At 34.6% G+C, this 69,461-nt stretch overlaps 3 protein-coding genes and 1 long non-coding RNA gene across 5 annotated transcripts; 2 read left to right on the forward strand and 2 right to left on the reverse strand.

Moving 5' to 3' along the window:
• The first annotated feature begins 34,390 nt into the window (after positions 1 to 34,390).
• LOC100246781 (cytochrome P450 736A117) lies at positions 34,391 to 36,502 on the forward strand. Its single transcript, XM_010664777.3, has 2 exons — positions 34,391 to 35,381; positions 35,811 to 36,502. The coding sequence occupies exons 1-2, from the start codon at positions 34,452 to 34,454 to the stop codon at positions 36,420 to 36,422; spliced, it is 1,542 nt and encodes a 513-aa protein (XP_010663079.1). The 5' UTR covers positions 34,391 to 34,451; the 3' UTR covers positions 36,423 to 36,502.
• Positions 36,503 to 39,396: 2,894 nt separating this feature from the next.
• On the forward strand, positions 39,397 to 41,184 carry LOC104882383 (uncharacterized). Its single transcript, XM_010665528.1, has one exon. It carries the CDS (start codon positions 39,397 to 39,399, stop codon positions 41,182 to 41,184), a length of 1,788 nt encoding a protein of 595 aa, XP_010663830.1.
• Positions 41,185 to 45,198: 4,014 nt separating this feature from the next.
• LOC104882382 (uncharacterized) lies at positions 45,199 to 47,914 on the reverse strand. The gene is made up of 9 exons (XM_059733968.1): positions 47,579 to 47,914; positions 47,313 to 47,453; positions 47,117 to 47,206; positions 46,474 to 47,024; positions 46,295 to 46,379; positions 45,908 to 46,018; positions 45,564 to 45,799; positions 45,385 to 45,460; positions 45,199 to 45,297 (listed from the first exon to the last, which is right to left on the reverse strand). Exons 1-9 carry the CDS (start codon positions 47,912 to 47,914, stop codon positions 45,199 to 45,201), a joined length of 1,725 nt encoding a protein of 574 aa, XP_059589951.1.
• Positions 47,915 to 50,225: 2,311 nt separating this feature from the next.
• LOC109124286 (uncharacterized) lies at positions 50,226 to 53,307 on the reverse strand. 2 transcript variants are annotated; one of them, XR_009464606.1, is made up of 3 exons: positions 52,852 to 53,275; positions 50,595 to 51,886; positions 50,226 to 50,474 (listed from the first exon to the last, which is right to left on the reverse strand). It is a non-coding gene; the product is annotated as an uncharacterized LOC109124286 (long non-coding RNA). The 2 variants fall into 2 exon arrangements; XR_002032242.2 differs by having other exon boundaries at positions 50,595 to 53,307.
• Positions 53,308 to 69,461: the final 16,154 nt, after the last annotated feature.

The following is a 69,461-nucleotide window of genomic DNA, read 5'->3' on the forward strand; positions in this document are numbered from 1 at the left end:
GCCTCTGGTAGGTGTCTTCAAGGTAGGATTTTCTAGAATTACCAACACTTGGTAAGCTTTTGGACTCCTAGGAGGCATCCATTAGTTATCTCTTGCGAGTTTGTGAAGGGAAGTCCAAGGTTAAAGATCACCTTGAATGGTAAGTGCTCGTGAGAGGCATGAACCATTGCAAGTTGCATCAGTGAGAGAATTAAAGTGAAATCTAATTGAAGGAGTCTCTGTACATCACCGGTTAGAGAATTAACTATAAGTTGAATCTCTAATGCGAGGAAATGAACCATCTGACCGGAGCTATGTCTTTTGCATGAGGAACCACCCCAGTGAACCTAAATCTCCAAGGAATGTTTTCTTCCTAAATTATTCCAAACTTCTGTTAAGTTAGTTAGTTTAAGTCTCAACCTTTACCAATCAAAGTTTGTGTTTTATTTCTTAAGCTAACCATGAAATGAAACAAGACCAATTCACTTGGAATTGGTATCCTTGATTGCTTGTTCATCATTCCCAGTGAACGATCCTAGAGCCACTATACTATAGTAGCTTTGTATTTGCTACCCTAGTGTATGGTGTTATAGGTATAAATTTTGTTGATCACTTCCTCAATCAAGGAGCACCAGCTGAACACAAATCAGCTGAGACACCAATTGGGCATGAGTCACTAATCTCTCCCCCCAACCTAGTTCTTTTTCAAAGCTTAGCAAACTCATCAACCTCCAATAGGCTAAGAACGCACCTCTTTTCTTTCACACTTTTTTTTTTCATTGTAGGAGTACAAGGCTAAAGGTATTCTTTTCTAAATTGTCCATTTAACGGGGGTCCATCGATGACTCCCAACCAATTAAGGTTTAGGGCATCAAGCTTTAAGGATCTTTCAACCACTAACTCCTCGGATTTTACCCCGGACTTTTGAGAATGAATTTTAATACCCAAGCACCTACAGTATGTGAAACTCCACCTATTCACCCTTGTAACGAGCATTGAGGTTGGTGACTCCCAACCAATGAAGGCTTAGGGCACCAGGTTTTAAAGATTTTCACCATATACCCCTCAAACCTTGCTCGGGTTTCAAGGCAAGCAAACATTTTTTTCTTTCTTTCTTTATTCTTTTTTTCAAAGGCTCATTGGCCTTTTTACAAGGTGTCCCAACACTATTAAATGAGGTCAAAGGTACCAAGTCTAAAATTTTCCTAAGTCAAGAGGGCAATAGTTTTTCATCTTATACTCGGAACCTATTGTGCACAGTGTGTGGATAGCTTAAAGTGGAAGAACTAAGGTTGAATTCAATAGAAACTTCAACAATTCATCAACTTTAGTAAGCATAATACAAGCTCTAAGTCAAGTAAAAAGACAAAAATTCAATTTCTCCCTTTTCATTTTGAGAATTTTTCCTTAATAACCATGGAGAGTAGAATAAAAAACTTTTTTTTTTTAAAAAAAAATTTAAATTAAGCAAAAAACAACTAAATTACCAAAATAACTTAGCATTAATAACAATACTTCCTTCCTCAGCTCTCCCCCCAACCAAGGTGAACATTGTCCTCAATGTGACAAAAGCGATTGAAAAATAGGGAAGAAGTGGTACCTCCTGAGTGACATGGAGTCTGAGTTGTATAGGAGAAACCACATGTTTCAAAAAAAACAAAAGAGTTAGTGAGTAGAGGAAATAAAAAAAATGTCAAGCTTAAACAAAAATGATGTCTATATATGATGTATCATCAGTAATACATCCAATCCCAGAATATAAGACATCAAAATATGGATTTATTTATATTAATATAATATGTAAAGATAAAAATTAAAGAGATGATCAAGTAATGGTAAGGTCCTGTGGAGTTGATGCATCTGTGGTGGCCTCTTGAGTGGGTTGGATCAAGACTTTGGCCTCTGCTTTGGTAGTCTCCTTAGGTGGCATAGTCTACTCAGCTGGAGCTATGGGCTCTAATGGTTTTAAGGAGGTAAGAAATGGAGTAAGAGGCTTTGTGTGTGTGATCTCAGTGAGAGGGCTCTCCTGCAACAAAATGGGAATTTTGCAGCCCATTTCACAGCTGCGAAATTCCCGTTGGTGCTTTGCGCGATCGTCTTCAAACGGCCATAACTTCTTCGTTTCAACTCCAAATCAAACACCGTTTGAAGCTTTGGACTCCTGACTTCCCAAGCTTCAAAAAGAGATATACTATGCATAATTTGAGCTCCAGAAAGTCCTTCAAAAATATGTCCAACAGTAGCGAAATGCAACATTTCCGTTCTGATTTTGATCATCCAAAAACCTATATTACATCAAAACAAATTCAAATTAAAATTAAAGCATTGAAATCAAAATTAAAACAAGTAATGAATAAAACAAAAAGTTATGGACTAGTTAGTCTTTAGAAAGACTAAGTCCATCAAAAAATTTGATCCTGATTTAGCTTGCCCGGATCCCATATGAAGTTTGCATCCCTCACTTGAGACTTGCTCAGTATGATTTTGCCATACAAAGCTTGGGGGAAAGGTGGAGGGATGTGATTCTTCATCATTTCTTCCTTGATGATTATCCTATGTGGTTCTTCATTTATGTAGTCATCTTTCTTTGTACTTTTCTCATTTTTCTTTCCTTTATTTTCCTCCCTCTTTTCTTTCTCTGTTTCACTCTCTACCTTTTTCTCTAGCTTGGATGTGGGCAGATCAACCTCTTTACCACTCCTCAAAGTGATAACCGTTTTAACTTCCTTCACCATTGAAGATTCTCCCTTTTGAGCTTCCACTTGATGGATACCCTTGGAATTTTGATAAGGTTGAGAAGGAGAGTTTTCTTTCTCTTGCACTTTGTTGAGGTTGGCAAACCTTGAGATTGAATATTAGAGATTATCTATCTTCTGAGATAAATCATTTTGCACTTTATCCATCTTCTTGTTCAATGAACTCTCTACACTGTCAATTCTTTGACTGAGCTGAGCATTGATGGATTTTTGAGCTCCAACAAAGTCTCCCACGACCTTGCTAAGATTCACCATAGCTTGATGAAGGTTTGAGGCTTGCTGAGGTGCTTGAGCAGGTTGCTGGTACTGAGGTGGCTGTGCTTTCCAAGAGAAATTTGGATGGTCCCTCCAATTGGAATTGTAGGTGTTGCAATCACCAAACATTTCCCTCACGGCTGGAATGGTAGGACACTCTTCCACCAAGTGCTCATAAGATAGACAAATGACAAAAGGCATAGCTTGCAATGGTGTCTGAGAGATGGCTTGCACTTCTTGTATCTTCTTCATTTCTAGCTCTTCCAATCTCCTTGCCATAGCTGCAATCTTTGCTTTCATGTCTATGTCTTCATTCAAAATATACATCTCACCCTTAGCATTAGGTTGAGACGTCATTCTTCCCATATCTCTAGCATTTGGTTCATCCCATCCTCTTGAAACTTCAGCCACATATCTCATGAAGTTCATGGCTTCCTCTGCTATCTCGTATTCAACATGGCATGCACAACTAGAAATTTGAGAATTAAAAATAGAGAAAACAAAACAAAACAAAAGAAACAAAAATTCTAGAGAAGAAAAAATTATTAAGATTAACTAAAAGCTATACTAAAAATATGAACAAAGAAAAAGAAACAAATAAAGAAAAAAATTAGTAAAAAGAAAAGAAAAGTCACCAAACTTGTGATGAAGATCACAAGTACTCTGAAAAGGTCATATCACTGTAAAGTGGCACCATCCCCGGCAAAGACGCCATTTGATTCGTTCCCAATTGGTGTCTCAACTGATTCATGTCCTCTCAATGGTCCCTGACAGTGGTGTCATTTGATTCGTGTCCAGTTGGTGTCCCTTGATTGTGGTCCTCAGAAGGGAGTAATCAACAAAATTTATAACCTATTACACCATGTACTAGGATAGCCTTAGCTAGCATAGCATAGTGGCTCTAGGGTCGTTCACTGGGATGGGTTTTCACTCCACAATTGATATTAATCCAAAGATGAATTGCTGCCTTTTCATTTCAAGGTTAGCTTTAAAAGAAAACATAAAGATGTTTAAATGAAAAAGATTTGGTTTTAAACTAACCAAAAATAGTAACTGATTTTACTTACAAAGAAAAGTGTTTTTTGGAGTTTAGATCACTAGGTTCAGGTTCCTCATACAAAAAGGAGAGTTCTGGTCACTTGTTTCTTTTCCTCGCATTAGAGAATTAACATATAGTTAATTCTCTAACCGGTGTGGTACAGATGCTTCCCATTAATGGGTTCAAACACTAAATCCCTCTCACTGATGCAACTTGTAATGGCTCATGCCTCTCACCTAGCATTTGCCATTCAAGGTGATCTTTAATCTTGGATTACCCGTCTCAAGCTCGCAAGAGATAACTAATGGATGTCTCCTTAGAGTCCAAAAGCTTACCAAGTGTTGGCTATTCTAGAAAATCCTACCTTCAAGCCACCTCCCAAAGGCTCGCAAGAGATAAACTAGTGCATCTCTGATTCGTGCCCAATTGGTGTCTCAGCTGATTCGTGTCCAGCTGGTGCTCCTTGATTGAGGGAGTAATCAACAAAATTTATTACCTATAACACCATACACTAGGGTAGCAAAGAAAAAGCTACTATAGTATAGTGGCTCTAGGATCGTTCACTGGGAATGATTAACAAGCAATCAATGATACCAATTCCAAGTGAATTGGTCTTGTTTCATTTCAAGTTTAGCTTAAGAAGTAAAAATACAAACTTTGATTGGTAAAGGTTTAGACTTAAACTAACTAACATAACAAAAGTTTGGAATAATTTAGGAAGAAAAGCATTCCCTGGAGAGTTAGGTTCACTGGGGTGGTTCCTCATGCAAAAGACATAGCTCCGGTCAGATGGTTCATTTCCTCGCATTAGAGATTCAACATATAGTCAATTCTTTACCCGGTGTTATACAGAGACTCCTTCAATTAGATTTCACTTTAATTCTCTCACTGATGCAACTTGCAATGGTTCATGCCTCTCACGAGCACTTACCATTCAAGATGATCTTTAACCTTGGACTTCCCTTCACAAACTCGCAAGAGATAACTAATGGATGTCTCGTTAGAGTCCAAAAGCTTACCAAGTGTTGGTAATTCCAGAAAATCCTACCTTAAAGTCACCTCCCAGAGGCTCGCAAGGGGTAAACTAGTGCATTTCCAAGGTTGGAAATCACTTGCCTTACCAAGTGTTGGCCCAGATGACTCTAAGGTGTTTTAAGTCAACTAAAAACATAGAAATCATTAAAGGATTTCACTTCCTCTTCATTACTAGCTAAAACCACAAAGCTCTGCATTTTTGCACTTGGAACTTTCCCCGGCAACCTTAGCTCCAAGGAACTAGAGGTTTAGTTACTCATTCTCTGGGGAAAACTCCTCAGAGAATTCATAACTTAGAAATAAAATAAAAATACAAAGTGAGAAGGTAAGGCAGTAGAAAGAACTGAACTTTACTTGCTTACCAAAAACTTTACAAAAGGCTCTCTTCTCCTCTCTGAGAATAGCTCCCGAGAGGTATATATATGCATAATATAAAACTAATTATTACATAGATATTTAGTCTTTTTACTAACTTAAAAGCTAAGGAATCTTGTAATTGGTGGCTTACAGGGAGTATTTTGGGATTTAGACAACAAAAATCTAATGGAAAATATCTCCCAATGTCGGTAGCAAATATCGGGAGGCTTCAGGAACCATTTCGCAGGAGAAAAATGGTGTCTGCGAGATTTCGCAGACACTCAAGAGGGCTGCGAAATAATTTCGCAACACCAAGCTATCTTCACAGGGCTGCGAAGTTGGCTTCCACCTTGAGGTTCCCAGCTTCCTTCTTGCGGCATAAATCGGGCATCGTCAGAAGGAGATACACCCTACTGTACAAAAAGGCTGCGAAATCACTTCGCAACAAAAGGGTGATTTCGCAACACTTTTGCAAAAAGCTTCCTTCAGCTCGGAGTGATTGGCTTGCAATGGCTGCAACTTCTTCGTTTCAACTCCGAATTATGCACCATTTGAAGCATTGGATTGTTGACTTCCTGAGATTTGAAATGGTATATAGCATGCATCATTTGGACTTCAGAAAGTGCTCCAAAAGTGGCTGCTACGACTGTCATCAAGAATAGGCTTCATGGCAGATTCTCTTTGCTTTTTCTCCTTGCAATCCGGATTTACTCTTGGCAAATGACTTCTAAGCTTTGCCCAAGATTCCTCATAGCTCTCCTCAGTCTTGACTTGCTTTGGTGATCAAAATACTAACAAAAACACCAAAACTTACACAAAGTGATTAAAATTGCTTTAAAAGATCCTTAACATGCCAATTGAGTTAAAAGGCCTAAACTACTACTCAAAAGTGTTTAAAAGGATTAATTATAGGCTATCAATTAGCACTTTTTGAGTAGTAATCACTCCCCCCAACCGACATATTGCTAGTCCCTTAGCAATATAGGAGAGAAAAAAGAAAATAAATAGCAAACTAATCTAAAATTTACAACATCATGCTGAAAGAAAATAATTCTCAAGTGGCATGATGATCTAATTCTCTCATGAAACATTAAAGAAATATAAACCCAAATTTCAACAAGAGTCATAACAAACTATGCTAAACACTGTCAATCAAGGGAGTGCATTATGCAAACTGAAGTTTTAAAATCATTTCCACTTTCAAAGAACCAAACTTTAATCTTCCACAAAAAAATCTATGTGTATTGGTTTCTTAGCTTCCGAGAATAATATGCTAAACTAATCTCTCCCCCCAACCTATCTCTTTTCAACACTTAGCACACTGACCAAAATCAATAAGAAAAGAACACACTTTTTTTTTTTTTTTTCAAGTAGCTTTATGGGGTACTCTTTCTGAATTGTCCATGCAATGGGGGTCCATCGATGACTCCCAACCACTTAAGGTTTAGGGCACCAAGCTTTAAGGATCTTTCAACCACTAACTCCTCGGATTTTTCCCCGAACTTTTAAGAATGAATTTCTAATACCCAAGCATCTACCATATGCTAACTCTACCTATTCACCCTTATAACGAGCATTGAGGTCGGTGACTCCCAACCAATTAAGGCTTAGGGCACCAGGCTTTAAAGATTTTCACCACATACCCCTCAGACCTTGCTCAGGTTTCAAGGCAAGCAAACAACTTTCTTTATTTCAAAGGCTCATTGGCCTTTTGCAGGGTGTTTCAATTTTTATCAAATGAGGTCAAATATACCAAGTCCCAAAATTATCCTAAGTCAAGAGGGAAATAGTTTTTCATCTTATAATCGGAATCTAATGTGCACAGTGTGTGGATAGCTTAAAGTGGAAGAACTAAATTTAATTTCAATAGAAGCTTCAACAATTGAACCACTTTAGTAAGCATAATCCATACTCTAAGTCAAGTGAAAAACAACAGTTCAATTTCTCTTGGTTTAATTTGAAAATTTTTCCTCAAAATTCATGGAGAAAAGAGTAACAAGAGTAAAAAGTAAAAACTACAACTAATTAACCAATATAATTGCAATACCAAAAAGATTTAGCATACTTCCTTCCTCATTCCCCCCAACCGAACTGAGCATTGTCCTCAATGTGATATGAGTGACTGTATTTAAAGAGAGGAAGTGGTACCTCCTTGCTGATATCAAATTCGAATATTGATTGGGGAAACCACATGTTTCAAAAAGAATAAAAGGTGTGAGCAAAGGAAATAAGAATAACTTAATGCTAAGTGTTAACAAGAAATATTCAACTTGTATTACTTTAATTTCATTTGATTACAATGTAAAAGACAAGTAACACAAGGAATCCCAAATATAGTACCAAAATACTGGGACTTATTTTCAACAAAAAAAACAAAAAAAAACATAGAAATATTAGATATATAATAGTCTGATGAATGGTGCTGGGTCTAGGCAGAAGGATCTGCCTCCTCAGTAGGTACATCAGCTGGGGCTTGGGGTTCTGGAGGATGAGACTCTGAGGGATGAGAGTGTGGCTCTTCTGGAGTAGAAGTGGAGGGCTCTACAACTTGTGGCAGATCGAAATGAATTTGGAGCTGCCTTAAGATGGCAGCTTGTTGAGCCTGAGTGGCCAACATCTGCTCTTGGCATACTCTGATGGCTGCCATCTCTTGAGCAAGACTGCTCTGAGAAGCTGTAAGAGTCTCCAATGCACGGCACAACTCTCGATATTCAGATATAGGAATGGCCATCCTCGACTCAGCTGATGTGGATGGCTGAGATGAAGCTGGAGTAGCTGGTGGAGCTCTAGGAATGGCAGGAGCAGCAACTGTTATACCCTCAGGTATATGTCTTGGGGATGCTCTCCTCGCAGCTGGCTGAGGCTGCTCAGGCTGATCAACTTTGTAGGCCGTCATGTTATTCCATTTATCAAGAGTGAATGGCTCACGGCATATTCGCTTTCTCTCCAGCTGATGCTCAGAGGGATATCCCAAGTGCTCCAGAATTTGGCATAGCAGCCTTGGAAAGAGGAGGGGAATGCAATCAGCTCTTTGAAGCTTCTTTCTGTGCACCTTCTCTTCGAAATAGAGAAGGGCTGCTAGGATCAGATGATGAGGCCCAAAGAAAAATCCTTCTGACATCTTGTAAAGAGCTTCCAGGAAGACTCCCCTTCTTTGGGTCCAATGCTGCAATGGATAGATATTATGACGCAAAAAGGCATCAATCAAAAACATAACTGGAGGAAGCTCCCCTCTCAGCAGATGTGATCGATTTGCAGCTCCTCTGGAAAGGGTGCGCACCATCTCCAGCTCAGTAGGATTTGCCCAAGCTCTAAAATTATCGAATTGGGTTGGCTTAAAGGGAATTTGCAGGGCTTCAGCAATATGGCACACTCCCAATATGCTATGTCTCCCATCGATAGTGAAATGAATTAAAGTTGGATTCCTGACCTCTTTGGTTGTCATGGATTGATAGAAATCCGTGGCTATCCGGGGGTAGAAAAAATCTCTCGGAGCTAGTAGATGCTCCATATGGTACCTCCTCAGCAGCTGGAATGATTGGGCAAGCTCTGGCCTCACTCTGAATGCTGCTAAGTCAAAGCAAAGCTCGGAGTGGAATGGCCGTGTTCGACAATCCAAGTTTCCCTCAATTGGGGGCTGAGGTAGGATTGACCGCCTGATTACTTCTTCCAGAGCTGTTTCGGATGGAATTTGGGGCTCGGGAAGTGGTGCTTGAGGCTCCTAAGCTTTTGCTTGCGGCGCCGGAGATGGCACCGGCGACGGAACTGGCATTGGAATAGGCGAGGAAACTGGAGACGGCATTGGAGTTGGAATTGGTGAAGGCTCTGGAGATTGCTCAGTCAAATCAATGGGTTCTGAGCTTTCCACCCTGGGTCTCTTCTGTAGTGGCTGACCCCCTGACCTGGTAAGGTATCGTCTTGCCAGAGGCTTTGGCGGCGCGGGCTTTACTGGAGAAGGAATTGGTCTTGACGGCTGCGAAGGCTCTGGAGCAGAATCTGGAACTGGCTCCTTTCGCAGACTCTTCTTGCGATTTGAAGGAGATGAAGATTTAGCCCCTCGAGTTCGCGCCATTTCGGAATACCGAACTTTGACCGACGTTGCTAATCGGAGAAGATGACCGGAGACTTGGACGACGAGGCTCACTGAAGAAGACGAACAATTTGCGAGAATGGTGCTCTGATTTTTGAAACCCTTTTCGCAGCTCAAATGACCGGTATAAATAGGAAAAACGAAAGCCCAAGGGTCAGTTTGAGTTTCGCAACAAAACGTCAATTTTGCAGCAAAATGCCATTTTCGCAGCAACTTCGCAGTGCGTTTCGCAGCTGCGAAATGAGAGTTCCTGTGTTGCGAAGTGGCACTCGTGTGCCAAAACCACTTTCGCAATTGCGAAATACCCTACGAAATGGGACTTTTGGTGAGAAATCATGCATTTCCACTTCGCAATGCGTTTCGCAGCTGCCAAATGGATGCTACTGTACTGCGAAGTGGCACTCGTGTGCCAAATTTGCTTTCGCAGCTGCGAAATACCCTCGCAGAGACTTCTACAGTGTTGCGGAATGGTTTGGCAACAAAATGCTCATTTCGCAGAAGTTTCCTTCACTCTGCGAAATTTCGCAGAGCTCTGTTTTTCCTCTGTTTTTGCTCTGTTTTTGCTCCGATTTCGACCCGATTTTTTTTTTAAAATTTTGTTGAAATTTCTTCCACCTAGGATCATTCAAAACTATTAAAACACACCTAAAAACATGATTCAAGATAAAAAACTAAGATCAAATGTACGGAAAAAACTTGAAAATTTACAAAATTTACAAAAATTTTGGACTGTGGTAAACCACGTCCAGCAAACCCTTCTTTGCTTAGGCTTTTTGAGGCTCAAGGAGGTTGATTGCCTCCTTTTCTGGTTTGAATGGCTCCATGAATGGCTTGAGACGATATCCATTGACTTTGAAGCTATCCTTGCCATTGGAATCCAATAATTCCACCACTCCATTGGAACATACTCGGTGAATAATGAACGGACCTATCCACCTTGACTTGAGCTTCCCAGGAAAGATATGGAGTCTTGTGTCATACAGTAAAACTCTTTGCCCTTCCTGAAATTCCTTGTTGGAGATGAGTTGATCATGCCACTTCTTCCTCCTCTGTTTTGCAACTTTGGAATTGATATAAGCATTATTTCTTAATTCCTCCATCTCATTAAGGTCTAGAAATCTCTTTTCTTCGGCCTTGATCAAGTCCATGTTCAGCTTCTTTATTGCCCACCAAGCTTTGTATTCAACTTCCACAGGGAGATGACATGCTTTACCATAGACAAGACGATAGGGAGACATCCCAAGAATAGTCTTATAAGCTGTTCTATACGCCCACAATGAATCATGAAGCCTAATAGACCAATCTTTTCTGTTGGAATTCACCACTTTCATTAATATGTTCTTTATTTCCCTGTTAGCTAGCTCAACTTGCCCGGAAGTTTGAGGATGGTAAGGTGTAGCCACCTTATGCTTCACTCCATACTTGGATAGCAGGGTTTCAAAAGGTTTGTTGCAAAAATGAGCACCTCCATCACTGATTATGGCTTTAGGCACCCCAAATCTTGAGAAAATGTTCTCTTTAAGAAACTTGAGAACCACCCTGTGATCATTTTGTTTACAGGGGATTACCTCAACCCACTTAGAAACATAATCCACCCCCACCAAGATGTAAGAATTACCAAATGACATTGGGAAAGGTCCCATGAAGTCAATGCCCCATACATCAAATAACTCAACTATCAGAATGGGGTTCATAGGCATTTGATTTCTTTTTGTTAGCTTTCCAAGCCTTTGGCATCTATCACAACTCCTACACATGATGTGGGCATCTTTGAAAAGAGATGGCCAAGTAAACCCTGATTGCAATACCTTCATGGCTGTTTTCTGAGAGGCAAAGTGGCCTCCACATGCATTCTCATGACAATGAGATAGAATCCCTTGCTGCTCATCTTCAGGGACACACTTCCTAATAATCTGATCTGCACAATACTTAAAGAGAAAGGGCTCTTCCCAATAATAAGAATGAATTTTGGCAAAGAAGTGCTTCCTGTCCTGTGCATTCCACTCACTTGGAATTTCACTAGTTACTAAATAGTTAGCAATATGAGCATACCAAGGAGTTTTCACTAGGAACATGAGTGATTCTTCAGGAAAATCATCATTGATAGGCAAGGGATGGGAATTATGTGCTATAACTAACCTTGACAAGTGGTCAGCTACCATATTCTCCACTTTTTTCTTATCTTTGATTTGAAGATCGAATTCTTGTAACAGAAGAATCCATCTAATCAACCTTGCTTTTGCATCTTGCTTTGTCAATAAATACTTCAAGGCTGAATAGTCAGTAAAGACAATAATGAAAGACCCCACTAAATAAGCTCAAAATTTGTCCAAAGCAAATACCATAGCTAACAATTCTTTCTCTATAGTTGTGTAGTTCCTTTGAGCTTCATTCAGTGTTTTACTTGCATAGTAAATCACATAGGGCTTCCCATCTTCTCTTTGGCCAAGCACAGCTCCTATAACAAAGTCACTGGCATCACACATCAGTTCAAAAGGTAATTGCCAGTTAGGGGCTCTCACTATTGGAGTTGTTAAAAATTTCTTCAGTTGATCAAAGCTATTTTGACACCTTTCATCCCATATAAACTTAGCATCCTTAGCTAACAGCTCACAAAGAGGTTTTGAAAGACTTGAAAAACCTTTTATAAACCTCCTATAGAACCCTGCATGGCCAAGGAACTACCTTACTCCTTTTACAGTTGTTGGAGATGGTAATTTGACAATAAGCTCCACCTTTGCTTTATCAACTTCAATGCCTTTTTCAGAGATGATATGGCCAAGGACAATTCCTTGACGTACCATAAAATGGCATTTCTCCCAGTTGAGCACCAGGTCTTTTTCAATGCATCTATGAAGAACTGCTTCCAAATTAACTAAGCATTCCTCAAATGTACCTCCATATATGGTGATGTCATCCATGAAAACCTCCATAATTCGCTCCACCATATCACTGAAAATACTCAACATACATCTTTGAAATGTAGCAGGTGCATTGCATAAACCAAAAGGCATTCTCCTGTAAGCATATGTTCCAAATGGACATGTAAAAGTAGTCTTTTCCTGATCTGCCAAATCAATTTCAATCTGAAAATACCCTGAATACCCATCTAAGAAACAATAGAATGGATGTCCAGAGACTTTCTCCAGCACTTGGTCAATAAATGGCAATGGAAAATGATCTTTCCTGGTTACAGCATTCAGCTTTCTATAATCAATACACACCCTCCAACCTGAAGTGAGGCGTGTAGTAATTTCTTCCCCTTTTTCATTTTGAATCACTGTGATCCCTGACTTCTTTGGTACCACTTGAGTAGGACTCACCCAAGGGCTATCAGATATAGGGTAAATGATTCCTGCTTGAAGTAGCTTCAGCACCTCAGCTCGCACCACCTCTTGTAGATGAGGATTCAACCTTCTTTGAAATTGACGAATTGGCTTTGCTTCCTCCTCCATATATATATGATGAGTACAAACTAAAGGACTAATGCCTTTCAAGTCAGATATTTGCCATCCTATTGCTTTCTTGCACTTCTTGAGAACTTCCATTAAACAATTCTCTTGATGACTGGTCAGAGATGAAGATATCACAACAGGACATTGATTATTTTCTTCAAGATATGTATATTTCAGCTCCACAGGTAAAGGCTTCAGATTGAGTTTTGGAATTTCTTTTTCAGCAGCTACCTCCTCTTCCTTATTGAACAAAGGTAGAATCTCTTCTATCTTTCTCCAACTTTGTAGAGTAGCCAGCCCAATAGGAGATTCAGACAAACCTTCCTCATTATCCACAAGACTTTCATTCAACTTCTCCTGCATATTTTGATTACAGTCCTCCTCTACCAGAGTGTCAATAATGCACACCTCTTCTGGACCCTCTTCTTCTTCCGGAGTGATTTGCTTTTTAGACATGTAGAAAATATTGAGATCCAGTGTCATGTTACCAAAAGTGAGTTGCATAAGCCCATTCCTGCAGTTGATGATTGCATTTGAAGTTGCAAGAAATAGCCTTCCTTCCAAGGATGATAGGAACTAAATTAGCTTCCTTTACAGTAGGATCTGTATCAAGAACAATAAAATCTACTGGATAGTAGAAATTATCCACTTGAACCAATACATCCTCAATTACCCCTCTTGGAATTTTCACTGATCTATCTGCCAGAGATAGAGTGATTGTTGTTGGCTTCAACTCTCCAAGGCCCAATTGCTTGTAGACAGAATAAGGAAGCAAATTCACACTTGCCCCCAAATCTAACAAGGCTTTCTCCACTACCTTTCCTCCAATCATGACTGAAATGGTAGGACTTCCAGGGTCTTTGTACTTCAAAGGAGACTTACATTGTAAGATTGCACTTACTTGCTCAGTCAAGAAGGCTTTCTTGTTTACAGTCAACCCTCTCTTGATAGTACACAAGTCCTTTAGGAATTTTGCATACGTTGGAACTTGTTTGATCATATCCAGCAGTGGAATATTAACTTTCACTTGCCTCAAGACTTCAAGGATTTCAGCTGCATTTCTAATCCCCTTTTTCCCATGTAATGCTTGAGGAAAAGGTGGAGAAGTTGATTTCTTCAGCATTTCTTCCTTCAGAAGCTCCTTCTCTGGGATTACTTTCATTGTTGAATCTGAGTCCTTCTTTTCTTCACTGATCTCACTCTCTTTATCTTCCATTTCCTTCCCTTTCTTTATCTCTTCTTCTTTCTAAACATGTGGCTTGGGTGTTGGTTGCTCAATTTTCTTACCACTCCTTAGAGTGATCAAGGCTTTGACATCTTTCATTTGTGATGATTCTCCCTCTTGGCTTTCCACTTCATGGACACCTTTGGGGTTTTGGTGAGGTTGAGAAGGAAATCTTCCCTTTTCTTGCAGTGTATTCAAATTTGTAAGCCTTGAAATTGAATATTGGATGTTATCAAACTTTTGGTTCATATCATTTTGCATTCCATCCATCCTTTTATTCAACATACTCTCCACTCTATCAATTCTTTGATCGACTCGAGCATTGGTGGCTTCTTGCTTTTGAATAAAATCTCCCATTACCTTGCTGAGATTAGCTATTGCTTGTTCAATACTTGAAGATTGCTGAGATGGTGGATCCGGCTGTTGGTACTGAGTTGCTCTGGCCTTCCATGAGAAATTTGGATGATTCCTCCAACTTGAGTTGTAGGTATTTCCATAAGGAGCATTGTTATTGGGCCTGAATTGTCCAACAACATTTGCTTGATCTCTATACATTTCCCTTTCAGCTGAAATTGCAGGGCATTCCTCCACCAAATGTTCATATGATTGACAATTGGGACACAGCTTCACTTGCACTGGTGCTTCAGCAACAGCTTGCACTTCATGTATTCTTTTCAACTCTAGCTCCTCCAATCTTCTTGTCATAGCTGCCATCTTTGCTTTCATGTCATCATCTTCTTTCAAGGTATACATCCCAACCTTAGCATTGAAAGCATTCAACTGAGACTTCATCTTTCCCACTTCTCCTTTAGTTGGTTCATCCCATCCCCTTGAAACATCTGCTACATAGCTCAAGAAATCCATAGCTTCCTCTGGATTTTTGCTCATGAAATCTCCTCCACACATTGTCTCGAGGAGTTGCTTCATTGAGGAGGACATACCATCATAGAAATAACTCACCAATAGCCAAGTATCAAAGCCATGGTGAGGGCAAGCATTTATAGCTTCCATATATCTTTCCCAACACTCATAGAATTTCTCATTCTCTTTAGCTGAGAAGTTTGAAATTTGCCTTTTCAAGCCATTTGTTCTATGAGTGGGAAAAAATTTCTTAAGGAATTCAGCTTGTAAGTCAGTCCAAGAGCGGATACTCCTTGGCCTTAAAGAATTAAGCCAAATTTTGGCCTTATCCTTTAAAGTAAAAGGAAATAACTTAAGCCTCATCAAATCAATTGAAGCTCCTCCCTCTTGGAATGTATTACAAACATCTTCAAATTCCTTGATGTGTGCATACGGATTCTCACTTTCCATCCCATGGAAAGTGGGTAGAAGTGGAACAAGATATGGTCTGATCACTAGCTGCTCTGTAAGGGGCACTATACATGATGGTGCACTCATACGAGGTGGATGCATACGGTCCCTCATTGATCTGAATTCATTAAGATTATCTTGATGACCTTGGTGACTATGCTGATCTTCAGGTGTAGCTTCCATGATATTCAAGATTACTTCGAATTCTCTTTTCTAAGGTGTATCACACTTAACAAGCCTTCCTCCACTATCTCGTATCCACTTTGGCATACACAACTAGTATCTATCTGCAACTTAAATAAAAACAGAGGACAACAAGAGAAACAGGGCTACAACAACAAAATTAAACTAGGCTAAATTTTAAAAGATAAACTTAGATTATGAATAAATAAATAAAGAATGAAAATTAGTAAAGTGAAAGAAACTTTACCAACTTGTGATGAAAATCACAAGTGCTCAAAAAATGGTATCACTATAAACTTGACACTCATTCCTCGGCAACGGCGCCATTTGATTCGTGCCCAATTGGTGTCTCAGCTGATTCGTGTCCAGCTGGTGCTCCTTGATTGAGGGAGTAATCAACAAAATTTATTACCTATAACACCATACACTAGGGTAGAAAAGAAAAAGCTACTATAGTATAGTGGCTCTAGGATCGTTCACTGGGAATGATTAACAAGCAATCAATGATACCAATTCCAAGTGAATTGGTCTTGTTTCATTTCAAGTTTAGCTTAAGAAGTAAAAATACAAACTTTGATTGGTAAAAGTTTAGACTTAAACTAACTAACATAACAAAAGTTTGGAATAATTTAGGAAGAAAAGCATTCCTTGGAGAGTTAGGTTCACTGGGGTGGTTCCTCATGCAAAAGACATAGCTCCGGTCAGATGGTTCATTTCCTTGCGTTAGAGATTCAACATATAGTCAATTCTCTACCCGGTGTTATACAGAGACTCCTTCAATTAGATTTCACTTTAATTCTCTCACTGATGCAACTTGCAATGGTTCATGCCTCTCACGAGCACTTACCATTCAAGATGATCTTTAACCTTGGACTTCCCTTCACAAACTCGCAAGAGATAACTAATGGATGTCTCGTTAGAGTCCAAAAGCTTACCAAGTGTTGGTAATTCCAGAAAATCCTACCTTAAAGTCACCTCCCAGAGGCTCGCAAGGGGTAAACTAGTGCATTTCCAAGGTTGGAAATCACTTGCCTTACCAAGTGTTGGCCCAGATGACTCTAAGGTATTTTAAGTTAACTAAAAACATAGAAATCATTAAAGGATTTCACTTCCTCTTCATTACTAGCTAAAACCACAAAGCTCTGCATTTTTGCACTTGGAACCTTCCCCGGCAACCTTAGCTCCAAGGAACTAGAGGTTTAGTTACTCATTCTCTGCGGAAAACTCCTCAGAGAATTCATAACTTAGAAATAAAATAAAAATACAAAGTGAGAAGGTAAGGCAGTAGAAAGAATTGAACTTTACTTGCTTACCAAAAACTTTACAAAAGGCTCTCTTCTCCTCTTTGAGAACAACTCCCGAGAGGTATATATATGCATAATATAAAACTAATTATTACATAGATATTTAGTCTTTTTACTAACTTAAAAGCTAAGGAATCTTGTAATTGGTGGCTTACAGGGAGTATTTTGGGATTTAGACAACAAAAATCTAATGGAAAATATCTCCCAATGTCGGTAGCAAATATCGGGAGGCTTCAGGAACCATTTCGCAGGAGAAAAATGGTGTCTGCGAGATTTCGCAGACACTCAAGAGGGCTGCGAAATAATTTCGCAACACCAAGCTATCTTCACAGGGCTGCAAAGTTGGCTTCCACCTTGAGGTTCCCAGCTTCCTTCTTGCGGCATAAATCGGGCATCGTCAGAAGGAGATACACCCTACTGTACAAAAAGGCTGCGAAATCACTTCGCAACAAAAGGGTGATTTTGCAACACTTTTGCAAAAAGCTTCCTTCAGCTTGGAGTGATTGGCTTGCAATGGCTTCAACTTCTTCGTTTCAACTCACTCCGAATTGCGCACCGTTTGAAGCATTGGATTGTTGACTTCCTGAGCTTTGAAATGGTATATAGCATGCATCATTTGGACTTCAGAAAGTGCTCCAAAAGTGGCTGCTATGACTGTCATCAAGAATAGGCTTCATGGCAGATTCTCTTTGCTTTTTCTCCTTGCAATCCGGATTTACTCTTGGCAAATGACTTCTAAGCTTTGCCCAAGATTCCTCATAGCTCTTCTCAGTCTTGACTTGCTTTGGTGATCAAAATACTAACAAAAACACCAAAACTTACACAAAGTGATTAAAATTGCTTTAAAGGATCCTTAACATGCCAATTGAGTTAAAAGGCCTAAACTACTACTCAAAAGTGTTTAAAAGGATTAATTATAGGCTATCAATTAGCACTTTTTGAGTAGTAATCAATCTCCATGGACGGAGATCACTTGCCTTACCAAGTGTTGGCCCAGGTGATTTAAAGGCGTTTTAAGTTAACTAAAAAGATAAAAACCATTAATGGGTCACACTTTCTCTTCATTAAAAACCAAAACAACAAAACTTCCAATTTATGCATCAGGAAACTTACCCGGCTTTCTTCACTCCAAGAGACGAAGAGCCTAGCCTCTCATCCTCTGAGGAAAAATCCTCAGAATTTGATTGGCTAGAAAGAAAACTAAGGAGAAAACAAAAATATATAGGAAAAACAGAGCAAGTGCTCTGTAAAATATATTTCTTCCTTATACAAAAGGTTGTCTCCAAGAACAAGCTCCCGAGAGATTGTATTCTAAAGAAGATTACAAACTATATAGAGGAGGTTATTCACCTTTTGTTCTTACTTAAAGACTAAGGAATCCTATGATAGGTGGATTACAAGGACAGTTTGGGGATTTAGACATCAAATATCTAAAGCAAAATATCCCAAAATGTCGGTCGGAAATATCGGGAAGCTTCAGAAGAACACCGCAGCACTGTGCAAAATTCGGGTAGTCTGAAATGTCGGCTGCAGATGCTCTCCGGATGAGCGCTATCAGAAGATCCGGATATGCCTGTCCGGGGAATTTGAAACGCCTCCTCTCCCATCCGGCGTCAGGGGATCCAGATGTGAAATATCCGATCAAAGGATCCGAACATGTCTGACCGGACATAATTTCGGATGAGATATCCGGACGTCGCAAGGGGGACCGTCTGCGTGTGTAAGGTGTAGGGACCCATCTGACTCAACTCCATCCGGATTCCCCAAGAGGACATGTGCCGCAATGCTATCCGGACTTCCTCAGGGAGAAGCACATGTCACTCGTGAACATCACACTCCGGATGATAGCATATCTTATCCGGATATGTTTGTCCGGATGGAAAACATTGACTAAAGTGAGCAAGCCTTGCTACTTTATTCCGAAAGCCTACCACAGCTCACGTTCCGCCGCCCTCCAATGGTGTGTTCGGACTCCCTGTCTGGACATCTTTGCCATGGATTCCAAAGAACTCTCCTCAATCTCGGATTGCTTTGGTGATCAAAAAGCTATCAAAACACCAAAACTTAACACAATTTGATTAGAATTGATTGTAAGGGTCCTTAATATGTTAATTGGGTTAAAAGGTGATAACTACTACTCAAAAGTGTTTAAAAGAGTTAATTACAAGCTATCAAATAATACTTTTTGAGTAGTAATCACATATAGACTAATACATGGTAATCTTTTGTTTCTTTCCCATTTATGAAGTGTTTTATGAGATATGGTCTCAAGTAGGTGAGTAATCTACATAGAAGATATTCATGGTCTATGTTGGGAAAGACTTCCAACATGAAAGATCTAAATTTATCAAGGAAAATATTGTCCAGGGATTTTGTTACCATTCAAGGAGCTAAACGTTTGTATGTTTGAGATTTTAGATAGAAAACAATGATAAAAAATGACCTTATTTGATCTAACCCCATTTTGGAAATGTAATTTTCAAATAATCCACATGCTAAGTTGTTGTATTAGTTTGTGTTGTGATTATAAAAAGATTTAGACAAATGCCTACATCAATGGATTATATATTAGGTTCATCATGGTATTTCAAAATGAATTGCAACTACAAGTGAACATAAGTAGGACTATTGTTGGTGGTTATGACTCATGATGCCTAATGACAAAACTAGTACATAAATTGAAGTATAAATAGGAAATTCAATAGGATATGAATCTAGTTGTGTGTGAGCATTCACATCAAATTTGTAGGGTATGAGTAAGGGCAATTGTAGTATCATGGAAAGCTATAGAGAAGTTTTGGAGAGTTGCAAAGTATTGGGAGCTTTAATGAGATATAGGAATAGTAAAACTGTGACAATTAATCTATTGGGGTTCTAAGAAAGTTACTATATACATAATATTACTCTAGTTATTTTTTATAGTTTGAAGTAACATCAAAGGATAAGAAATCATACTAACCATGTTTGTATTTCTAAACATGCACAACATGCTAATACAAAAGCCCTTAGGAGGGTCCATAGAAAATTTACTCTATGAATGACATAAACATTTCTTTCAAGTTTGTATAGTTGATTAAACAAACCTATTGTCCTCTGTGCATTATCTTCCTTTTATTCATTCACAAAGCATCTAGAAGTCCCAATTGGTATGAAAAAAGAAATGCCTACTTGATACATAAAAGGCACCCATCCTTACTAATTTGCTTAAAGTAGAGGGCTCAAATGTTTTCTTTACCAAAAATTAGGTGAAGAACACCTCAAAAATTAATGGACACTGAGAGAGTAGAGTGGAATCAGAGGTTAGAGAAGTTGAAAAATCTAATTTAAAAAAGAGATGCTAGTTGAAGAAGTTGTATCCAATTCTAAGCTTTCAAATAAAAGAAATTTTATTTAGTACCCTATGAAGCATAAAGATCTAGCTAAAATTCCATTAGTGATAAAAACTAACAGGAATCTCTTTCAACAACTTAGTAAGCTTATTAAAGATCAAGTGATAATGGCAGATGCCTCTATATTCTTTGAGTTAGAAAATGAGTCACTAAGACACTCTTATCTATTGAAGCCTATTGATGCAACTACATTACCTTTTGTACTTTACCAAGGAAAATTTTCTAAACTAGTTGAACTTAAGGAAGTACTAGTAGAGTATGCCTCCACCAGTGTATACTCTACCAATTCAGAATATGAAAAAGGTTCACTAAGACAAAGTTACCCTATAGAGTCTAGTTAATTTGAGTAAATTGCCAATGGTACCATACTAGAAAAATAATTGTTGAACGGAAGAACTTTGACATTAAAGAAGTATTGGTTGAAGACATATTAACCAACTCAGATTGTGAGGTTAAGTTGCTATGGCACCAACACTAACCAGAACGATTGGACTTCACTTAGCTACCTTTGGTATTGTTTAGAAATGAAGTTTCTAAAACAGAATGAAACTTTGAGAAAGAATGGTGGGAGGCTTATACAAGTTCAAAGTCAGAAAAGGACTAACCAAGTGTGAAGTACCCCATGGAACCAGTAGTTTTGGGCAAATTTCATCCTCTTTCTACCTTATGTGAAAATCCAGATGTTATAGAATATAAATTATTGGTTTTGGTTTTTTTTGAATTATTGGCTTATGTCCACTCCATTCACTCTTTGCCTTATGTGAAAAATAAGATTTCATAAAGGACAAGTATTAAATAGGTGATGCTTAAAACATAAAACAGAAAATATACCATGGGCAAGAAAATGAGCTTCAAAGAAAGTACCCTTATCAATTAAACCAAAATGGAAATTTGGAATCCTAGGTCTAGAAATATTTTTAGAAATTATTTTGTCAAAACAAACAAAACCTAAAATTTTTTTCCATCATCTAATTGAAAACTTTCTAATATCAAGTCCAAAAAAAGAAAAAAGAAATAAAAAAAAAACCATCTTATTGACCCATTAAACAATACATGTAAGCAACAATCAAAAATCGCAATAGTTAAACAATCAAGTAAATTAGAAATCATAAAAAACACAAACGAAATAAGTCCACTAATTTGATAGGGAAATATTAAGAATATATGAGATTATCTTGAAAAAACCTAAGTGAGAAATTGGAAAAGAAATCTACTTGAAAAAGTTAAAAGTACAGTAATGGCATGCAATATGAGGATAAAAGGTCTTCAGATCTTCATATCATAACAATGAGGGTTGAGGGTGAATATGAGATGTTCAAATTGTGTTATGGTGCTTTCCAAATATTACTTTTAGTATTAAAAAAAATCCAAATATTTTAACTTTTTCTATTGAGTCGATTTTTATTTTTTTTAAATAAGTGATAAGTTAAGAAAAAGTTAAAAAAAAAAAATAGCACGTAAAACTTGAACCTATAATAAATTTCATCCACTTGGTGATGTTTAGGAATTTGATTTAAAAAGGTAAAAATCAGGTTCTAGATGAATATTTGAGTTATGGAACTTTGGTTGATTGCGAATGACCATGAATCCTAAAATCTCTAAGATCACCCTACTTAAAAAACCCTTGTTTTCTCTAACTTCTATTCTCACAGTTGGATAGTGGAAACCCCTAAACTTAAATCATTTGAATTAATATTGTCAATTTAATTTTCTTTATTTAGTTATATTTAATAAAAATCAATTCATATACCATTTTCATTTTTGGATTTAAATTAAAACAACTTATTTAACCTAGTATTGGTGAGTTTCTATGGGTTAATTCCTAAAGATGATACCCAAAATGTTATAAAAGTAGTAATAACTCTTTTTCTAGTTTTTCTTGGTCAAAGTTGGTATGTAATTAGACTTAAGTATTTTGGTACAACAAAGAAACGCAATTAGGTAGCACAAAAAAGAGTCAAGTAATTGGGAAAACAAGTACAAGATCAAACCGATAAATTAGAGAAGCAAGCTTAATGGTTGGAAGAGAAAGCTCAACCACTAGAGGAGCAATCTCGGTGACTAGATGCAATTACCTAAAACCAACATAGCATAATTTCATCATTGCAATCATCACTATCTAATGTTGATGAGATGAAATTCCAATTCATGTTAGCACAAATGTCCTTTTAAGATTTTTTGTTTTTTTGTTTGTTTTTTTTTTTTGAATGATTTCATAAAATTTGGTTGTACCATGTTACTAAGGGTTTTTTCTTTGACATAATTTTTGTTCAACATTCACTCTATGACTATACACAAGTTACATTGTTGGTGTTGAAATCAAATATATATATGCTTAAAGGTAATATTTTGTTATGAATTTTCTATGCTTAAAAGTAATCTTTTGTCATTTTTTTTTGTAGCTTTTGAAGGATATATTTTTACTATGATACTTTTTCATGAGTCAAAAAATATTTTCCCATGATTTTTTTGGGGTTTAAAGGTAATATTTTGTCAGAAAATTTTATGATAGGTAAAAATAATCTTTTTTTTCATGTTTTTTGTGCTTAAAAGTTAATATTGTGTTATAAAAATTTTTATGCACGCCTAAAAATAATCTTTTACTATGAATTTTTTTTTATACCTAAAGATAATATTTTGTTATGAAATTTTTTCATGTTTAATAATAATCTTTTGTCATAAGGGTTAATTATATTTACCTCAGAGAGATAAGTGAAAATAACAAATAAGAATGCTGAGAAAGGTATTTGATGAAATTTTAAAATAATGGTGACTCAATGTATTTAATATAAACTTAAGAGAGGTGAATGAAATTTATCCTTTGTTATAAATGGTTTTTTAAGATTGGAAGTGATATTGTGGCTTAACATTGGTTTTTCTAGTAAATTAAAACAATTAGTCACCAACTCATGCCAAGGAAGCTCCCACAAAAATTGTTTTGCACTAAAAATTATTTTATAGTGAACTATTATTTTTTAGTCATCACTTCACTTACTTTGGGGCGAATCTCATATTTGTTGAAGTTTATGAATCCAAAACTTTCTATTTGTTTATTTTCAAATTTATATAACAAACTTAGATAATGAAAATAGCATAACAAATGGAGGACATGCATGTGTTTTCACTAAAAAAAAAGGGTTTTCTACAAAAGTACATCATTTTTTTTAAATATTTATTAAAATACTATTGTACCAAACTATTTCTAAAACTATGACAATTTACCCTAAGTGAGATTCCACGTAGACTTCATTTGTTGAAAAGACAAGTTCAATATAAAATAAGAACTCGTTTTTTCAAAAAATGAGTTTAGTGTAAAATTTAGAACTCGTTAGTTGAAAAGATGAGTTTAATGTTAAATGAGAACTCATTTTTTCAACAAACAAGTTCAATGTAAAATTCAGAACTCGTCTATTGAACAGATGACTTTAGTGAAAAATTCAGAACTCGTCCATCGAAAAACAAGTTCAATGTAAATATTGTTAAGTGAGTTTGTTTATTTGTTTCCGAATCTTAGTTGAAGTCCAATTCAAATTGAGTTTGAATTAAAAATACTTATTAATTATAATTCAATCCAATTATTAAAATTGATTCATCCAAACCCGTTTAACAACAAAAGCGTATGGATTGAAATGAAATGTAAAAGATAAGTAAACATGAGCTCTAATAAAACAAGATCAATTTAGTATTGGATTTGAACTATCCTATGCCAAAGGAATGCTTATGGTTATAGTAAAATATAATTTTTCACTTTAATTGGTTCTTTTGACTTATGGGTTAAAAGGACTTGGATTGAAATGAAACAAAAAGAAGAGGAATGAATGTGTTCCAAAATTATCATAATGGGTTTCAACTCAAATAAATCAAATTTAAATAAAATTGTAGGTAGGTTGTTTGAAGATTGTTCATGATCTTAATCTAGATAGGCCGACACTAGGCTTTTTACACGGATATTAATAAAAAAGAAGGATTAACCTCACAATTTCAAAATATAACCCGGACTCAAAGTGAGTAAGAACATGTTTTTGCTACTCTTGATCTTGGGGCTTTATACAGTGCAATAGATAAAAAATGAAAAAAATTCAAGATTTTGAATTGCATTACAGGCAAAGACATTTCAAATTTTCAACACTTTCTACATCTTAAAAGCATTGCATCACAGATTTGACATTTTCTTCAACATTAATAAAACAGTCTAAAATCAGATTTTGTTGCATAACTTATTTAAGTGAACAGTAAAAGACAACATGCATAAACTACTAATCACACAAAAGGAAACACATCCATTATAGGGTCAGCCTTATATTTTCCACAAAACCATGTATAATAAAAGAAACTACGTATATAGCAAGAAACATCGTAAAGGAATGGAGTCCTAGAATATGCTCATGTTGTCATCTATTAGATTAGCTGAAACCACATTGTTGATCACCTATTTACAGTATTTAAATAAAACCATTCTTTCATAGCATATACAAAAATTATACATAATAGACACTTAAATAGAAAAGTTAAGCATTAAAGAATCCATATTCCTGGCTATGAAACCCCATGGTTGATCACCAATTTACATTATTTGAATAAAACCATTCTTTCATACCATATACATAGATATCATTTTCTTGAACAAAAATTATACATAATAAACACTTAAACATAAAAGTTAAGCATTAAAGAATCCATATTCCTAGCTAGCTTCCATAACTTTTTGAATTGTTTCAACTTGATCAGAGATCTCTATTTTCCTAAGATCAATGACAACAATATTTCTTTGCAAAAAGGAACAATGAGCTTCCCAAGTCTTTGCCCTAGTGGAAAAATAGAATTTTTAGGCAAGGATTAAGCATTATCAACTAAATTTATATAGATTAGTTTGAAAAATAGTTTATTATTATCAACTAACCACAAGTTCCATAATTTTTGTAACACTTAAAGAAAAATAATGAATATTCATTTTCACAACTTTATGCTTCACTATTTTTTTTTTTTTTTGATACTAAAGAGAAAAATGAAATTATATTCCCTTTCCAAACCTTCTATACTCAAGCTAGATATTAATAGAAGAAAAATAAAGTATATATTCCCTTTCAAAACCTTTAACTTATACTAAGTCCTTCAACTAAATGTTATCATAAAAAACAACCAAGGAATTTGAGTTTGTGTGTTAACTAACATTGGGAATCATTCATGACCTGGAAATGCTAGAAATGAAAAAATATTTAGAATAATAGACAAAGTTAAGGACTAAGATGCAACTTCAAAGAATTGGGCACAAAATGTGTTTGAGTCATCTACATACATTTTTCTAACCCAATCATAATATTTCCACTAGAGAATGTAACTAGCAAACATAAGTTCTATTATTTAAAATCCTTGTAACTATCCCCATTCTAATCGGAGCTTCGTTTCCAAAAAATGGGTTATGGCTTAGTGGTCGAATTTCAATTAAGGGGTCATTACTATGTTGACATGTTCTCATTCCTAATGATGTTCATATTTTGTATAAGGATAAGCAGATGTGGGCTTTGGACCACAAAAAGCTTCAGAGAATGGTAGCCTTTCTACATTGTAGTTGTAGTGTTTTGGCAGTTTTGAGGTCCACTTAAATTTTCTATGCCTTTCTACTTAGGTAGAAAATAACAATGCCCTGCACAATAGTTCCAATTGCCCAAGAATAAAAACAAGTGTCATGCCTTTACATTAAGCAAACCATATCACATTATGTTGCTTGAGTACTTTACTACTCATTGTTCCATTCAATTGCTTGACTCAATAAAGCTTTGTACCAACTACTTGAAATATAACAATTTATCTAGGCATAAAATAAAACTATACCACAATGGCTAATCCATGATGTTACTTGACCAACATTAGAGATGGGAGTACTCACAAATTGGAAAGGCTAAGTTACAAAGTAAATAAGAAGAAAGAAACTCACAACATAACCATGCTTTTAAATGTCATAGTTCCAGCAAGATTGCTAGCAACAAGTAATCCAATGAAAACAAAAAACACAACCTGTTCAAATTTGATTGAGCTTAGAATTCTAACACAATGTCAATATCAATTATCAGAAGATGGGATTTAGAACCATCTTAGAACAATGTTGATAGAACACAACACAAGAATTCTATGTTGGCTACAACATGATTTAATCTCAATTAGAATTTGCACATATGAAGATGAATGAGATTAATTTTCATGTGTAAAGTTTTTGTAGTCTCATTGGTTCAAGTAAATTCTTTATATTTAGTATCTATAAACTGGTATTAGTCAATTCCAAGCCCCTTATTTCACCATGTAGGTTAATGAAACGTAAGGGAAAAAGAATAAAATACCTAAGAACTTGAAAATATAGTCTTCAATGAGATATAATCACCAAAGCAGGAACTGAACTGTTATACCAGTAGTTATAGAATTTGACACTCCACCAAATAGTCTCCACAAAGGGATGCCCATGCTATTAGCAACTACATCAAAGTCAATATACTAAAAACATTAGAATTTTATTGATAAAAGGATATGAAGATGCCCTAATAAGAAAAATCAATATACTAAACAAGAAATAAATACATAAGTTATATCAACTTCCATGTTTGTGCTTATATTTCTTTGTTACTACTAAGGAGAATGATATATTTATTGAATATATAGCTGTAAACGCAAAACAAACAAATATTTATTTCTACGAACCAAAAATGTTCTTCAACAACAATAATGAGTAGGATTTTAGAGGCAAATAAATAAAAACAGGGATATTAAAATAAAAAAAGCCATGAAAGATATACTCATAGCAAGTATAAACTGTTGTCTAACCCAAAAAAACAGTAGCAAAACCAAACTTTTAATTTTTGTTATTACCTTCTCAAGTATAAAAAACACCAAGGTAGTAGGTCTCTAATATCCTAGAGCTTTGTAACACAAAACTATCTAACAAGTTTTAGTAATTGTTGAAAACTCAATTTGCAACAAAAATAGCAATTGTCAGAGTTATTTTTAATTTGTTCTCTTCTTAATGCATTCCTTGTAATAATTAATTTCTTCTTTCCTTTTATCAAAAATATATTACAGAGAAAGCATAAGAAATGTATTTTAGTAGACCCAAGGAGAATTCCATTTCAAATGACACAAGCATAACCTCAAACATGAAATGTATCTTAACATATCATAGACCATAAGAAGCCTTAAATAAGCTCTAACTACTACTATCAACAGGAACATAAAACAAACATTTCCAACAAAGCATTACATAAAACACTTACCATATGGAAAAGGAGTGTGTTAACCATTGGAAGCAAATGATGTTTCCTCAGGGCGAGTACTCTTTAGTCGACAATTGGAAGAGATGTAATAAGCCTCATATGATCCCCTGTAAAGGCAATGACATTAACAACTACCATCTCAATACATAAATAGATTATGAAAATACCATCAATTAACCAAAGAAATAGTCCACTTATTGTCGATAGTTAAATAAAAGAGAACTTGACAAAACCTTGAGCTATCCAAAAGAAAAAGGTTAGCATAGGATTATTATATAACTACACCTAACAATATCTTCTATGCACCATATTGTAATTATAATACAATCATCAATTAGAGGGATCAAGTGCCACATGGAGGGGTTGTCCTCTTACGTCTTATATGTCTTTGGTAAGTCACAATAGAAGTATGGACATCAGAGATAATGTGGACATTAAGTGGAACATTAGAAGTGGCTTAAACTTCAGAAGCAACCAGAACCTTAGAAACAACCAACACATTATAAGAAATCGGAACATCTGAAGCAACCAAAACACTAGAAGCAATTGGAACATCAGAAGTGACATCTATACCATTTACATTATCTATAGGGTTTGTTATGACATCATCAAGAGGAAAATCAATAACATGAGAGGAACTAATCCATCATGTTGTATATGTGTACTCCCTTGTCCTTGACATCGTACTCGACCTTGGCCTTTATGAGGTACTACTGGAGCTAGAATAGATGAGGATGATATCATGAATGATGTCGATTGTTGATGATATGATGTTGGGGGTGCTATAAGGTTGAATAAGTGTCTGCCATGATGTGGATGGTCAATCATCTATAGGAATCTGCTCTTGGATAATAGGTGTTACATCAGTCTAAGAGTATTGATGTTGCTTCATAACATGTCCTCTACACCTCTCTCTTCCATTCTCTCCTACCTCGTCATGAAAATAAAAGTGAGACTGTGTGATAGGATGACTAATATGTAATCGACTTATCTTATCAATTTCTTGCAAGGTCTTACAAGACAATGAATTTATATCTTTCTTTATTGTTGGTGGAGTATTTGGCCTTGACAACTCATTCCTACATGTCCAAAGTAGAATATGTTAGTTATAATGGAAGGGAAACCAATAGAGAATGAATGAAAATGTAATATTCTTGAAATTACCATAAGCCCATGGAAAGATCCCTACTTAATGATAAATCGATGTGTGATCGAATGATACCACTGCATATAAGGGTCATAATATGAAATATCTCCAAATACCAACTCAGTACTAACTACATGATCACGACGATGACTTTATCTTTCTATATACTCTTGATTCTCAACCCTCTAATAAAGATCATGTCAACCTCATAAGTCACTGCTATGTAGTTTATTGCTAGTATCACATGACTTTGGTATATGTTGACTCATACCAAATTGGCGTAGAACCCAGTTTGGCTTATGCTAATCAATAATATGGAAAAAAAAAAAAAGTGGTGACACAATATGCGAAATGTCATCACCAACAATATAGTAGTTTAGCAATGTAGATATGATATCAGACGTGTAAGACTGCCATATAATGTGACTTAGCCTCTGTATATGAAAGGTAAATCTATATTGGCGAATGACATACATGGATACCTCTATGATAGAGAAAACATCTTTCCACCTAAGACAAAGTAATAACATGTTAGTTGAGATCAAATATAACTAAAGTTATTTATGAATTTTTTACAAGAAAATATCAACTTTTGTATATACCATGTACCCGATAGAGATGGTGGGAATGGAAGGCCATCATCACCAATGATATCATTTGGAAATACCTCAAATCTCAGAGGGACAATACATGGAAATCTCTCTCATGCCCATAGTTCTAATAATATAAGTGGGTTAACTATATCGCGTGCCTAAACATGGGATGCTCAACACATCTTCCTATAGAGCTAAGATAAGTAAGCATTACCCTAACAATACCTACTAACAACCTTAAAATCTTATAAAAATTGAAAAAACATGAGATGCACAAAGCAACTAGACTTGTTTGCAAATAAACATATTCTAATAAGCTGCAAGATATATGCTTTGGCATAACATTGAATAGCAACATCATTAGCATTAAGGGGTAGAGTGGGAAATTTCATTGATAACCATGTCATATTAAGTCATGATCCATCCAAGTCATCCTTCTTAGGCATGTGTCCTAACAAAGACTCAAATATCTTAAGCCATTGTTGTGACATCAAAGCAGTAAGATGAAGTCCATCAACTGGTAGTCTAAGTATAATGGTGACATCTTATAGAGTAATCATCATCTCCCTATGTGGCATGTGGAATGTATGCATCTCAAGGCTCCATCTCCCAACCAAGGCAATGACTAAGTGTCAGTCTAATGTAACAAACCCAAGTCATGCTATGCCATAGAATCCCCCTTACTGCAAATATGGAATAATCCTTCAATCTAGTGACATTGTACGATGAAACATGGCCTTAAGTCGTCTACAATGAAGAATTTGTGTCCTAGATACCTCTATATCCCATAAAATATGAGATTAATGTACATGTTGTGAAGACAACACTAATGAATCATAAGATTAGGGATCCATGAGACCTATAAAACAAGGTTTCTTATTGTATATTTTTCAATATTTTAAAAGTTCATACATCCTTAAGAGTTTACATTGGTAAGAGTTCATACATTACCAAAAATTCATACATCACCACAGTTCATACATCGATTAAAGTAATATATCATGAAAAGTTCATACATCATTAAAAGTTACATTGGTAAGAGTTCATGCATTACCAAAAGTTCATGCATCATCAAAAGTTCATATATCACCAAAGTTCATACATCGTTACATATTTCAAAATTCATTCAGAAGGGATGTTAAAGGATTGTCTTTGATATTTGCTAGGACTGTTGCATTGATTATGACTCTCTTACTTGTATGCTCCACACCTAACCTTTACACTAGGTTCTCTCCAATTCATCCCATTTCGTATGTGTGATGATCTAAGTCGATCTTATTCTCGTAACATTGTTGGATCGAGATGCAAAATTAGGAAATTTGGTTGAGGCCAATAGTCTTCATGTAGTATTGGACTAAATTCTAGGGCATAACAAGCTACATATTTTTCCATTCTCTAATAGGAATCTATGAATTTCCAATTGTCTAACCTTGCATAAGCACAAACAGCTAGGCCATAGGAACAAGGCAACCCAAATGATTGCCATTTGTTACAAGTACAATCACTTTCCTTAATTTTCACAATTTGCTTATTGTTGCCCTTATCCATACAAAACCCATGAACAACAGTGGTTATCTCAAAGACCTCATTCGTTCGATGAAATATTGTAACACTATGTCCACTTGCCTAAGCCTTCCAATTGCTAATCTTATTCTTGGCATAAGAAATGTAAAGTTCACATTTTTTGATTTTGGTTGTGTTTCTACTCTACGCCTTTCAAAGTAGGCAACACACTTATAAAGTGAATTGCACTAGTGCAATGATAGGCAATATATGGGCTCCCTTAAACACCCCATTAATACTCTCTACAATATTTGTTGTCATACATCCATACCGAAACCCCTTATCATATGCTTGTGTCCATTTCTCTTTCTCTACTTTTTCAAAGAAATGAACACACTTCTCATTCAACTTTTGTAGTTTCTCCATGCACAGTTGAAACTTGCGAGGTTGATGTTGAGATTCAACCTTGTACACTAAGTCTTTCAAGACTTTGTTTTATACTTCTTATTGAAATTTCTTGCCACATGTCTTAGACAATATCTATGATGAGCATAGGGTGGAGTCCATCCAACTTTGAAATTTTGTAATTGAAGTTACAATCAATAGCTTGCCTGTATACTTTCCATATAGGAAAGTACCATCAATTTGGCCTATAATGCTTGAATTCTTCTATAGTAGCTCCAAATGCCCAAAACATTCTTTTAAATCTTACATTGTCATTAAAGTTTCCTAAGGGAGTTGTTTTCTAAACAAATTTTGTACCAAGATTAGTTGCTTGAAGAACATTCATCCACTTGGGTAGAAAATAGTAAAATGCATCCTAATCACTAAACACTGCCATAATTACTTTTCTCTTTGCTTCCTAACTATTCTATTATGAACTTCATGGCCATATTTATCTTTCATTATCTGATGCAATGTTGGTGCTGACATAGATAGATCATTTCTTACTATATTTTGTATCTTCCTAACAATCAAGGTGGACCCCAATTGAGAGTGGTCTTGTGAGAGTTTAAGATATACACAAGTGTGAGAACTTATGTATTATGTTATCTCAAACAAGTTGTGAGTTTTACATCAACAAGCATGAAGTCTCCACTTATAACCTTCATCCCACCTCTTGCATCTTATTGACCATAAATGAGGTTCTAATTCAACTACAACAAAATCATGATTATTGTATATGCAATATCTTTTAACAACATACTGTAAGTCTTTCTTATTCTCAAACTGTATGCCCTTGTACAATACATCATGGTCATTCCATATTCCATTACGTGGCCCTAAGTTCTCCTTATCACATCCCAATTCAACTCACTTAACATCGGGGAAGGGATGACATATTCATGATAAAGGTGTGTAGACTCATTTCCCAAATGCTCCAGTCTATCAACATCATTATCTTCAAATCATGGTTTTCAGGGGCCTCATAAACATATCCTTCACTCATGACCATGTCATGCACCGCATTGGAATCTATATTCATTACAGGCTTATCATAATCTTCACTTATTTCAAGTGTATCATCAAGATCCACCATTTTTTGAGACGGGATAAGCGGTACATCAATTGACAATTCAATGGTGCAGTCAACATTCTCTATCTCCACTTATAGGAACTCTGCATTTATGAGTAGTGTTACAAAGTTGAAATTACCATCTACAAGATTAATTGCATAACGATAAACCAACTTCAACTTTACTTGAGATGAGCCTTTGCACAATGCTTGACTTAAACATGCAACTAAGTCATTGAATGTTGTGTTGCTTCTAACTAACACAACCTTTGATGGAGAAGAATTGAAGCAAATCTCATTAGGTGCATTGATCATATTACCATTAATGTAACATAACACTATAATTGAACTTTCCCCCATTGTTGATCCTAAAGTTTAGAAAAAATACAAGACTTTAGTAACCTTAAATGAATAAAGGGAAATTCTAAATATGACAAAAGAGAATAATTCTAGCCCTTCTACACATACTTGTTGAACTTAAAAAAACATCTTCTCAAGTACTCTACATTGCACCAACAAATTACAAACACACATATGGTTTTCAGAAAAAAAAAAGGATTTTTGGAAAAGGGGAATGGGATTTTTAGAATTTGATGGTGCTTTATGTGGTGTCCAAGTGGCACCTATGTGGCAAAATCTAAGATATTTTTATCAATATTTTTTTAAGTGCATTTGTAAAAAAACTGTTTTTTTCTTAAAATATTATATTTTTATCAAAAATCCCTAAAAGAGGTAGGACCCGAACTTCTTGGCATGAAGATGGATCATCTGTCTTCAAGACTAACAAATCAAATATTAATTGAAGGACCTGATTTTAATTTATTAAGTTACCAATCTAATTTTAAATTTAATTATATAAATTTGGAAGGGGAAAATTGTGTTTTGGACCCAACTAGGCCCAAAAATTAAGATTTGGCCCATAAAAGTTACATAATTGAGGGAAAGGATATAAAATATGAAGAGACCAATATATCCTTCAAAACTATTTTGAGTATTTTCTACCATAATGTTTGACAAACTTTTTTAGCTTAATTTTTTTTAAATAATTATTCTAAAAATTTATTATTTTTAGAAAACTAATTTTAAAAAATATATATTCTAAAAATATATCATTTAAAAAAAATAAATTTGACATATTTTTAGTTATTTTTTATATACACAATTTTAAAAATATATATTTTCCAAGATGTTTTATTTTTAAATAATAATAATAATAATAATAATAATAATAATTTATTTTTATTTTTTTGGAAAATGGTGTATTTTTTTTTCAAATAACTAAATTAAATTAAATTTTATTGAGATTTACAAAAAGAATAAAATTTAAATTAATGTTTTTCTACTTTTTTTTTTTTCATAGTCAATAAAGATCATTTTTTGAAAGATAAAAAGTTCATATCCTTCTCAATTTTCACACTTCCTTTAGGTATTAAGCTTAAATGGTGAATTTATATGGATCAAAACTTAATTTTTAGGTCCACTTAAATCCAAAACACAATTGTCCCTTTTATCTAATACCTCTTTGACAGATGAGAGAGTTCAGAGACGTAAAACAGAAACACACCATTGAAATCAAGTGCAGTCCTGGCGACGTACTGCTTATCAAATAATAGGGAACACACCAGTTCAACCGGGCCACGGTTCTCCATTTGTAAGATCCTAGAAATGACCAATACGACTTTTTCTAGCCGCAAATTGATTACCAATTGGAATTGAACACTATCAAATTATGCACCACCTCATAATTTGGACTTTAAGCGATGTCCATTTTTATATTTTTTTTAGTTCACATCAGAGATGAGTGGGTGAATGGGTAGATACTTTACTCTGAAGGAGTCTCTTTGATACCAGTCATTGATGATAATACTTTTGAGCGACTTTGTTTTACATCTTTCGACTTTTGGTAAAAGGTTTTGCACAAGCTGATCAACTTTAGTGGGATTTGCCACGTGTGGACATGGATACGTGTTTCGGTAGCTTCCTGCTGCATATAAACCAAGGAAGATCCCAGAACTTGCGATAGAACGCACGCATTTAGATACACACAAAAAGAAAATGGGAAGCTTTCTAGATCTTCTGTACAAGGAAAACGCGTCGTTCTTTCTGCTATTTCTCCCCTTTTTCGTCTTCATATACTTCCTCATCAAATGGCTCTATCCTACTACTCCTGCAGTCACCACAAAGAGGCTACCTCCTTCCCCACCAAAGCTCCCAATCATTGGAAACCTCCACCAACTAGGCTTGCTCCCTCACCGCTCCCTCTGGGCCTTGGCTCAGCGCCATGGCCCCATTATGCTGCTCCATTTTGGCAAAGTTCCAGTGGTCATCGTCTCAGCTGCAGACGCTGCAAGAGAGATCATGAAGACCAATGATGTCATCTTTTTAAACAGACCTAAATCGAGCATCTTTGCGAAACTTCTCTATGATTACAAGGACGTTTCCATGGCCCCCTATGGAGAGTACTGGAGACAGATGAGGAGTATCTGTGTACTCCACCTTCTCAGCAACAGAAGGGTTCAGTCCTTCCGAGGAGTCCGCGAAGAAGAGACAGCCCTTCTGATGGAGAAGATCTCTTCCTCTTCTTCCTCCTCCACCCCAATTGATTTGAGCAAAATGTTTCTGTCCCTAACAAATGATCTCATATGCAGAGTTGCCCTAGGAAGAAAATACAGCGGAGATGAAACTGGAAGAAAATATAGAGAACTGCTGAAGGAGTTTGTGGGGTTGCTGGGTGGCTTCGATGTTGCCGACTACATTCCATGGCTGTCATGGGTGAACTTCATCAATGGTTTGGATGCAAAAGTGGAGAAAGTTGCTAAAGAGTTCGATAGATTTCTTGATGAAGTGGTGAAAGAGCACGTGGAGAGAAGGAAAAGAGGTGTAGATGAGGAAGTGAAGGATTTTGTGGACGTTTTGCTTGGCATTCAGGAGGATAATGTCACAGGCGTTGCCATAACTGGAGTTTGCATCAAAGCTCTTACTCTGGTAAGGATGATTAATTAACCATCATGGACGAGCAAAGTTTGTTTGGCAATCAAGAAAAAAAAAAAAAAAAAAATCTTTCTGTCTTTCATTATATAAAAAGGAGCATCATGAATTTAACATTATAACTGGTATTGTTGGACTTTGTGGAGTTGCTTTTTATTATTATTATTATTTGTGTATATGTATTGGTATTTATAAGAATTTCCTATTTTTCTTCGGTTGCAAGAAGATTCATCTACTTAATTATGCTAACAACCATTTGCCAAGATGATATATCATTATAATAGTACAGTGTGATTTATACAAATTTAAGATCAATAATAATTTTTCCCAAATTATCAAATTAACTTGATATTCATTGTTCACCCATTTCAGAATTCGAAATACCTGTCAAAAAGCTGCTACTTAATGCATTCTCCCTTCTTGTAGGACATGTTTGCTGCTGGAAGTGACACTACATACACAGTCTTGGAGTGGGCAATGACAGAGCTCTTGAGGCACCCACAAGTCATGAGGCAACTTCAGAATGAGGTCAGAGGAATTGCTCAAGGCAAACTCCTCATAACTGAGGATGACTTAGACAAAATGCAATATTTGAAGGCAGTGATCAAAGAGACTCTCAGACTACACCCTCCAGTCCCACTACTACTTCCCAGAGAATCCACCCGGGGCGCCAAAATAATGGGCTACGACATTGAAGTAGGGACACAAGTCATTACCAATGCATGGGCAATTGGGAGAGACCCACTGTTATGGGATGAGGCTGAGGAGTTTCGGCCAGAAAGGTTCTTGAATTCTTCTATAGATTTCACAGGGAAAGACTTTGAGTTGATCCCATTTGGAGCTGGCCGGAGAGGTTGCCCGGGAACTCTGTTCGCGGCAATGGCAATCGAGGTTGCGTTAGCAAATCTTGTTCATCAGTTTGATTGGGAAGTGGGGGGTGGAGGTAGAAGGGAGGACTTGGATATGACTGAATGCACTGGTCTGACCATTCATAGAAAAGTTCCACTTCTTGCAGTTGCAACTCCATGGCCTCGCTGAGTGTGTGGATACCTTTCATTTTGTTGTATTATCGTCCTATTTGAGATAAATAATAATAATAATAATAAATATTCTTTTAATTTGTGCCCTTAATTTTATATTCTAAAATTATATTCAAAATGCTCTAATCCTTGCATTCATGATTGCAAACATGTAGGACCTACTTTATGTAAGTATGTCATTACACGAGGAGGAGAAAAAAAAAAGAAGAAATCGTTTATAAAGATTCTTTTTCCATTGGGCCAATCGCAATTGGGATAGCGTGGTTACCATGCATCACAAGAGACTTTTTGAATTGATTCTAATTTCTAAAATCAATTCTATTTTGGGAAAGTTGTGTTTTCATGGACCAATTTGGTAATAATATTGTTTTTGGAACACAGGTTTGTGAAAGTAGAAAAACATCTGTTAATGTGGAAACTTATATCAGATTCATGCACTCTGAGCCGACTGTATTTTTTCTACCGAAATTGCCCCTCCAGGTATCCACATCAGCAGCCCATCTCATCACAGGCTGAAACTGAACCGGTTGTCTTATGCAAAATCAAATATTGAGCTTCCCACAAAAACACTCTGGGCGACCGACCGTTCATCCTCCCTTTCTCTCATTTGGTACCCATTCCTCTCATCTTTCTGCAGTCCGTCACCAAGGCGAAGCAGAGGTTCCCACAAGAAAACCCTAGCCGATCGACCGTTCTTTCTTCCCTTTCTCTCGTTTTGGCACCCATTCATCTCATCTGTCTTCACTCGATCACCAAGGCGAAGCAGAAAATCCCATAAAAATAGTGTAGCCGAGGGTTCTTTCTTCCCTCTCTCTCATTTGATACCCATTCCTCTCATATTTCTTCACTCCGTCACCGAGGTGAAGCAGATTTCAGTTGAGAAGGCCTTAATCCGATTTGTCACATCTTAGATTTTCTCTATCGAGGTAAGCCATTCGTTTCGTGTTTTGCATTCGCATTCTCATTCATGAAAATCTGCTGTTTGTGTGGGTTTTTTCTGAACCAGGTGTGGCTGAAATGTTGGCATTTAGGAGTTGGTACTGAAATTTTAAATCTGTTGGTAATGAATCATCATCGTCTTTTTCAAATCTGATTTTGTACTGTTTTATTTGGATTGACAAATTATCGCAACTCTGTTGTTTTGATATAAAGTGAAGGCAAGAATATGGGTTAGGAATTGTTTCATTGAAAAAGACATTTGTTTTGGTTTTGGTTTAGAACTAAGAAAAACATATTTTGAATTGATTAGCGAAAAAGGAAATTTTTTTTTCCCAGTGGTGTTTTTGGGTATTGGGAAATAATGCATTTTTAGTGAAACCCATTTATTAGATTGTGTTTTTGGATTGAGCTATACAGTGGATGACCAAAAGGGAACATTTTTTCGGGATGAAGTTTTCATTTTGAGAGCGAAAAAAGTTCTTGAGAAATGGTGATTTTTAGATGGGAAAGTTGTTCCAAATTACTCAGTTTTTTGGGTTTTTGTGATATTGATGGTTGATGGGTGCTAAAGTTTTCGTTGTGTTTTTTTGTTTTTGTTTTATATGTATAGTTTCAAATCACGTCCCATTTCTTCAAACATATAGTAACATATGTATGGTTACTATATGTTAATGTTCTTGTTGATTAGTAATTGATATTGATTCAGAGATCCGTTTTAGAAGATGGTAATAGGAAAGGCTATATAGGAACTATTGGTATCCATGCATTGGTTTAATTCCCTTCATAACATAAATAGAAAATAAGGAATGCTGGTCAGAATGGATGAAATGCATTTTTATCTGTATATTGTTTGTTTTGGCGATCAGTTGGTTAACCTTATTGTACTGGTCAGTTAAGCTTATGTACTACCTCATTATTCCTGAATGTACGACCTTAATCGACTGTATGTACTGCATTAGTCAACATCAGGTACTACCTGAGCCAACCTTGGGTACAAGTTGTGTGATGACTGGAAACTTCATTTTTTAATATTCAAATAATTCATATGTGCATAAAAGTTGTCTTTATTGTTAACCCAATGGGGTTTTTGTCAAACATAGGACCTACAGGCTGTTTTCAAGTCATGCATAAATTAAATTGTATTCACTTCCACATACAAGCTATCATGACATTATGTGTTTGACTACTCAGCTCATTTAGTTCCCCGTACCTTTACTTGAGACTGTACCATAGGTACTATCTTAATTAACCTTAGGTCTAACCTTAGTAATCTTTAAGTACTAGGTTAGATATCCTTAGGTACTACCGTAGTTGGACTTGTACACTACTTGTGTGCATCGGCCAATTAGCATGTTTGAACCTTAATTGTGTGCATCAGCCAATTAGCATGTTTGAACCTTAAAGTCTATGGAATCAACATGCATAATTCCTCAATCTTTCGTTGTTGTATTGTTTTTAACAAATCTTTATGTTAATAAGGAAATGGAAGAGGAGATGTTTTGTTACATTCATGAAGGTGGTGAGCTTGTTAAGACTATTGTTGGGTCCGTCGAATATAAGGGAGGTCGGACCAATTGCAGTGTTGTTAGCAAGAATATCTCACAACCTGAATTCGTTTCAAAAGTATGTGGTGTACTGAACTTGGATTCCAATTCCATTAAATTGGAATTCACAGTCAAGTTTGACCCATCATGTCTATTGCCACTGCATAATGATGGCGACATAGTCAATATGTTCAAATTCAACGACATGTTTTGTCATGTCTACATCTCCCAGTGTACTGAATGTGGTGATGACCTCATTTGCCCTACTAGGTACCTAATGTCCTTCCACAATAATGTTCTCTTTTGTATAATCGCTTTTCACACTTAGATTGATGGATGATCAAATTCTTTCCTTATGTTTTTTGCAATGGCCCAACCCCCATTGTTGCTTCAAACTCAGCTCATGTTTCCTCTATTGGCGAGCCCCCATTACACATCTCTAATGAGTCGCCCACAATTCAGTCAGTTGGGTTTTCCCAAAGATGTGCTATGACAAATACCGTTCAACTGAAACCAAGCCAGTTCGAACATTCAATTGTAGGTAGTGGACATACCTTCCCAAATGCGTCGGAGTTTCGAGATGTAATCTATTTGATGTCTTTGGCTGGAAAATTTCGATATTCTTACAAAAGGAATAGTCCAAAACACATGACCGTATTATGCACAATTGCAGATTGTCCTTGGAAAATCACTGCGCGTGCAATAGGGGATTCAAACATTGTTCAAGTACACACATTCCGAAATGTGCATAACCATTGCTTGGAAGATGTTGTCTCGTCTCAGCCTTTAGTGAGATCCACTTGTGTATCGTTGGTCATTGATGATGTCATTCGATCTACTCCTGAATACCAACCAAGCCAAATTTGTAAGGACTTTGTAAGGCAACATGGCATCCACTTAACTTACCTACAAGCATGTCAAATGAAGGAGAAGGCTAAGGAGCGCATTTATGGACAACCCAAGAATTATTACAAATTGTTGCCATGGATGTGTGAAAGAATGCTTGCAACAAATCCGGGATCGAGTGTTGAGTTGAGTTATTCCGATGATGACCATTTTGCGAAGCTTTTTGTTTCTCATTCAATATCTATCGAAGGGTTTGTAAGGGGGTGTCGACCAATCATTGCAATTGATTCGGCCCATATGAGTGGGCCTTATGGCGGTGCTCTATTTTCAACCACCTCTTACGATGCTAATGACTCCATGTTCCCCTTAGCCTTTGGAGTGATGAGCTCGGAAAATTATGAAGATTGGTTATGGTTCTTGGAAAAACTGAAGATAGTTGTGGGAAACAAGGAAGTTATTATTATCTCAGATAGACATCATGCTTTGCTTCGTAGTGTCCCTGAGGTGTTTGGCATTGAAAACCATGCTTATTGCTACCATCACCTGAAGGAGATTTGTAGTAGTTTCTTGTCCAAGCATAACACACGAGGGAACAAGGGTAAAGAAAATGCATTGCAATTCCTAGATAGCATTGCGTATGGAAGGTTAGAACATGATTATAACATTTCCATGTTTGAACTAAAAAAATACAACGAGGCTTTAGCCACATGGGTTGAAGAAAATGCGCCGCACCATTGGGCCATGTCAAAATTCCCAAAACAAAGATGGGATAAAATGTCTACGAACCTTGCCGAGTCATTTAATGCTTGGTTACGGATTGAAAGACATCACTCTATTTGTAATTTTTTATTGGAGCACATGTCCAAGTTAGCTTCTATGCTTGTGAAGCATCAAGAAGAGTCCAAGAATTGGAAAGAGTGTATAGGGCCAAAAATTAAAGCTAAGGTGCAGGAAAATATTGCAAAGGGTGCGGTGTATCCAGTCACACCATTCAAGAATGGAGTATTTGGGGTATGTATCGGGAGAGCCTTGTTGAATGTAGACATTCTGAACCGTACATGCACTTGTAGGGGTTGGCAAATGTTGGGAATCCCTTGTGAGCATGCCACAGCCGTCATTATTTCCATTGGTCAAAATGTTACTGATTTCGTCGATGATTGCTACAAATACCCAATGCAAGAGTTGATATATGGGGGCTCTTTCTCCGGCATAGAGACCCATGACATGCCTACTGTGGACGATGATGGTTTGGTTCGATCTATCACCGGGGAGGTGTTCTTCTCTCTAAAGCCTCCACATACAAAGCGCCCTCTCGGAAGGCTAAGGAAGAAGCGCATTGAGTCCCAATTTCAAGATAAACGGACTGTTTATTGCTCTCGTTGTCATATGTCCGGCCACAATAGAAAAACCTGCAAAAATCCTTTGCCCTAAATGCATATCTGTCTACTTATTGCATTATGCTGATCTTGTATTACTCTATTTCAACTAATTGGTTGTCACCCAATCATCGTTACTATTTGAATGTTTTGTGCCTTTCCATTCACCTGGAATGTTCATTGAGTTACATTATATTTCTCTGCTGATTCAGTTCTTTCACATAGTCTGAACTATGTTTGCACCACATCTTGTTTTAATGGTATTTACTCAAATCCCATGTATTTGGTAAGATTACATTGCTTAAGCCATTTCAACCATATTGCAGTTTGTGTTCCCATGTATCATTTGGTGGCATCATTTAATTATCTGAAAATAAATACTTTGAATGAGTGGCATCATTTGGTGGCATTTTTCAGAGGCTGGTTGCTAATATCAGTGTCAGTTGGCCTGTTTCATTTAATTATTTGCATATTTGTCCTTTGATTTGAGTGCTATTTTCCCAACCGCATGGAATATTTTTTTTCCCATTTCCGTAGGACAAGACGAACATGTACAGACTCTAGCTAGTGCTGCAACTAGTGCTCAATGAATGCAACAGTGTCAGAGATACAATTATGGCCGCATGTCATTTGTGACTTCATAGTTCATGATAAGTTTCTTCCTATCTGCTGCTACGTACCAAAATGACCAAGGGTTGATTGTAGTTTGTCCAAAATTTATTAATTCATATCATGTTGTGTGCTGATGTGATTTGTTCCAATTGTAAAACCATTATTTATGTTCTATATGTGATGTATTTGATGAAGTATTCCACATCCCATTGTAATAGTGGCAATTGGGTTATGCTGAATATGAGGACTTTATGTACAAGAATGGCCAACGTGTAAGGGAAAGGAAGAGTACCTGGTAATGCTGCTGCTGGAGCATATGGGATGCAGTCACAGCAATGTAATAGGGCTGTTCATTTTTCCTTCAATATTGTAAAGGAAGGGAGTAGGAACATGGACAACACTCAGTATTTGTTCTTTTATTATAGTTAAGGGTACTGGTCAGTGTTGTATTGGCGACTGATTGGACAACAACTATGATTGTAAGATGTGATCCACAGTGATAGGTTTATTATGGGGTATGGTACTAATTTCATAAGAAAACAACAAACATAGACTGGAACCTATTTGTTTGTACACTGATGCAGTTTCAGTTTATCCTTCCATACTCACATTAGTAAATTGTTTGACAACTTTCCTTTCATATTTAGTTATTGTGTAAGCTTTTACATAGCATCTTCTGTTAATGTTATTGGTAAGTTGGGAGGTTTGTTTGGTTTGATTTACTACATTAGAAACAGTTTGCTGGTATACCAATAGTTTGCAATGGCGCCCTTCAAATCCTGATCTACCAGGGTTCAGGACTATTGTGCATCCTCATTGGCACGGGCTACTAAGGGTTCCTAAATGATTGTGCAATTTGCTAATTTTGTGCTTCAAACAATGTACAGGTTGTTATAGAAAAAATAAATGTGGTAGAAAACCAATAAATATTTGCTTCGCATGATCACCTTCCGTATCCAACCAAAACCATCGTAACTTGACATAACCAGAAAAATGAGAAAACAACAGTATGATTAAATAAATACTGAGAGTGAAAAATTGTTGGGAGAGTAAAATTTATCGAATATGGTTTAAGGTAGTGTCATGCTGCAATAGGTAATGAAATTAACTAATAAAAATCTGAAGCCACAAAATGGCTACATTTCTCGCAGGTGCGTTAAGGTAGTACCTGAAGACCATTAAGGTAGTACCTTATGTGCATTAAGGTAGTACCTGAAATTTCTTATGATTACATAAGGTACCGTTGGAGTAACCTATGAGAACATAACAATGTCATGCTGCAATAGGTAATGAAATTAACTAATAAAAATCTGAAGCCACAAAATGGCTACATTTCTCGCAGGTGCGTTAAGGTAGTACCTGAGGTACATTAAGGTAGTACCTGAAGACCATTAAGGTAGTACCTTATGTGCATTAAGGTAGTACCTGAAATTTCTTATGATTACATAAGGTAACCTATGAGAACATAACAATGTCATGCTGCATTACATATTACAGCATGCCATTGTTATGTTCTTATAACTTACTCATTCGGTAGCTTATGTAATCATCAGAAATTTAAGGTACTACCTTAATGCACATGAGGTACTACCTTAATGACTTGAGGTACTACCTTAATGTACCTAAGGTACTACCTTAAGGCACCTTAGAGAAATGTTGATCTTCTATGATTTAAGTCAGAATTAGTTCATTGCATTACATATTACAGCATGCCATTATTATATTCTTATTGCTCACTCATTCGGTAGGTTATGTAATCATAAAAAATTTGAGGTACTACCTTAATGCACATGAGGTACTACCTTAATGACCTGAGGTACTACCTTAATGTACCTAAGGTACTACCTTAAGGCACCTTGGAGAAATGTTGCTCTTCTATGATTTAAGTCAGAATTAGTTCATTGCATTACATATTACAGCATGCCATTATTATATTCTTATTGCTCACTCATTCGGTAGGTTATGTAATCATAAAAAATTTGAGGTACTACCTTAATGCACATGAGGTACTACCGTAATGACCTGAGGTACTATCTTAATGTACCTAAGGTACTACCTTAAGGCACCTTGGAGAAATGTTGCTCTTCTATAACTTAAGCTACAATTAGTTCATTGCATTACATATTACAGCATGCCATTGTTATGTTCTTCTTGCTTACTCATTCGATAGCTTATGTAATCATCAGAAATTTAAGGTACTACCTTAATGCACATGAGGTACTACCTTAAGACCCTGAGGTACTACCTTAATGTACCTCATGTACTACCTAAATGGACAGTCGAGAAATGTTGTTCTTTTGTCAATATTTTGTTGTGACTATTTATTTAAGTAAACAGTTGTTTTCCCATTTTGGTATACATCTAGATTTTGAAGGGTTGTGGTTGGATATGGAATGTGATCATGTGAACCAATTTTTTTTTTTGGTTTTGTAACATATATTTATTTGCCTATCACAACCTGTAGATTGTTGGAAGCAAAACATGCTACATGCAAAACCATTTTGGAACCCTGTATAACTTTTTGCAAATGGGGATGCTCTTTCTTTGGGAGAGCGAGTGCTAGCCCTACAAGATCAACATTAGAATTCTCATTTCCCTAATGATGTTAAGTTAGGGACCGAAGGATGAGGAGAAATTTTCTTCATGAGTAAGAGCTAAGCCAAATATTAAGAACATGATGAAATACCAGATCATCACTTAATATTATTAACTAAAAGAAAAAAAACTCGTGATATGTAACAAAGAATTATCTCAGCACATGACAATCTAAAAAAATCACCAGTGCCAATAGTCTTCAATGATTCATTACGAATACCATCTAATGTCTTCACCATCACCCATGACACTTGAATTTGTCAACATGGTTTGTAACATTCTACTTCAACAAAGGATCATTATTTTTGAACTATATTTGGAGAGGACACTGGGATGGAACAGGGAAAAAATTGAAAGGATATGTAACAAATGCCTTATCTCTATTAAGATTTCCTGTATAAAACAAAACACAAACATAGTCCTTGGAATGTGTACATCAGCAAAATGTTTCTAATATAGTCAACAAACCAAAGAAACCTAATTTTGATCATATGGTCAACCAAGTTTGCTTCATACAATCCGAAGAAAGAGGATAACATATGATTCATTCTGATATTACTCCCTCCGTAAGCTATAGCAACAGCATTACCATGTAGTCTTTCTTTCCCTTACGCGTTGCCCATTGTTGTACATAAAGTTCTAACATTCAACATCACCATACTGTCACTGTTACAATGGGATGTGGTATACTTAATAAGATACAATAAATATAGAACATAAATAATGGTTGTAGAATGGGAACAAAATCACATCATCACATAACAAGATATGAATTCAGTCATTTGTGGACAAACTACAATCAAGTATTGCTTTATATGGTAAGTAGCTTCAGATAGGAAAAAACTTATCATCAACCATGAAGTCACAAATGACAGGAGGCCATAATTTTATCTTTAACAGTGTTGCGTTCATTGAGCACTAGTTCCACAACTAGCTGGAGTCTATACATGTTCAGCTTGTCCTACAGAAATGGGAAAAACTTATTTCATACTGTTTTTTTTTTTAAAAAAAAAAAACAAAACCAATTAGGATGTAAACTAGCTCTAACCTCTGCCACTGAAGTAGTCAAGGTCGCCCCATTCCAAAATTCCATGAACTTTAGTGCAAGGATACCACAGTCGAACCTATAACACATCACATTTAGGCTTGTCATGTAGATAGTAGAAATCTAAGAAAAAAAAATTCACCTCAAATGTCCGTTTTGGTTAGAATATATGAATATTTTACCCATTCAGTTGTTGCACAAGGTGTGGTTGGACATGCTCAAAAGTCGAGACATCCACGTTCATATGAATTATATATGCATGCAGTGCTTTATTGATTGCCATAGATAATCGCCTTGTTGCAGCACTAATACTGTTTCCTCGCCTCAAGGGCAAAGATGAAAGAATTTCAACTCTTCCAGCTGCAAAATTAACAACATGCATGTGCCAGTGATTGTTCTCACAAACCGGGATGAACATCTGCATTATCATAAAAGAGTTATTACCTTTTATGTTATAAGATAATAGTCATGTCCAATGCCATTGTATATATTACTATGGAAATGAAATTTAACAACCGTTATTTACCATGTCACATGTCCCCAAATCATGGCCCAATATACCAGCATCCAGATACATGCGACATCTATCCATGATCACCTGGCTGGTTGCATTTGTTTTCAAGTTGGTCAAAATCACCTGTTCATGGGTGGGGTTATCAATACAAACATCAACAAATGCTATTCTATTTTGAGACTATGTCAATTTAGGATATTAGAGGGTTCATTGAGAACGAAGGATCAAAATAGTGTGTGCGCACTGGTGGTGCTTGCTGTCCATTCATCATGCGAGAGACAATCGCCACAATTTGCCAAAGTTGTGGAAATGAACATATTTTACAACCCCATCAACACTTTATACATTATATGACCTATTAATTTTGAATTTAATTCAACTTAAAGATAAGTAACTTACTACTGAATTAACCCACCGCCCTACATTTAGACAAGAAATTTCTTCTCGGGTAATGTACATCTCATACATCTCGCATAAAATCTCGCTACAATGATTGAAAATGAATTATGTCATAATGATGTAAAGTTATTCACATATTAAATGATTGCAAGAATTATTTTTAGAAAAATGAAATGTACCTAGGATCACCAATTTCTGCCAAAGCATAATCCGCTACTACCCGATGAGCATGGGGGATTTTAGGGAATTGTTTAACACATTGGGTGACAAATGGACTTTTGCAAGTGGGAGGACGCTTCACTATCCTCTTATAAGTCTGCTTAAATCTCTTGATAGATGAAGGTTTAATGGCTTGATTACCACTCCCACCTACCCTATCACATTCTCGCGCTTCTTTTATTATCACTTGTGGTGGAAGCGATGCCTCTGCATGAGACTGTAGGGCCATTGGCTCAGAATGAGTGGCTTCTGGTGACGGTTCCATTCCAATTGGAGAATGGGGGGTTGGTGCGAGGTTATCTTGTGGTTCCATTTCGTCAGCTGACGTCTGCTTGCCCGGTGTTTCGCGCATTGGTTGATATTCAGCGTGGTGTTGTGCTTTTGGGCAAGGGATTGAAGATATCCCCTCTGATCCACTTCGGCGGGAACATAGTGCAGCAACATCCCGCACCAGAGAGGAAGCTAATCGTAGCATACTCTCCGATGTGTCAATGACACGGGCTTCAATAACCTATTACATAGTGGAAAACAGAATAGTTTTAGAATAGTATTGTATGCATTGTATAGAAGAACTTGTATGAGTGGTTAGTGAAGAAGAACTACCTCTGTAGCATCGTCATCAGCTGTAGAGGTTGAGGCTACTGATGGTACATTCATATTGGCTGTGCTTTGTGCTCGCTCCTGTGCCTGTGTCTTGCATCATTATGTCAATGAGGGAATCAACAAAGTGGTTATTACTGGTGCGAGGCTAATATGGTAATTTAACTAGTAGGGAAAGCTTTGTTGAGTTAGAGCATACATGCACATATCCATAACCACCGAATGTTGATATTTCAGCTGCTAATCGGCGTTTCATTACATCGTCAGTCCATGCAGCAGCTAGCGGGCTGGTCACTTCAACATTGACTGATGGCATGTAGAAGTATGCCATGTAGAACAGCTATCCAAGGGTAGTATATGAAACAAGGAGCATTAAAAGAGCAAATTGCAGTAAGCATGACATTCAAATTAAAATGTAAACTAAGTTCATACTAATTGCAAAAGGGGTTGGAGCCTAAACTGTACCTGGAGGAACATGAGGCAGCCTCGGATGTAAGTAGGCTGCTTTTGTCGATATTCCTTGATTCCATCTTCTAAGTGTTTCAGCAGAAACTTTGCCCAATTCCTTTGGACACCAACATCACCATCCCATATGGTGTCCCAAAGGTCATGGCTTCCTTCAAGCTTTGAGTTAGGTGCCAGTAGAGTGGCACATGAAAAAATTAAAAATGATTTTAAAAAATCATCACACACGGGCAAGTTCTCAAGGTTTTGCTCCAGTACCCTGAGAGTGTATGTGCGATTGGACGGGGCTGTTCTCTTAAGGATAACCACGTCTACCCCGGAGTTAAGGATGCCCATCACTCTATTGACATGTTCTTCATTGACAGTGATAGCATTGCCGGTTTACATATTAAGTCTATGGTAGGTAAAGTCATATTGAGATATGAGCCACCCGCATAGCTCATATCTTAGTTTGCGGCAAGCAAAAGTCAGTAGGCCCCCAAAGCCCATCTCTCTAATGGCTTGCTGTTTTTCAAGGGCTAGGCGTGCAATGGCAGTTATGAATTTCTTCCCAGAACATCGGGACTTAGGAAGCTTAACCTACAATTAAAATGAAATATGGGTTAGTGACAAAAAAAATCCAATATATGCAATTTTCCAATTAAGCTGAATTTGAAGATTGGAGCCATTGTTCAATGAAATCTGTTTTGCCCACCTGTGTGCATGTTGGTGGAACATGCTCCTTCCTTTTTCTCTTTTCTGTTGCCATGTGTATAATCAGTATGTTTGGATGGCGATACTGAATCGGCGAGTTTCGAAACCTACAAAGTAATCAATGGCCTTATGAACATTGAAGCCTATGGATATGAAAGCTATACAAAGGAGTAAAAATGAGACACGTATGACTTCAAATAGATTATTGTGATATATATTAATGTCATTGGTTTAGCACAAGATCAATAGCTCTGAAACATGAAGAAGAAAACTATGAACAGTGATGGAAAAAAATGTTTCCCAAATTTTCAACACGCTCCTGTACAATTAGTTTAAAGTCAGTATGCACTAATGAACAAATCAGAATTGTTAAAACTATGAGAAGACTAACAAACAAGTGAAGATAAGCTGTGGCAGTGAGAGAAAGGGGAAATGAGGGAAAAACTAAGAATAACAAAATACATTGATTCAATGGTATACAATTCATGTTATTGTGTAGGCGTACTATATAGTACAACAAAGCAGTAGTCTTTATACATGGAAACATATACTACAGTTTGGTTAAATTGGTTTAAGCAATGTAATGGGAGGCAATACATGCGGTTGGAGTAAATACCAATAAAACAAGATGTGGTGCAACCATAGTTCGGACATTGTGAAAGAAATTAATAATCAAAGCAATATAACTTAACTCAATGAACATAGCAAGTGAAGGCAAAGGTACAAAATATTGAAATAGTAACGTTGATTTGGTGACAACCAATTCACTAAAGATACTTGAAATAGAGTAAGACAAGATCTACATAATGCAATAAGGTGACAAATATGCATTTAGGGCAAAGGTTTCCTGCAGGTTTTTTTGTTGTGGCCAAACATATGACAATGAGAGCAATAGATAGTGCGTTTATCTTGAAATTGGGACTCAACGAGAGCAATAGATAATACCAATAGTTCCTATATAGCATTTCCTATTTCCATCTTTTAAAAGAGATCTCTAAATCAATATCAATTACTAATCAACAAGAAGAGTAACATATACTAACCAAAAATATTTGAAGAAATGGGTTGTGAATTTAAACTATACATATAAAACAAATACAAAAATAAAAATAAAAAAACAACAACGAAAACGTTAGCACCCACCAACCATGAATATCACAAAAACCCAAAAACATGAGTAATTTCGAATCTATAAATCACCATTTCAGAAGCACTTATTTCGCTCTCAGAAGAAATACATCATCCCCAAAAAGTGTTCCATTTTGGTAATCCACTGCATAACCCAATCCAAAAACACAATCCAATAAATGGGTTTCACTAAAAATGCATTGTTTCCCAATACCCAAAAACAGTTTGGGGAAAAACAAATTCCTTTTTTGGCAAACCAATTCAAAATATGTTTTTCCCCACTACAAGAAAAAAGTCTTTTGTTGATAGTTTTTCACTATCAAGGTAAGGTATATATGTCAAGGTATGTTACTATTTATATATGTCATCTATGCCAGTGTCAAGAAAAGTTTAAAGCTATCTTGACATTTACATATGTCACCTTGACATCTACATATGTCACCTTGACATCTACATATGTCAAGGTTGTTTCTATTTCTACCAATGATCGAATCTTTGTTAGTATGACATATGTCAATGTTTCTTTCACTTTTGTCAAGGTTGGATTCAACATATGTCAAGATTTTTTTATCTTATGTCAATGTTAACTTGCTCTTCCGTTAAGGTTACTACAACAAATGTCAAGGATAAGTATAATATGTCAAGGTTTCTAGCTATTGCAATGTCAATGTTGGGCAATGGCCATCTGTCAAGGTTGCCTATGACAAATTTAATATTATTTTACTATAATTTGTAGTTTTAATAGAAAATAAACTTGTTACCATATGAAACTTATTTCCAAATTAAATTTGATACATATTTAATTATGATAATAATAACTAAGTCCTAAAACAATGTAAATAAATTATTACTCAAGGGAAAAAATTATTATAGATACATTTGAATACTAAAAACATAATGGAATAAATCTTTTTCTACTTACTCTCTATTTTCTATATACAAAAAGAAAAACTAATTACAAATATTCAATTAAGATAATATACAAACTTAAATTGAAAAGTACAATACTATCTTCGTAAGAGGTGGTCATTAATTCTTCATCATCTTCTTCTTTTTTGCTATATTTCTTGAATACCTAGTAGGATAGACACACATTAATAGAAAAGTAAGAAACAAGTATCAAAGTACCAATTTTAAATTATAAGTTTCTTTCAATTGCAAGAATACATCAAACATATATACAATTTGTAGATACCATATCTCTAGCATTAATCTTCAAGCACCACCCTCTAGAAAGACCCTAAAATTGCTAATACCTCTATCTCAAACCTATGATAGAAAAAACAAACGATGTTAAGAAAATGAAAAGCTCAAATTGAGAAATTAAATATCTAACTACAATCAAATATTTTTAAGATTGCTCAATAACCTATCTATAATATATGATGCGTTAGAAACAAAACAAAAATGCAAACATTAACCTTCAACAATCATATCAAAAACCTTTTCTTCAAATGTGAATACCACATCGAATGGCCCATCGGCAACATTATCTTGCTAGCGTTGAGGTGTGGTTTTGATTGATGAATTCCTTTTAAGCATTGGTAGGATGCCATTATGCTTGTAGATGTGTTGTCATTAAGGTTTCATTTTGCTTTAAGGTTCCAAGCAAATCAAATAATCATCAGCAAGAATTTAAAAAAAAAAAATAGTATTGATTTCTATACAAGAATTAAGAGCTTCCTTTAGTTTCTGGTTTGTCCTAGTCTCCAATATGAACATTAACAACAGACCTCAATACAACCATATTTTGTCAACCAAAGGAGTTTAAGATTCTATTCAGGAACTTTACACAAATTTCAATATAAAACAAATACTCAAATGCTTTGTTCGGTCAGTAAGAACAAATGCTAAATTTTGAGTTTTAGATTCATAGCCTAACAGAATGATTTGTTTTAGGTTTCACATCACTTTCAATTAAGCTTAACACAATTATCTAGTCTAATTGCAAGTTTTCAATTTCCCCCTTTGGTGGAGACCAAAAAAGAAAACCAAAAGAAACCATTCGAAACAATTTTTCCCTCGTCTTCTTGACTATCAAACAGAGGACAAGGCAAATTTACATTGTCCACAACCTTTAACATGGTCCACATTAGGTAGTCTTTCACAAAAATGCAAAAATTAACCAAACAAAAAAACAAACAAAGCAATGCATCAAACATCTATAAAACTTCTCGTTTGGATAGTGAGAAAATGTAAGCAAATAATTTTTTTTAAAAAATATCATAGTCATGATCCAAATATCTTTCAACCGCCTTTAAAGAACCACCACACAACCCATTTGGTTAAAATAAATAAATAAATAAATAATTCTTTTTATTTCCCTCGCTAATGTTTTTTTCTTGGGAAACAAACGGGAAAAACCTAGAAATGGAAGAAAGATGATACAGGTTGGGGTCTTTGCGGTAGAGATCATTGAACATGTACCAACAATTGAGATGAAACCAACAAACTATAGCATCAAATTGGAACCAAATGCCTCAATACCTACAACAAATGAAATTGAATGAGTTCAGAAATCAACGTAAGCATGATCAAGTAGTAAAATGTTACATCTAACATCAATGCAGCCCCCACAAAATTCATGTTACGACACTCTTAATATTGATTCCAATGCTCTCCAAGATGTAATTTAATAATCATATCAATAGATTCAGATCAACTATTGGTGCTCGTGTTTGGTTCCTTGAAAATACGGGAAAAGATAAGAATAAGTTTTGAATCCAAGATTTCTCATCATTTGGGACTTTAGAAAGCAATTATTTCCACTCAACTACACCTAATTGACTATTTGATTCTACTAAGGTGGGTTTTTATTTTTCCATTTTTTTCAAAATTAAGACAGTGTAAAACTTGTGATTCAAAATTTTCTTTTCTTTTCTTTTCCTCTATTTTTCCCACTATCCATGAAAAAGTAACATCAGAAAATTCTGTATTCCTTGTTGTAATACCTTTAACAAATTCTGAAACAGAGAAATATCACCCAAAAATCTAAACTTTCATGTGATTATATTAAAAAATGTTAAACAAAAACAAAATCGAAAAGCCTAATAGCTTCAATAGCAAATAAAGTATAACACCAGAAGGAATGAACAACATATTTGCAAAGAGAAGATAGATTAGAAGAGACAACAGTGAAACTTAAAACCCATTCAGATTAAAGAAAAACACAAACTGATAATCCGATCCAAAAAATGAAAAAAAAAAACGCAGACACCATAGAGAGATTAAACCAAAAACCCAACCCAATTCGTCACTGCAACAAAGTCAAAGCACAAGAAACCAAAACCCCAATTGGGATTGAACTGATCAGACACCCAAATGATCACAAACATCAAAAACCCAGAAAATCTACCTGAAAAAAATGGGTTAAAATTGAAGCTTGTGTCCTCAAAAAAAGACGAGAGAGAGAAAGAAAGAAAGAAATAACAAGAACATGAGTCTTTCCTTACCTATAATTCTCAAAGATGGAAAAAAAAAAGTCCAGGGAGCTTGACGTACACCCCCATCCCGTAGGATGACACGTCAAATCCTTACTTCTTAAGGAGGGAGTAAGCCTTCATGCTTCGGTTCTGGGTCGACGAACACACCATGGCATACCCGAACACACCATGGTGAAGATGGGAAAGTGAGAGAAAGAGAAAAACAACGTCGATCGGTAGCGTCATCGCCGGTGACGACTGATAGTTGCGATATTGTTGAGATGGGTGATGCGCATGGGTATGGAGAGAGAACGGGGAAAGAAAAAAGAGGAAGGAAAGAAGAAAAAAAAATGGAGAGTGGTGATGGTAGAGAACTGGAATAGAAAAATGTGATCTCTTAGGGTTCTTTGAAATGAATGGTAGATATGAGATTAGAAAATAAATGGTCCAGATTTCACCAACATTAATCTTATCACACCAAAATTTAAATTCTTTTTCTATGAGTCAACTTTATGAGAATCAATTTATGGAATATATTTATAACTTTTATAATGTCAATTTACCATAATTAATTTTCTTCTTTCCTAATGTCTAAATTTGTATGAGTTAACTTAAAAAATAAAATTTTGAAACTTGATATTATGCTGAACAATTAATAAATCAAAATTTCAAATATCTTAATTTTCAAGCTTACACAAATTTAGTAATTATTTTTAAATCAAATACAAGTTAATTACTAATTTAAAAATAATGAAAAATAGTTTATGAAAAAAAGATTATATTAATACAGACTAAAAAAAATCATTAACATCAATGAATAAAAAAATAGTTTATTAGTATTGATTTTATTTATATCCGGTTATAAAAAAAAATATAATGTAGCAAATTTTATTTCACTAAAATTAGTGAATAAAAAATTATTTATAAAAATTTATTTCAGTGCTATTGATATAGACTAAAAAATTATTTAATCAATTTGATAAAAAAAATGAAAATTGATATTAACATTACTAAAAAAAATTATTAAATAAACATTGACTTCCTTAATCAAAATTTATTGTTGTCACTTAAATTTATAATACTTAGTAAGTAAATTAGATATACACATATCAATTAAATTATTATCATTATTGTTTTTATTTAAGTACCTTGAATACATTGACTTATAAATTATCTATCAAGATTCTATTATATAAGTCATAAAAGAATTCAACAAATTTTATTTATGTCATTATTGGTTAAAACAAGGTGTATTTTTCATAGTTATTCATTTAAATAGGCAATATTGACACATATCACCTTAAGTCAAGATAATATATGTCAACAATGACCTTTTTTCTTGTAGTGCCCAATTCTAAACCACAACAAAAACAAATGGGTTTTTTAGCAAAACAATTCCCAACCCATATTCTTGCCTTCATTTTATATCAAAACAACAGATTTCGAGAATTTGCCTATCCAAATAAAATAGTAAAAACTCAGAAAACGCATGGAATTGGAAAAAAATGATGATGATTTATTACGAATAGATTTAAAAATTTAGTACCAACTCCTAAATGCCAACATTTGAGCCACACCTAGTTCATAAAAAACCCACACAAACAACATATTTACGTGAATGTAAATGCGAATGCAAAACAAGGAAGGAATGGGTTACCTCGAGACAGAAAATCTGAGATGAAACAAATGGGATTAAGCCCTTCTCAACTGAAATGACAGAAGGAAGGAATGGGTTACCTCGAGACAGAAAATCTGAGATGAAACAAATGGGATTAAGCCCTTCTCAACTAAAATGACAGAACTTTTTTAACACTCTACACGGTTCTCTGTTTCGCCTCCGTGACAAAGTGAAAACAGATGAGAGGAATAGGTAAGGAATGAGAGAGAGGGAAGAAAGAACCGTCGACTACACCATTTTTATGGGAAGCTCAAATCGCCTCGGTGACGAAGTGAAGACAGATGAGAGGAATGGGTATGGAATGAGAGAGAAGGAAGAAAGAACCGTCGGCAAGGGTCTTGAAGCGTCGGCTACACCGTTTTTCTGGGAATCTCAAATCGCCTTGGTGACGGAGTGAAGACAACTGAGATGAATGGGTATCAAATGAGAAAGAGGGAAGAAAGAACCGTCGGCTAGGGTGTTTTTGTGGGAAGCTCAACATTTCATTTTGGAGTTTTCAACCGGTTCAGTTTCAGCCCGTGCTGACGTGCCCTTCAGTTGTTGCTGACTTGGATACTAAGAGGGGCAATCTTGGTAGAAAAAAGACAATCGGCTCAGAGTGCATGAAACTCATATAAGTTTCCACATTGAAAGATATTTTTCATATTCCATAAATCTGGGTTCCAAAAACCATATATTTAACAAATTGGTCCATGAAAACATGGGAAGATATTTTTCATATTCCATAAATCTGGGTTCCAAAAACCATATATTTAACAAATTGGTCCATGAAAACACAACTTTCCCTTCTATTTTATGGTGACTTCAAGCTTATCTTAGAAAAGGGTCATAGAATCCATGATTAAACCTACTCTAAACAAAAGTTCAAGTAGCCAGTGAAATAGAGAATGAAGGTCCATCACTCACCCATGAATTAATTTTAGTTTTGTTTAATTCATCACATTTTTGTCTTTATATGATCCTAGGTGGTTAATGGTATAGAGCCATGGAAATGGTTATTGAGTTTGTTTTAAGGCTTTATCCATCCTGAGGAGTAATAATCTCAAAAAGATATCTAGAGGAACGTGTTTTAGTAGAAGGTGCAGGCATCAAAGGGTAAGATGTGTGGTGATTATTCGATTAGGTTTGTAAATCCATAAATGAACTTTAGATTAATGCTCGAAATGAGTTGGATATTTAAATCTATTTATGTCTAGGAGATCAACATATTCCTAAGAAAATAAAGTAAACAACAAAGAAGTAAATTTTCCTAAGATTCAAAATCATTTAACTTATTTTAACTCATCTATATAAAAATTAAATAATTTAAAAGTGCATAAGTTTCTAATTAATTTGAATTATATCTATATAAAAAATAGTAAAAGCGTCACCTTTTAAGACTAAGATGGATGATAAAGAAATTGCTAGCGCAACAAATATTAAGAAAATTATGGAACAAAATAATTATATTAATATGATTCTTAAGACTCTAGAAGATCAACTCAATAAAGTGGAAGAAGTTATCCAATATCAAAAACATATTAAGACAACTTTTATTGAAAAATATGATAAGCTTTTATTTAAGCCATTTGAGTTATCAAAGAAATTTCAAGAAAACCCTATACTTGACTAAAATCTAATAAAAAGAATAATTTTAAAGCATTAAATGAGAATTTAATTATTCCGGAAACTCCACAATCTTCCTATATAAGGATAATTAATGTTTTGATGAAAACATTACTTAGATGTTGAAACTGATGAACTAATTATAATTCCTAAAGAAACTCAAAACTAGGAAATTTCCAATATTAAGAATTTTTAGAATTAGGAAATTACTAGGACGGATAATTTTTACCTTTAAACCAACCCTCCACAATATGCAATATGAGAAAAGGAATAAGTACACAAAATCTTCATATACTAGTAGAACTATTTATGAATGGAACATAGATGGTATGACAGAGTTCAACATATTGACCAAATTAACTTCAGGAAATGACTATGGTTAGCGTAACCTATAAACTAAACAATAGACTGTTAGATCATGTTGTTGCCTAGAGACTAATTGTTGTATTTACAAGCTAACCAAAAGGTTGGTGAGATCATTTCTCACTTAAGAAGATAAGAGTTTTATCTTAAGCGCTTATAGAACTAATTCAAAAAATGAAATAGTTGAGGATGAGGAAGAAATAGAGGATGCAATTGCTACTCTAATTTTCTTTATCTCTAAACATTTCATAGGAGTTCCATCTAAGATCATTGACAAAACATTAGATTTATTAATCAAACTTAAGTGTCTTAAACTTCAAGATTTTAGGTGGATGACATGAAGCAAATCATAAAGAAAAAAACTAATTGTTTTTATTTGAATTATAACTTATATCCTTGTGAATAACAAATTAATCTTAACATTTATTCAAAATAGAATTTCACATTTTAGATTTAAAAAATTCAAATGATATGATTGTTCAAGAATTACAACATAAAAATGAGAAAATGAAAGACATTTGAGATTCTTTGTCAAAGAAACTTCTTTATAGATGCTAGGTAATTTATTTAATAAATTTTATAATTAATCATTATTTAGAAACTAGATAATAATTAAAGAAATTATAATTAGGTTAAGTTAGGTAATTAAAAGTTACTAGACGATTTAATGAAACAAATTTGCTTCTTAAGTAAACAAGCATGATGTTGAATGACACCAAATCATAGGATTATAGCTTACCCATAACTGAAATAAATTCAATCCCACCTTTGTTACAGAAAACCTTTATCCAATAAAACAAACATAGTATAATATTCTTTATTTTTGGATAACATTATATAACAACATACTGACATTTGAATAAATTTATATTATAGTATTTAATCCTACCTATCTTTAATTATTTTTATTGTTTATATAAAATAATACAAATAAAATATTATAATATAGATACCAATTACTAAAATAGTATATTATATTATTTTACAATAATACTACTATTATATAAAAACTAATTAAGAACATACTAATTAATAATTAAATAGTATTTATCAATATTGCTTACTAATATCATAATTTAAAAATATTATTTAGCAACAAAATTATTTTATTCATCAAGAAATAATTCAATTAGCAATGAAAATACTTTGACAACAAATGTAGATAAAAAGTTGTAACTTTTAGTGATGAAATTTTTTTCATCACAAAGAAGTTATATTAGTGACATAAAATTTCGTTGGCAAATTTTCAATTTTCGTCACAAAAGTGTTTGTGCAAAAAGAAAAGGCGCTAAATTTTCCTACCACATGTTTTAGTGACAAAAATTTGAAATTCTTCATAAAAAGTTCACAGAAAATTGTTATTAGCGACAATAGTTGAAATTTTGTTGAAAAAAGTTATTTTTAGAGACAACCTTAATTCGCCGCTAAATTTTCGCTAGAAAAAACATGTTTTCTTGTAGTGTAATAAATCATTTTGGAAAGAAAAATTTATTTTAGGATTACCTATGCTTTTCTTAGAAAAGATCAAGATTAAGATTAGAGAATGCTTATGATAAGTTAACATATGGAGAGATTATAAGCATTACTATTACAAAAGGTAAGAACTTATGTAATGATTTTAAACTTAAGTAATGATTTGTGTGTGTATTGTATAGGTTTAAAAGGTTTAATTAATGATATTCTAAGTATATTTGATTACTTTGTCCAATTTCTAATGTTGGGAGTTTATAAGAACTTGTGCAAAATTGAAGCACTTTTTAATATCCACATTAATTAAGAAGAAGCAAGATTGGATTTTGATAGTAGGCAATTAAAGATAAAGTATCTAGAATAAATCAACATTTCAATATTACTGAGATATTGATTTTGTTATTTTGATACCATGATAGAGCTCACATTTTGGGTAGTGTTAACCCAAGGGTTTTTCTAATCGCATTTTGATGATAAGAAACCATGGTTAAGTGGCTAATTATTGGTTTGAATTATAGAGAATTTCAAGTGTTAGTTTGGAAATTCATCAAAGGACCCAATGGATGCAAGATCAAGATATTTGGAAGACCTTTAATCATATGAAACATATGTAAGATGAATGCATGGGTACACGTAGGATTTTCATATATTTTCATGCATCTTTAAAAACTCGGTTTATGCATTAAAGTTACATTTCCATCATAACCCGAGTTTTATCAAATGAACCTTAGGCAAATTGTTTCAAAATTGACATATTAATTTACCTAAAGACCTTGTTTAAGTGTTAGAAGAGAAAATAACAGAAAAAGGTAAGTTTTTGGGCCAAAAATGATGAACCGGTTGAAGCACTATCCAACCGGCTCAATCGACTAGGGTATCGGTCGACCAGTTACACCTTCTTGCTCGAGGTCCGGTTGAGAGATGAAAAAATCTTCTCTCTTCTAGTAGTCTTGCATTCCCGATCGAGGGATGTGCCTTCTTGATCAAGGACTAGTTGGGGCCTAATGGTCATCTGCCATGCATTTATTGCCCAAAGGCTAGTCAATCGGCCAACCCCCAGCTCGACTGGTCGAGGCTACTTTTTGGTATTTTTGGCTCCCAAGGCTAGAAACCTATAAATTGAGAGCTCCACTTTAATTATGAAGAAGAGAACATCTGCATTTATTTGTCTACCTACTTGTTCTTGCCTAAAAAGCTTTCATTCTTTCCTTGGTGTATTAAATCTCCATTTGCATATTTCTTAATGCACCTTTGTGATTCTTCCTAGCATTTAAGTTGTATTTGAGCCCTTGTTGAGCTAGGTTGATTCAAACTTTTCATTTGAGTGTTAGAACCTTCAAGTGAGTAGAGACTTGAAGAGATTGTGTAAGAGCCCATTGGAGTCAGAATCCAAGTGTAAAGGTGTTAGAAGCTTGGTTGAAGCTTCAAGTATAGTGGAACCTTCACTTGATTAGGAGCTTGAGGAGAGTGGACGTAGGCAAGGAAGTGTTGAACCACTATAAAATCTGAGTTTGCTCTCTCTAACTTTATTTCTTTATATCTATGCTTCATTTGCTTGAATTTATTGTGTTTAAATTTTTTTTAAAAAAACCCAATTCACTCCCCTCTCTCTTGGGTATTTTTTCTATTAAGATTAGCCTTTATTTTCTTAGGTAGCTATAATAGGTTTATCGAATTCATATCTTGATGGTCCATGATAAAGAAAATGGATGATGCTATATACAAGGTTGTATTGGATGTCATTTTGACAAAGTAACAAACTCATTGTAAATTAAGGGATTAAGATTCAATATGCAAATTCTAAATTTGATATGTGAAATATGTATCAACTGTTATTGCTTTATATCAATTCTTAACCAAGAAGCTACAAAAAGAGTGGATATTACAATTGATATGCAAAATATATTTCGATACCATGTAAATTGTCGTTGTTGTATCAAAACAACTTGTGAACAACATGCAAGGATCAAAGTTGAAGATTCATTATATGTTTTTTCTCAAGATACGTGGCAAGTTATGATTGGATTGTAAGTTGATCAAATGCCTATTAATAACTTGCCTTGGTGATATAGGGATGAGGGAGATCAAGTGATAGAGAGAATTTAGTCTTATTTTTAGAGATAGTTTTTTTTTTTCTATTATGGTTTCTTGTTATTTTCTTGGTTGCCAAACAAGATTGAGGATCATGAATCTTGCCATGGATTTTTAAGTCCTTATCAATTGTTGGAAGAAGATTGTATGAATCAAAATTAAAGAAAGAAATGATGCATTTCTTTATCAGGATTTTAACTTGTTCTTTAGATTTTTGGTTTTTCGTAATTGAGCTTAAATCCTTTTGATGTCTGATTATGAAACTAGTTCATTTCAAGCTAAAGAATTTGGATTTGTTAGACAGGTTTTAGGAATTGGAATCAAATGGATCTGATCATAATGTGAGGTTCTCAGTTTTCTAAAAGGATAATATATCAACCAAGCTTTAAAGTAGGAAATCTTATCCTAAGTGCTGATATAAAATGCATATTTGGTTCATTACCAGAGTTTATCTTCAACACATGAGATACAGTAGATTACTATTAGATAATTTTCTTTTAAAAATCATTTGATAAATCATATTAATTCCTTATTCTTTTTTATGATAAACTTTCTTTTTAAAAGTCAAGTTATTATTATTGATAATCTAATTTAGATGTTTGTAGAGATGACCTTGTCAACTGTGCTAGCTTTTGTTCTTTTGAATTTCAAAAGAAATTATTTTAGTTTGAGAATAGAAGATTTCAATGACAAATCTGGTATTTTTGTGTTATGGTGCTTTCCAAATATTACTTTTAGTATTTAGAAAAAAAATATTTTAATTTTTTCTATTGATTCAATTTTGTTTTTAAAAAAAATAAGTGATGAGTTAAGAAAAAGTTAAAAAAAAATAAAAAAATAAAACCTAAGACTTAAACCTGCAATAAATTTCATTCACTTGATGATGTTTAGGAATTCAATTTAAAAAGGTAAAAATCAGGTTTTAAATTCAATTTTGAGTTATGGAACTTAGGTAGATTACAAATGACCAAAAACCCTAAAATCCCTAAGATCACCCTACTAAAAAAAACCCTTGTTTTCTCTAGCTTCTATTCTCACAATTGGATTGTGGAAACCCCTAGACTCAACTCATTTGAATTGAAAGTCGATATTTGCACTATTGTCAATTTAATTTTTTTTATTTAATTCTATTTCATAAAAATCAATTCAGAAACCATTTTCATTTTTAGATGTAAATAAAAACAATTTATTTAACCTAATATTGACTATTTTCCATGGGTTAATACCTAAAGATGATACCCAAAATGCTAAAGCAACACTAATAACTCTTTTTCTATTTTTTTATTTTTTTTTGTCAAAGTTACTGTGTAATTTTAGACTTGAGTATTTTCGTACGATAGAGAAACGTAGTTAGGCATCACGGAAAATAGTCGAGTAATTGGGAAAACAAGTGCAAGATCAAGCCCATAAATTGGTGGAACAATCTTAATAGTTTGAAGAGCAGGCTCAACAACTAGAGGAGCAAGCTTGGTGACTAGAGGCAATTACCTAAAACCAATAGAGCACAATTTCATCATTGCAATCATAACATCTAATGTCAATGTGATGAAATTTCAGTTCATGTTAGCACAAATGTCCTTTTAAGATTATTTTTTTTTCTTTTATGATTTCATAAAATTTGATTGTGCCATGTTACTAAAGGTTTTTTCTTGGACATAATTTTTGTTCAACATTCACTCTATGACCATGACAAGTTACATTGTTGGTGTCGAAATCAAATGTGTATACATATATACGCTTAAAGGTAATATTTTGTTATGAATTTTCTATGCTTAAAAATAATCTTGTCATTATTTTATTTATTTATTTATTTTTGTGTCTGAATGATATATTTTTTCATGTGTAAGAAAAAAAATATTCCCATGTTTTTTTTTTTTTTTTGGGTTCAAAGGTAATATTTTGTCAGAAAAGTTTATTATAGATAAAAATATTTTTTTTTTTCATGTTTTATTGTGCTTAAAAGGTAATATTTTGTTATAAAAAATTTTATGTGCACCTAAAAATAATCTTTCATTGTGATTTATTTTTTGTACTTAAAGATAATATTTTGTCATGAAATTTTTTCACATTTAATAATAATCACTTTTCATAATGATTAATTATTTTTACCTCATGGGAGATGAGTGAAAATAAAAAGTAAGAATGATGGGGAAGGTATTTGATGAAATTTTAAAATAATGGTGACTAAATGTATTTAATATAAACTTTAAACAGGTGAATGAAATTTATCCTTTGTTATAAATGGTCTTTAAACTTGAAAGTGATATTGTGGCTTGACATTGTTTTTTCTAATAAATTAAAAAAATTAGTCACCAACTCATGCCAAGGAAGTTCCCACAAAAATTGTTTTGCACTAAAAATTCTTTTACAATGAACTATCATTTTTTAGTCATCACTTCACTTACTTTGGGGTGAATCTCATATTTGTTGAAGTTTATGGATCCAAAACTTTCTATTTGTTTATTTTCACATTTATATAACAGGCTTGGATATTGAAAATAGTGTAGCAAATGGAGGACATGCACATGCTTACACTAAAAGATGTAGGACCCGAACTTCTTGGCATGAAAATGGATTGTTTGTCTTCAAGACTTTAACAAATCAAATATTACTCAAATGACCTAATTTTCATTTATTAAGTTACAAATTTGTTACACAATAGAAAATTTAATTATTTAAATTAGGAAGGCTTCAAGGAAAATGTGATATAATCTAATATGCTAGTTTATCTAATACCTCTTTTCCAGATGAGAGAGTTCAAAGACGTAAAACAGAAACACACCATTGAAATCAAATGCAATCTTGACCACATACGACTTAACAAATAAAATGGAACACAGTAGTGCAATCAGGCCTTTTTTCTCTATTTGTAAGATCCTACTGATGGAAAGTGTCCTAAATTCCTAATTAGTAAAAAAAATTTATTTTTGTAAAGAATATTGTACAAAATATTTCCTAATTTAATTTTCTATTGCAATATTAGATTTTCTTATTAATAAGGAAAGTTGTTAGGAATATCTCTATAAATATTATAGGTCATGAGAGGAAAAAGTTATGAGATGGAAATAAACTTATAGAGACTATACGAGGTGGACAAAGATGTGAGAAAGAACATGAGATACTTAATAGAGCGAGAGGGTTCATAGTAGGGTATGGATACAAGGAGTAGGGAAACACAGGATGTTTCAAGTACCCAATAGTACTTGTATCTAGTTTTGTCCTTTGTAATATTCTCTATGGTATAGTGAAAAGATTCTCTCTCATTCGTGGAGTGATTATTACTAAAAAAAAACATATTTTAGATAATAATTCTCATGAGTTTCACATCTTTTGAGTATTAATTATACCTAAAACACTCAATTAACATGTTGTTGCCCTTGCAAGAGTTACTAAGAAGTTTTATGAAGATTTGGAGTCATTTTAATGTATGATTTTGATAAATTGGTGACAAAAGAGATGAATCAAATTGAAGAGAACAAATAAAGTTGATAAAGATCTAAATGCATAATGAAAGAAGTAATGCAATTGGTTTGGACCGGGATTTGGAGTTGATTTGGAGGTGGTTGAGGTGGATTCAAAAGAAAGAAATATAAGAAATGACAAAAAGGAATTGAAAAATTAAATATTTCTATTTTGCATGATCATGCAAAAATCATGCATGACTATGCGAAATAGATCAGAAGGTATTTGTGCTGCAAACTAAAGGGGAATCTCAAAACTGATTTTGCATGATCATGCGAAAATTTCGTACAGTCATGCAAAATGCTCTAGGAAGGCAAAAATTGATGTTGTTGTATTTTTTATTTTGCACAATCATGAGAAATTGCTGGACCTCGTGTAAAATGGTCATTTTATTACTAAACTCCAGATTTCTTGGTGAAAAAGCCTCCGAAAGACCTCTTAGATGATGCCAAGTGTCCACTTGACCTTGACCTATAAATGATAACTTGATTTTCTCATTTAAGGAGCTTTTTGGGACATTTTTAATTGTAGAATTTTCCAGATTTTCTCTCTCTATAGATTCTCTAATTTCCTTCATTTTTTCTTATTTTCTCACTAGCCAAACATGCTTTATGAGACCAAATCTCCAAGCATGAGTAGCTAAATCTCATTTTTCTCGGAGGAGGGAGGATCTAGAGGCAAGATCTATGGTGAATTAAAGAAATGAGCTTGAATTGCAAAGGTAATTTGATCCAATTGATTGATTAATTGAATTTTGAAGATTTTTCTCTTCAAATTGTCTTGGATGATTACTACAATGCAAACTAAGTAGATTCATTAAATTCTTAAAGCTAGATTTGATGAGATTGAATAGTTTCATTGTGTGAATCACTAGAAGATAATTTAAGATGAATTGAATATATGATTTGAATTGATCTCTTGGATTAAATGACCTAATTTGAAGAGAAATTAAATCTAGACCTAAAGCTAAATCAAAAATCGGTTTAGATGAAAATTTAGGTTTTTAATCTAACTTGATGAAAATTAGATCTCAACATCTATTCACCATGGAAATTGTTTTCTAGAAAATCCTAACTTCAAGAATTTCATCCCCTATTAATTTTTTATTATTTTGCATTTCATTTTTCTTCTCAATTTGAGACCATTGTTACATTGATTTTTCACTATGAATTTTCAAATCAATTTCACTTGATCACAATCATTTCTTATCCTCTCATTCAAGCCTTAATTACCAAGAATAATCCATCCTAGTGGACGACACCTAAAAACCACTATACTACGGTAGTTTGTACTAAAACCATTTTTTGATCGGGTACAAGCTACTCTAGAATAGTGAATTAGGTTATAAATTTTGTTTTGATCCAATAAATGATGAAAAATAAAGCGATCATGGAGGCAGGCATAGTTGGTTGAGGAAGCTCATGATATGGTACAAATACAAGGAGTGAGGAAACATGTGATGTTTTGGGAACTCAATAATTATATTTGGTTTTGTCCTCTATAATATTCTCTATAGTATAGTGGGAAGATTCTCTCTCATCTATGGATGCAGCCATGGTTGGCCAAACCACGTTAAAACCTCGTGCACCATCGTGTTGATTGTTTTATCTTTATGTTCTTGAATTAATATTGTTTGTATTAAATCTTTCATTGGCACAACAAATTGGTATTAAAGCTTTCATTGGCACAACAAACTGGTATTATAGCTTTCACTGGCATTACAAACTAGTATCAGAGCTTCTACTAGCACAATAAATGGGCATCAGAGCTCAGGTTGAAGATTTCTAGAAGAACAAAAGATTATAAAGCACACAAGATGAAAACAAAAGGAATTTCAATTGAAATTGGAGTCAGTTGCTCTCTCATTGGTGATATGATACAAAAATCTTATGTTATGGAGAGATGGAAGATTGACTTGATGGAATTTGGTCCAAGGTGAAGATTGTTGGAAAGTGTCCCAAATTCTTACTTAATAAAGTTTTTTTTTTTAGTAAAGAATCTTCTATAGAATATTTCCTAAGTTGATTTGCTATTATAATATTAGATTTCCTTATTAAATAAGGAAAGTTGTTAGGAATATTTCTATAAATATTCTAGGTTATGAGAGGAAAAAGTTATGAGATGGAGATGAGTTTGTAGAGACTATACGAAGTGAATAGAGATGTGAGGAAGAACGGGAGATACCTAGTGGAACGAGAGAACTCGTGGTAGGATATGGATGCAAGGAGTGGGAAAACATGGGATGTTTTGGGAACCCAATAGTTGTATTTAGTTTTGCTAATTGTAATATTTTCTATGGTATAAGAAAAGATTATATCTCATTAGTGGATGTAGGCATAGTTAGTCAAACTACGTTAAAACCTTGTATACTGTCTATGTGATTGTTTTATCTTTATGTTCTTGAATTAATATTATTTGCATGAAAGCTTCGGGTAGTTCAACAAACTAGCATCAGAGCTTCTATTGACACAACAAATTGATATCAAAGCTCCAAGTTGAAGAATTTCGGAAGAAAAAAAAAATTATAGAGCACACAAGATGCAGATAAAAGGAATTTCAGTTAAAGGTGGAGTTGATTGTTCTTTCATGAGGATATGATACAAAAAGCCTATGTCATGGAGAGATGGAAGATTGACTTAATGGAATTTGCTCCAAGGTGGAGATTGTTGAAAAGTGTCCCAAATTCCTAATCAATATAGATTTTTTTTTATATATAGAATATTGCATATAACATTTCTTAAATTGATATATTATTGTAATATTAGATTTCCTAGTGGAAAAATGAAAGTTATTGGAAATATCTCTATAAATATTCCAGGTCATAAGGGGAAAAAGTCATGTGATGGAGATAAACTTATAGAGACTATACGAGCTGGAAAGAGATGTAAAGAAAAACAAGAGATACTTGATGGAGCAAGAGGGCTCGTGGTAGGGTACGAATACAAGGAGTGGGGAAACATAGGATGTTTTGAAACGCAATAGTTGTACTTGATTTTATCATCTGTAATGTTCTATAGTGTATAGTGGAATAATTCTATCTCATCTGTGGATATAGGCATAATTGATTAAACCACGTTAAAACCTTGTGTACATGATTGTTTTATCTTTGTGTTCTTTAATTAATATATTTGCATGAAAATTTTCATTGGCATATCAAATTCGTATCAAAGCTTCTCCTCACATAACAAATTGGTATTAGAGCTTCTACTAACACAACACTTATAAATGGCCGATATGACTTTTTCTAGTCACAACCTGCTTATCAATTGGAATAGAACACTGTCAAATCATGCACCACTTGAAAATTTGTGTTTTAAGCCATGTCCACTTTTATATCCATTTTAGTTCACATCGGAGATGGGCGGGTAGATATTTTACTTTGAAAGAGTCTCTTTGATGATGATCGTTTTGAGTGACTTTGTTTTAGAACTTTTGACTTTGGGAAAAGGTTTTGCACAAGCTGATCAACTTTAGTGGGATTTGCCACGTGTGGCATGGATACGTGTTTCGGCAGCTTTCTGCTGCATATAAGCCAATGAAGATCCCAGAACCTGCAATAGAATGCATACATTTAGATACTGATAGCCAAACAGAATACACTCAAGTTTTAGCTCTCCCAAACCAAACTGATCAAGAACTCAGCTTCCAGTTAGTTACAACAACCCAAGGAAGTTAGAACGATTGTACAGTAGAGTAGTTAGTGTAACAATTGAATAAATTGGTATAAAAAACATGATGCTGCTATTATATTCAAGTAATGAAATGAAAAACATAGTTTCAGTTCAATTTCTATCATGGTATTAGAGCATAACAATCTCTTAAAAGAAGACTTGTTGAAAAGATAAGCTTCAGGCTGCATAATACGCTCGTCTCTCAAAATATCATCTGTCTCACTAAGGGCAAATTCAACTCAGTCTTCTGATCTGCAAATTAGAATGCTGCCCATGTCTTCTTCCTCAAATGACATTCTTCCACAAACACAGGTACTTAATCATACACTCTCGATCAAACTTGATAGAAATAACTACGTCTTGTGGAAAACCCATATGGAAAACATAATATTTGCTAATGGCCTTGAAGACTACATTGATGGTTTGAAGGTGTGTCCTTCAAAAGAAACAAGCATTGGTGTCTTAAACCCAGAATTCATTTTATGGAGACGTTTTGATCATATAATCTTGAGTTAGATCTACTCCACTCTTACTCCCGAAATTATGGGACAGATTGTTAGGTTTCAGACTTCTCATGCAACATGGACTGCATTAGAGAAGATATTCTTAGCTTCATCAAAGGCACGAGTAATGCAACTCCGATTAGAGTTCCAAACAATAAGAAAAGGGTATTTGTCAATGATGGAATATATCCTCAGGATCTAGAATATTTTTTATAACCTAGCAGCAATTGGAGAATTAGTGTTTGAAAGTGACCAAATTCTTCAACTTATTACGAGTCTTGGAGCTGATTACAACTCCATAGTAGCTTCTTTGATAGCATGAGAAGGTGATCTCTCTCTTCACTCAATACATAGTATTCTTTTTACTCACGAGCAACGATTGTGTCTCCAAAATACACTACCCAAAAGTGATTTTGTCAATGCAAATATTGCAACCTCTCAACACAAAAATAACAGCAAAAAAAGGCACAAAAATAGATTCAGTTTCTCTCAAAACAAAAATGGCCCTAGGCCAAGAAGATATCCATCTGGTGGCAAAGGACAAGGAAACCATGTGTAGACCCTCAATTTTATCCCTTTAGCACATGTTTTAAAGTCCATTACCAATACTTTACAGTAGTTCCTTGGTGGCCCATAGCTACTCATACTACTTACCTTTTCTGAGCTACTTGGGAGACTTTAGTTTAGGGGTTTACCCAGCTCCACATTATAACCTTGGCCACCCTTCAAGTTTAGATTAGGCTTCACTTAAGTGCACTTCAGGTTAGACTTAGTTAGGCCCACCTAGTCTCACCCTAGGCCCATTTAGGTATACCTAGCCCACTGAGGTCCACCTTGACCCACTTAGGTCCACCTTGACCCACTTAGGTCCACCTCGACCCACTTAGATTCACCTAAGCTCACTTAGGTCCACTTTAACCCACTTAGACTCACCTAAGCTCATTTAGGCACATCTAGGCCCACTTTGGTTTGCTAGGTCCACTTAGGCATCTTGGCCCACCTATGTTACCTTTTAGATAACTCTTGTATGACTTGCATAGTTTGCATGATTTGTATTTCTTAACACTTGCATGAGCTTGATTTCTTATTCATTTATCTATTTATTTATTTAGTTATTTATTTATTATATTTGTTTAGCTATTTGTTTATTGTTATCTATTTATTTGTTTTTACAAGATTGCATGTGATCAATTATCTTATCTCTTTTTATGATTACTATTATTATTACTATTAAATGTTTTTACTAACATGTACATTAATAAATTTTTTTAGCAAGTTATTTTGTATTTTATTTTATTTTATTTGGCTATTTTCTTAAAGTGCTTTTAATATATTTTTTGGTAACTTAAGTTTTTTAATATATATATATATATATATATATATATATATATATATATTTGTTTATACCAATTTGATAAGTTATTATTATTATTATTATTACCTTTAAAAAGGTTTGTTAATTTTTTTTATTTATTTTGGAATTATGATGTATATAAAATAGAAAAACACTTTCCATAAAAGTTAAAATACCACTTTGCAATTAAAACATCACTTTCCATATATCCACGTACATATCCCAAAAGGAAATAAAATATTTCATGAAAAGGATAGGTTGCCATATAAATGGGACAAAAAGGAATAGAAGGACGGTGGGACTTTTTCTTTAGAATGAGACTTTTTCTTTGAGAGGAGATCAACACATGCAAGAGTGTGGACCCCGCATTTCGGCTCAGTGCGTTTCCCACTCGATGGCGAGCTCGATTTTAATTTGAAAAATTGATTTTTTTTTTTTTAATT

Source organism: Vitis vinifera, chromosome 17 (genome assembly GCF_030704535.1).
Source record: "Vitis vinifera cultivar Pinot Noir 40024 chromosome 17, ASM3070453v1".
Taxonomy (NCBI): Eukaryota; Viridiplantae; Streptophyta; class Magnoliopsida; order Vitales; family Vitaceae; genus Vitis; species Vitis vinifera.

Coding starts and splice junctions, on each gene's coding strand:
- LOC100246781 (XM_010664777.3), top strand. CDS start 34,452: ATGGGAAGCTTTCTAGATCTTCTGTACAAGGAAAACGCGTCGTTCTTT. Junction 35,382..35,810: donor GCATCAAAGCTCTTACTCTG/GTAAGGATGATT, acceptor CCCTTCTTGTAG/GACATGTTTGCTGCTGGAAG.
- LOC104882383 (XM_010665528.1), top strand. CDS start 39,397: ATGACAAATACCGTTCAACTGAAACCAAGCCAGTTCGAACATTCAATT.
- LOC104882382 (XM_059733968.1), bottom strand. CDS start 47,914: ATGGGCATCCTTAACTCCGGGGTAGACGTGGTTATCCTTAAGAGAACA. Junction 47,025..47,116: donor CTGATGACGATGCTACAGAG/GTAGTTCTTCTT, acceptor ACTATGTAATAG/GTTATTGAAGCCCGTGTCAT. Junction 46,019..46,294: donor GGCGGTGGGTTAATTCAGTA/GTAAGTTACTTA, acceptor ACCCATGAACAG/GTGATTTTGACCAACTTGAA.